Genomic DNA, 60948 nt, shown 5'->3' on the forward strand with positions numbered 1-60948 from the left:
TACAGCCTTCAGCAAGGTAACAATATCAATGTCCATATCAAGCAGCGTTTTTACCTTTTCCGGGTCGTAGCTGCTTCAGACAGCTCGGTTCTGCCACAGCTGTGGCATTAAGGCTTCCCAGATGGGGCCTTCGGGCCTCGTACCTTCCAAGACTACTGGTATCCCCCACACACAGGGATCCAGCCTCTGCCTTTCAGGCTTCACCAGGCTTCACCAGGCCTCACTAGGCCTCACTCTCTCTAGTCTCTCCAGGTTAACGGTGTCCCACACAGGGATCAGGCCTCACGCCTTTCACACTGTTTCAAAAGCACCAGGATTTATATATCCTTCAGTGCACACAGGACCTGTGATGATGTCACAGTCATGTGATCAGTCACCTGAGGGTGAGGTACCTGGTCAGCCAGAACACACACCCTGGACATTCCAGTAATGCCGCAAGCCGCATCATTACACTATACACCTTTTGAATATTTTTGCTGTTTTATTTTATTTTTTATAGCTTGGGTTGTAACGGATGTGGCGATAATAAACGTGCACTTTTTTTGTTTACTTTAGTTTATATATAAAGCAGCATTTTTAGTGGCAAAATATTTTTTCATGCTTTATTTTGAAGTTTTTCTGGCAAAAATCTTGTAGTAATGTGCCCTACCCTGGTCTTTGTCCCCATCTTGTCATAATATTCCATACTGGTCCCCATCTTGTTGTAATGTCTGTTATGTTCTGCAACTTAGAACTAAGGAATAGGAGGGAAAAGCTGTCCCTGCACTGAGACTCAGCATAACCCTACGCTGGGGTGGTTGCCCTATTCCTTGTCAATAGCCCCACCAAAACTCCTGCACTGAACTCAAACGAAGACCTTCAGGAAGGGTAAAGGGGTCCCTAAAATATCTAAGGACTGGGAGCAAAAACTGGAGACCTCCTAACAGAAAAATTAGTTGCAGAAACGAAGATTAAAGGGAACAAAACTGGTGGAACAAGAAGTTCCAGGATATCAATTGTCCAAAGCACAAAGAACTTAACAAGGCAACTTAGCCAGAGCACCAGCGTAACAACACTGAAGTCTAGCGGGGAATGGGAGACAAGTGCTGAGTAATAAAGAGTGAAGAGATCACGTGACCAAGACACCCAGCACTAGAGGAAAAGATTAGAAGCCAGCAAACCACAACAAGATGGCCGATAGTAACAACATAGATTATAACAATGTCTCCGATCCTGGGCCCCATATTGTAGATAGGTCCCCATCCTGGTCCCCCTCTTGAAATAATGTGCCCATCCTGGTCCCCCTCTTGAAGTAATATGCCCATCCTGGTCCCCATATTGTAGAAATGTTCCCATCCTGGTCCCCATATTGTAGTAAGGTCCCCATCCTGGTCCCCATCTTGTAGGAAGGTCCCCATCCTGGTCCCCATATTAGAGGAATGTCCCCATCCTGGTCCCCATATTGTAGGAAGGTCCCCATCCTGGTCTCCATATTGTAGGAAGGTTCCTATCCTGGTCCCCATATTGTAGCAAGGTCCCCATCCTGGTCCCCATATTGGAGGAATGTCCCCATCCTGGTCCCCATATTGGAGGAATGTCCCCATCCTGGTCCCCATATTGGAGGAATGTCCCCATCCTGATCCCCATATTGTGGGAAGGTCCCCATCCTGGTCCCCATATTGGAGGAAGGTCCCCATATTGGAGGAAGGTCCCCATCCTGGTCCCCATATTGTAGGAAGGTCCCCATCCTGGTCCCCACATTGGAGGAATGTCCCCATCCTGGTCCCCATATTGGAGGAGTGTCCCCATCCTGATCCCCATCTTGTAGGAAGGTCCCCATCCTGGTCCCCATATTGGAGGAATGTCCCTTGTGCCGTTCTTCACATACACATATAAGAAAAAAAAAAAAAAGATTCTTCTCACCTGTCCTCCGTTCCCTCGGCGTCCTTTCTGCACCTGTGGCCCGCAGGCACCATAGCCCCCTTGACTATCGCGGCCCGGTCCAGGAGCCGCCGACAGCTGCACTTTAGTTCAGTGTATTGCCACGCAGAGACCGGCTCTCTGCACAGTAATACCAAAGCCAGCCGCCGACCTATCATCTGTGCATGACAGTGACGTCATACGCCGCTGCGCTGGGACGCAGATGTCAGCTGCTAGACTCTGATAGGCCGGCGGCAGGCATTGGTATTGCTGTGCAGAGAGCCAGTCTCTGCATGGCAATACACTGAACTAAAGCGCAGCTGTCGGCAGCTCCTGGGCCGGGCCGCGATCGGGGTCTATGGTGCCTGCAGGCCGCATGAAGCAGCCTGAAGGGCCGCATGCGGCCCGTGTGTTTGAGATCCCTGCTGTAGTGGTTGCTTAACGATCACCGAGTTGCCCGTATTGTTATCAGTGCAGATTACTGGGTGGTCACTTTGCAGGATCACTGCTTCAAGGGCAACGCACCATCATTACTTCCGTCACTGGAGAGGGATCGCAAAATACGTGAATACAAGCACATGCTGTTAGAAAAAGTACTAATGGCTTTCCCACCAGACAGTGGGGGTTCAGTGGAACAACAAGGCAGAGGCGGAGGAGGAAGAAGCAAACACAGCTGGGGCACCACCATCACCTCAGAAGGCAGGCTTAGCATGCCTGAAATGTGGCAAAATTTTATGAGCATGCCACAGCATACAGCACCACCATGTAATAGGGTCCGTATTAGCTGGAGCCAGCGTTACAACAACATGATGGAAAAGTACATGTCCACATGTCTCCACTTACTAAAATATGGGTCTGCCCCATTTAACTTCTGGGTCTCCAAATTGGACACACGGCCTGAGCTTGCCCTTTATGCCTTGGAGATGCTGGGCTGCCCTGCAACAAGTGTCATGTCGAAATGTGGGTTTAGAATGGCAGGGGGTGTGATCACAGACAGGCGTATCTGCCTTTCCACATCAATGGGGGAACATAACATTCATTAAAATTAACCAGGCATGGATCCCTTGGACTTGGCCATACCTTTGGATGACTAGACAACTATAACAGCTGCACACAGCCAATGTTCAACTTTATTTGCACTGGTTTCATTTAGGTGCCTCCTCTCCAAATAAAAAAAACAAAAAAACTGTGTTGGCTAGTTCCTCTTCCACCTACATCGCCACGTCCACCTCCTCCTTCAGTTGGACCTTTGCCCCCTGTTTATAGCTTGTTAGTTTATTTTGGGTTCATTCTACGTACTTTGAAGTCAGTTCCCTAAAGAAAAAAAGAAACAGTGTTGGATTACTTCTCCCTTGCCTCTTCCACCCATACCGCCACTTGGAGCTACGCCTCGTGGTTCTAGATAGCTAGTTTTAGTTTTGTAAATTCTAGGTTGTTTTAAAGCACACTCTAGTCTTTTTCTTTATGGCACCACTGGAGTAGTGCTTTAAATGTAAGTCTTCTGCTCCCTGTCATATACTCACCTTCCACTTCCTTCATCAGTTTCCCCACCACTCCTGTAGTTTGTGACCTACCGGCGCGCTCCAGTGTTTCATGGAGCACGCCGGAGGTCAGTCTTCAATACAAGTCTATGAGAGCCCCTTTCTGAATTTCATAGACTTGTATTGAGAGCTTGTGAGCGAAGCTTTTCAGTCCAGCTGTCAGAAGCTACTGTCACAAGATGGTGCCGTGGGACCAGAGCGGTGCTGAAAACCGAGGAAGGGTGAGTATATGACCGGGGGCAGGGTACTTACATTTAAAGCGCCACTCCAGCGCTGAAAAAAACCAAAACGCTGGTGTGGTGCTTGAAGTGAGTTACATAAAATAAATAAATAAATAAATAAAAACATGAAAAAAGAAAAAAAAGGTTGGATTACTCTTCCCTTGCCTTTTCCACCACTTGGACCTACGCCTCCTGGTTCTAGATAGCTAGTTTTAGTTTTGTAAATTCTAGGTTATCTTAAAAAAATAAATACATAAATAAAAAGAAAATAAATAAATAGAAATATTTAAAAAAAAAATAAAAAAAAAATGTTGGATTACTCCTCCCTTGCCTCTTCCACCCATCCTGACACATCCACCTCTGCCTCCACTTGGACCTACGCCTCCTGGTTCTAGATAGCTAGTTTAGTTTTGTAAATCGCAGGTTGTTTTAAGTCAGTTCCATAACAAAAATAATAAATAAAAAATAGTCTGAAAAAAAGAAAAGAAATAGACTAAAATAGCAAAAAAGCCAAAAAACAATGTTATATTACTCCTCCCTTGAATCTTTATTTTACTCAGTTACAATGTGCCATTAATTCCACAGTGCTTTACAGACATTATTGGTGCTGTCATCATGGGGGGCTCACAATCTAAATTTCCTATTGGTGTGTCTATGGGATGTGGGGGGAGGCTGGGGTGCCCAGGGGAGGCCTGCTCGGGCATGGGGAGAGTATACAAACTCCTTGTGGATGTTGTCTTTGGTTGGATTTGAACGTGGGGCTGTGGGGCTGTGGGGCTGTGGGGCTCTGCAGTGCTGGCCACTGAGCCACCGTGCTGCCCTGCCTCCTCCATGTCCACCACCTCCTCCACTTGGACCTGTTCCTCTTAGTTCAAGATTCTTTTTTTTTGTTTCTGCCCTGCTTAGCATAGGGACAGGACGCAGCTGTAGTGAGGGACAGTGTTTTGTGTGTGCACGCAGCTTTAAAAAGACACTCTCTATGTGTACTCTGCACCCGTGTCTGTGATAGTACCAAAATATTTAAGAATCTTCAAATGTGTCAGTGGTAGTGATGTGCATCTAAATGGCACAAAAGCTGTCTCTTTCCAGTCAGGAGAGGTGCGGGCCAGTCTGTGCAGTGCGATGCGATCCTCGCATGAGAAACACGACTGTCTGTCTGGGCCCTTATTCATTAAGTGGCATATATCTCTAAGGCCACGGCCCCACTATCAGTATTTAGTCAGTATTCGGTCAGTATTTTTTCTCAGGAGTGGGAGATAAAACCAGGAGTGGGGGATAAATGCAGAATTGGTGACTTGTTTCTATTATACCTTTTCTCTGATTGTTTCTCACCTGGTTTTGGCTCCCACTCCTGAGATAAAATACTGATCGAATACTGATAGTGTGACTGTGGCCTTAATGAATTAGGTGCACCTTACTCCAGCACTGTCTTCGTTAATGAATCGAGCCTATATTCTGACGAGGCTATGTACTTAGTTATACTGACAGCTTGGGCTGACAGACTCCCTAATATAAAGCCTAATTATCAGAATTAGCACTAAATATGTTCTAGTTTTGATCTTGATAATTTCCACATTGCTGAGACTTGTACAGATAATTATCAATTAAGATCTCTGATGCCACAACTTCTTGTGCAATTATGTACAAATGCCCTGAGCTCAGCATAATTCATGAGCAGCAGCCGCTGGGATGTACATCACGTGACGGAGGGTGGGATTAGGAAGAGGATCTGTGTACAAGAGACGTGGGGGATCCATTCTGCTACTACCAAGGAGGGCCTGTTGGCAGAATGGAGACTGCAGGAAAAGTAAGAGCTGGGAAATCGCAGTATTACATGTTACAATGAGTGACAAAGCGAAAGAAAATGGAAACTGAAAAGCTTTTGTTCACCATGTGATGCCTGTGAAGGCTCAGGCTGCATTTACTTCATAAAGCAATGCTGTGAGTGGCTTGTGTTTGCAGCAGATGTTTCTGAAGCAAATACTGGAGTGTTGGCAGAAAGAACACTGTGTTTTGCTATTGCATACTTTAAATAACGTAGCTTTGTTTTTTATACTTCCTGGTATTTGACAAAACTTTGATATTCATGTGTGGATTGCTTGTGTTTTTATTGCGTTTCCACAGCAGAAACGCACTATTACTTGTATGTGTTTTTTTTTTTTTTTTTTACTGCATCCAGTGCAATTCTATAGGGAAAATATGTGCACAAATATCAGCGTACTCGTAAGAGAAATTGACACTTTGTGGATATGAAACATGCAACGCATGACAGTTTATGCGTAGTGTGAGGCAGTGACCGGGATCGTATATGAGGGACGTTATATATCCCCCAGAATGTGTACAGAGACCTATTAAAGCTATTGGAGTGCATTGCAGTAACAGACACAGCTGCGGCTGCAATGCAGGAATGAAGGTGACCAATGACCTGGTCAGACTACCTTGCTAAGGCAGATTAAGTAAAACCTGGCAGGGCCTTCATTTCTTGGAGGAGGTCACAGGAGGCAGTGGGGAGGCCTCCTCCCTCCAACCCGGGTATTCCTGTGGCTCTTGCCACAGGTCCTTTAAAATCCCTGCACTAAGGCTATGTGCCCACAATGCAGAAATGAAGCAGAAAATTTCTGCATCTCCCTGGCAGAAAAAACGCATGCAGATTGTGCATGCGTTTTTCCTGCAGAATACATGCGTACCCACATGCGTTAACACATGTGTTTCCGCATGCGGACTGACAAGCACTTTCCAAGCGATAGCATTGACTCGCCCCCTGGGCCGTGGGGCACTCGGAGCCAGGCAGTAGGGAGACGCTGGGGGGTAGTGGTGGCGACCCGGTTCCGTGGCTCAGGGTGGTCAGACCAGTGGTAGTCCGCTATGTGCTGTAGGTAATGTCCGACTACGCCACCCGTGGATTGCGGCTACAATGAACCGCCGCTGCAAGGCAGTCCCCTGAGGCTGATGGTGTGTGCAGCTGAGTTAGTATAACTCCCCACGGGAAGAGTGTAGCCTCAGGGCAATGTAGTGGATGGTGGGGGTGATAGTGCAGGGCGTCCCAGTACCGTTAGTGCTGGCGAAGCAAAAAGCACAAAGACAACGTGTTGCAGTCCAGGATCTTTTACTCACAGTTCGTATATTCCCAGTCACTTCTGTCAGCAATGACCGCCCAAGCCGTGCTGTGTCCACCAGGTGAGGGGCTTGGTCAACCCCCAGGCAGTTTCAGGAATATGGCACAGGACCCCCTTCTGTCCTTTCTCTGGCCTGCCCCACCAGTGACAAACTTTTGTCTAGCTACCGCGGATCTGTGCGGGTAAACGTGGGCCCCGTTCCTCGCTGTCCTATATGGTGCCTTCCTAGCAGGTTTGGTGAGGTGTCTCACCAATAAATGATCACGACCTCCGGTCTTTGGCTGAGGGTAGTTTCTCCTCCATCAACATGGGATCCGGTACCCTTAATCTGCCTGACCCTTCACCCGGTATTCTCATGGGCTCTTAGGGTCCCTTCTGCCTTCTTGTTTCTGAGCCCTTCTACACTTTGGGTACTTCTCTTTTCTTTGCTGTTCCTTTCTGTTTCTGTTCCTTTCTTCTGGCTCCGGCCTTCACTCTAGGCCTGCCTCGTGGAGCTGGGCCCAGACTGAGCCACAGCTCCCTGTCAGCCCTCTCTGGCTGAACTCCTTCTCTCACTCCACTGACTGAACTTCTCCTCTTTCTGCACACAGAACTAAGATGGTGCCCACCTTATATACCCTCCCCTAGTGTGTGAGCTCAGGTGACCAGCAACCAATGAGCTCCTATCTATGCTCAGAAACCGTCCCCTTCTGCTCCTACATCACTGGGTTTTCCTCCCCCCTCCCCACTCCAGCCAGGGACATGGTCTGTCATGCCTGCATTACTGTATAAATGGGAGCACCGTTGAGCTGTCCCCCGGAAATGGGGTGCGTGTGATGCATGCAGCTAACTGAGTCCTGGTCCATACTCCATCCTCTGGCAGAGGTGCAATACCTCTGTAGCGGCCGAACCCTCGGGGCGCTACAGCATCACTTGGAAAGTGCTTGACAACTAGGTCACACTATATAAATCCATGCAAACAGCATGGATTTATACAGTGTGAACCGTAAAAATAAAAAAATAAAGCTATACTTACCTCCGATGCCCCGCCGCGTGAGCTGTCGCGCTCATCCTGGCTTCTTCCGGGTTGCCGGCATCTCGCGAGACAGCCTGCGGTCACATGACCGCGACGTCATCTCAGGTCCTGGAAGGTAAGCGTTGCAGGGGCCGCCGGACAGTTGAATATAAACTTTATTTATTATTTTATTCTTTTTTTTACAGGTACAATGGTACCCAGGTCTGGATGAGAGTCTTCTCTCCTCCAGAACTGGGTACCATCCGCACATAGAGGCGCATAAAATCCGCTTGTACAAATGTACAGACACGGATTCTATGCGTCTCAATGCAAGTCAATGGCTGCGCTTCCGCAAAATTAATGAACATGCTGCGGATTTATTTGCGCTGCTGAAATGCTGCAGAAAAATCCACAGCATGTGCATTGACATTGCGGAATGCCATTGGGGACCATGGGGTGCGGATTACCATGCGTTTTTGATGCGGAAATTCCGCAGCATAAACACATGAAAAACGCATCGTGTGCACGCAGCCTAAGGATTAGTGTTGTTCTATGTTGGACCCTGCTAGGAGCATAGCAGGAAAGCTCAGCAGGATTGAGTGTGGCTGAACCCTCGCCTGGGAAGGCTCTGCACCTGTCAGGCTCTGAGCGGCTCGGCGCAGCCATTGCCCCCGGCAACCATTGTTTATGGACTCGTATTAACCCGGCTGCGAACCGGAGGACTTTTCTGTTTACCCGTGAGTTGCTGAATAAAGCTGTTTATGTTGGACTTGCTTGGGTCCATCATATGCCCATCATAAATACACAGCGTTGAAAATTTATCGTGTGAACCTAAAGGGTTATTCTTATCTCTGAGATCCTATCCCAGTATGCAGTATGTGAAATAATATTACCAAATACCTCCAATTAGAAATGTAGTATAGTTCTTCGGATAAGCTATGTCGTTTAGCCCATGTGCAGGGAATTGCAGTAGCTTAGGTATCCTTGATCGCTACCACTAACAACTGTCAGTATATGAGTGGTTGTAACCATAGATGCCTAAGCTACTGCAATGCCCTGCAAATGGGGTAAGCAACATAACTAATCAAAAGAACTATATTACTCTTCTAATTGGAGATATTTGCAGTTGTTGTTGTTAATAATATTATTATTATTATTACACCTACTACATATTGGGATAGGCTCTTTCAGATGGGAATACCCCTTAAACAGAAAAATTATCTTCTGAACTGCTAAAAACAGTTTGCAATCCTGCAAGAACAAAATTTAATGTTCAGTTAACCCCTTCCCAACACTTGCAATATATATGTCATGGTCGGGAAGGACTTCCCCCACCAATGCAGTGTGTATATATACGACATAGCGATTGCCTGTGCACAGTCCCCTGTGCGCGGACAATCGCCACCGGGTGTCGGCTGACTCTCATAGCTGACATCTGGCACCACTCCCGACACTTTAACCCGCTAAATGCTGTGATCAATATCGATCACAGTATTTAGCAAACAGCCAGAGGGAAGAACACCCTCTGCCCTTGGATCAGCACCCCCGCAGCAGAACTGACAGTTTATAAGGCAAAGGAATGCTTCTGCACGCGCACACCGCTAGATTCAGATAGAGCGAGACGGGTTTCATGAATTCTTTGGAATCCTGGGGGAACCGTTACTCAGGGCGACCATAGGCTGCAGCTTCTCTCAGGCACACGATAGATTCAATTGCTGACCAGACACATCTGACAAGAGTCTTTTTCAGCAGTTTAACAGTCCAATTTAATCTGAAGCACGGCCTGTCCAATTCAGGGATATTACAGCAACAATCTTCATTACAGTACAGTCTGGGTTTCTTGAGCAACCGGCTCCAGTAACAATACAGTAGTTTCTTCACAAGGCACAGTATTACAGTCTCTTCAGTAGCATAATTCAGCATAGATTAGATCTCTTGGCAGCACTCTTCTATGCATACACAACCACAGGCTTTTCCTTCACAAGGGCCCAATAGTACAACATTCTTTATCCTGCTTGGATATGGAGGGGGGAGGGTTTGATGAGGGAGTGACACAATTCCTTCCAGTCCTTATCTTCCTGCCCAATAATACTCTGCACTGTTAGTTCAGGGTGTTTATCTGACCTGTTTAGTTTCTCTCCTGATCTGAATCCTGTTCAGTTGCCTTCTGTCAGATCCAGATAACACACCACTGTTCTCTTCGGCTTCAGCCAGACTGCATTAACAAGTTCCCCACAATCCCCCTGGGGCTCTACTAAAACACTCCCTGTCTGGAACTGTGTTAACCCCTCTAGTTGCTGGCTGCTTCTGAAGCACAACACTTTCTATCTCATGCGCTTGTGTTATTTGCAACAGTTGCTGGAAGCAACATGTCACATATGCTTTATAAGAGATCAGGCTGAAAAAAGTGAATACGTTTTTTTTTTTAATTGTGTGTGTATGTATAAAAAGTACACATTTGGTATCGTTGTATGTGGAACGACACGACCTATAAAATTGTCCCGCTAGTTAACCCCTTTAGTTAACACCGTAAAAAAATGATGCAAAAAACTATGCTTTATCATCATACTGCCGAACAAAAAGTTGAATAAAACATGATAAAAAAGCCGAGTGTAAATAAATAGGGTATCTTGGAAAACATCATCTTGTCTCGCAAAAAACAAGCTGCCATAAAGCTCCATCAGTGGAAAAATAAAAAAGTTATAGCTCTTAGAATAAAGCAATGTAAAAATAGTTTTTATTGTGTAAATGCGCCAATACATAAAAAATATAAATGTGGTATCGCTGTAATTGTACTGACCCGAAGAATAAAGCTGCCTTATCAATTTTACCACACGTGGAACGGCATAAAGAAAAAAAAAAAAACAATTCCTGACTTGCTGGTTTTTGTTCTCTCTGCCTCCCAAAAATCAAAATAGAAAGCGATCAAAAAATGTCATGTGCCCGAAAATGGTACCATTAAAAACGTCAACTCTTCCCGCAAATAAGAAGCCCTTTCATGAGTCTGTTGGCTGAAATATGGAAAAATTATAGCTCTCAAAAGATGGTGATGCAAAAACTAGTTTTTGCAACAAAAAGTGTCTTTTAGTGTGTGATGGCAGCCAAACCTAAAAACCTGATATAAATCTGGTATCGCTGTAATCACACCAACCCGAAGAATAAAATTGCCTAATCACTTATACTGCACAAGAAACTACGTAAATAAAACCAGTTCTTCACCTGCTGTTGACTTGTTCATTCTGTCTCCCAAAGATTGCAGTAAGGCTCGGCTCACACTTTTCCTGCGCTGAGCGCTTACACCAGCAGTCGGCGCTCATAGCAAGTGAGCATTTCTGCTACACACAGGCGATCTGATGATCTAAAGCAGGGGCCTCAAACTCAGCTAAGTATATGGGCCACATATAGAAAAAATGTGAATTTAAAGGGCTGCATTCTTTTCAGTATGATATGAAATTTTTAATGATAACATATTGTTTTTTCTATACAACTTTTGGATCATTTTTTGAACATTTTTGGCTTTTTTATTTTATTCTTTTACATGGCATTCATTTTATGGGCTATGGTACAGTTTTACAGTTTTTACAATTTTTATTTCCCCTAATTGGCCACATACAGTGATTTTTATTTTCTTCTAAAATTTGCACCATATACACTACCGTTCAAAAGTTTGGGGTCATTTAGAAATTTCATTATTTTTGAAAGAAAAGCACATTTTTTTTCAATGAAGCTAACATTAAATGAATCAGAAATACACTCTATACATTGTTAATGTGGTAAATGACTATTCTAGCTGCAAACGTCTTGTTTTTATTGCAATATCTACATAGGTGTATAGAGGCCCATTTCCAACAACCACCACTCCAGTGTTTTAATGGTACATTGTGTTTTCTAACTGTGTAAGAAGGCTAATGGATGCTTAGAAAACCCTTGCACAAGTATGTTAGCCCAGCTGAAAATGGTTTAGCTGATTTGAGAAGCTATAAAATTGACCTTCCTTTGAGCTAGTTGAGAATCTGGAGCATTGCATTTGTTTGTTCTATGAAACTCTCAAAATAGCCAGTAAAAGAGAACTTTCATGTGAAACTCGACAGTCTATTCTTGTTCTTAGAAATAAAGGCTATTCCATTCGAGAAATTGCCAAGAAACTGAAGATTTCCTACAACGGTGTGTACTACTCCCTTCAGAGGAGAGCACAAACAGGCTCTAACCAGAGTAGAAAAAGAAGTGGGAGGCCCCGCTGCACAACTGAACAACAAGACAAGTACATTAGAGTCTCTAGTTTGAGAAATCGACGCCTCAAAGCTCCTCAACTGGCAGCTTCATTAAATAGTCCAAGCAAAATGCCAGTGTCAACGTCTACAGTGAAAAAGCGACTCCGGGATGCTGGCCTTCAGGGCAAAGTGGCAAAAAAAAAGCTATATCTGAGACTGGCTTAAAAAAGGAAAAGATTACTATGGGCAAAAGAACACAGACATTGGACAGAGGAAGATTGGAAAAAAGTTTTATGGACAGACGAATCAAAGTTTGAGGTGTTTGGATCACACAGAAGAACATTTGTGAGACGCAGAACAACTGAAAAAATGCTGGAAGAGTGCCTGACGCAATCTGTCAAGCATGGTGGAGGTAATGTGATGGTCTGCGGTTGCTTTGGTGCTGGTAAAGTGGGAGATTTGTACAAGGTAAATGGGATTTTGAATAAGGAAGGCTATCACTCCATTTTGCAACGCCATGCCATACCCTGTGGACAGAGCTTGATTGGAGACAATTTCATCCTACAACAGGACAATGACCCAAATCACACCTCCAAATTATGCATGAACTATTTAGGGAAGAAGCAGGCAGCTGGTATTCTATCTGTAATGGAGTGGCCAGCGCAGTCACCAGATCTCAACCCCATTGAGCTGTTGTGGGAGCAGCTTGACCGTATGGTACGTAAAAAGTGCCCATCAAGCCAATCCAACTTGTGGGAGGGGCTTCAAGAAGCATGGGGGGAAATTTCTCAAGATTACCTCAGCAAATTAACAGCTAGAATGCCAAAGGTCTGCAATGCTGGAATTGCTGCACAGGGAGCATTCATTGACGTAAGCAAAGTTTGAAGGAGAAAATTATTCTTTCTAATAAAAATCATTATTTCTAACCTTGTCAATGTCTGGACTATATTTTTCTATTCATTTTGCAACTCATTTGATAAATAAAAGTATGAGTTTTCATGGAAAACACAAAATTGTCTGGGTGACCCCAAACTTTTGAACGGTAGTGTAGTAATTCGGCCAACTTCTTATAGTAATGTCCCCATCTTGTATTAGTTTCCCCATCTCGTGGTAATGTCCCCCATCTTGGTCCCCATCTTGTAGTAATGGCCCATGCTGGTCCCTAACTTGTAGAACATTCAACTGAAAAGAATCACTGACTTCGGCGGCCCTCGTTACCAGGACGCAATCATTACGGGGGCCCCAGCGCCTGCGGGCCTCATTAAGCAGTGTGTTTGAATCCCCTGATCTAAATGTTGATAATTAAAGAGGACTTTGCAAGTACAAGCTGGTGTGGCTGTCTCATTCTCAAGACCTAAAGAAATGGTGCCGCGGTAGGTGAATCAGAAGTGAGTATGAAAATCGACCTCGCCGAAAAACTGCACACCCACAGGGACCCAAAGGTCTTACTATTTCTGTAACAGGCCGGGAAGTCTATTGTACTACATTCACCCATGACTAACACCCTGGGACCTGTTACAATTGTGCGTAGTAAGTAGGATACTGGTTCCTTTCATGGAGAAAGCGGGTTGAAGAATGCCCGTGGCACAATTTGAAGAGGAGTCTTTAAAATAAACAACCTGAAATGGTACAGCATACAAATTCAAAAATGATGGATGGTGATGCAGATATGACAGTATCTGAAATTGAACAAACGAAGATGGCAGCCAACAGCATGTATCCTAACATGGCAGTAACTTTTAGTCTGAGGTGGAGAAGTCTGGCCCATTGTGGGAGTGGACTGCGACTAAGAACACAAAAAGGTGCTATGCCTGTTGGAGGTCCGAAGAGGGAATGTGCTGAAGCCAGGGTTTGGCCCAGAATGGGAGTAGTGTTCCAGAAGATGGTTCAAAATGAAGTACGGCCCACCGGGTAAGACACGACAAATGCGGAGGATTGGGAGGAGTCCGAATAAGGCTGAAAACGTCTAGAAGGCTCCAGAGCTCATAAGTGAAGCCATAGTTGTAGATGAGGGGAAGAGTTAAGTTCCATAATCCCCCTTTTGTCGTGAAAATGACTGGAGACCAGGTGACGTCCGCGAGTTGGACACAGTATAATATATAATATATTTTTTTTTTTAAACACTGCTCGTATAGATACAGCGGTCCAATGAAACATTTTTTTTTCAGCTATACGTGGCGGTACAGGTGGAAAATGCAATGGAGAAGTAAAGCAAATTTTTTATTTTTATTTTTTTAGGGATCTGACTTAACAGACGTTAGAATAAACCCAAAATTAACTAACAATCTACAACCTGGGGGACAGAGTTCCAACTGGAGGAGGAGGTGGAAGAGGCGGAGGTGGTGGTGGCCAACACAGCTTTTTTGGATTTTCATTTGTGGAGGAATCGCCCAAATGAATCCAATTTGCAAATAGAGTTGAAGACTGGCTGAGTGCAGCTGGTTTAGTTCCCTAGTCATCCATAGATATGGACAAGTCGTGTGGGATCCACGCCTGTTTAATTTTCAGGAAAGTTAGCTTCCCCACGTTGGATGTGGACAGGTGAATGCGCCGGTCTGTGATGACACCCCCTGCTATGTTAAACACATGTTCCGACAGTACACTTACCGCAGGGCAGGGCAGCACCTCCAAGGCATAAGGGGCAAGCTTAGGCCATGTGTCCATTTTGGAGACCCAGATGGTAAATCGTTCAGACCCAACAGTTAGTACGTGGATAAGTGTTGACACATAGTCTTCAACAATGTTGTTGTAACGCTGACTCCTGCTAATACAGACCGTATCAGATGATGTTGACGGATATTGTAGTGTGCTCATAGTTTTTGCCACATTTCGGTCATACCAACCTTGCCTTCCGAGGTGCTGGCAGTATCCCAGCTATGATGACTACTTCCTCCTCTGCCTTGTTGTTCCACTAAGCCATCATTAGTTTCTCTAAAAGCGTGTTTTTGTATTCACGCATTTTGCGATCCCGCTCCAGTGACAGAAGTAATGATGGTACGTTGACCTTGTAGCGGGGATCCAGCAGGGTGGCCACCCAGTAATCAGCACTGGTAACAATACGGGTAATTCGTCAGTCGTTAAGCAGGCACAGCAGCAAGTATTGGCTCATGTGTGTCCGGCTGGCCAGAGGCTCTGTATCCCCCCGGCCATGCTACAGTGATGCCCATGAGCTACTCTGAGTATGAACATGGTTTTCATCCTCATCCTCCCAAACTGTACCCTGACTGTACAGTTGGGTACCTGGCCATTGTTGGGACAGTAACCCACCCTCTGAGCCATGTGTGGATGACAGGCCTGATAACGGTGTGAATTGGCCCTGATTTCCTGATTCTCTTCTCTTGTGCCATCACCTTATTCATTATCGCCTGAATTGTTTTTTTTCCACCATGCATATAAGTGGTATAATAAAGCTGATGATGGCATCATCAGCGCTGGCCGTATTGGTGGAGTATTGACAAATTCAATGGACGAGAGAGTTCAGAAGCTCCTTACTCTAATAGTTATTTGACTGGAAAATTACAATGACTGCAATTCATATAGGTAATTTGGGAAAATCTGAGAAAATATTATTTGCATAATAATTTGGAACACAGTGTATATTGCATGGGCAGGGATCAAGAGAAATCCTTCCAAAAATAATCAGGAAGACACTAGAAATGAATCCCTTGGCCCCTGAGTCGAGGTTAGATCAAAAGCTGAGGCAGCCCCTATATAGGGGGATTGCACATCGGCTTAGTATACAAAAAAGGATCTATTACATTTGCCCAAAGGCCAACAAATAGAGATGCACACATTAGATATATCCTGAAGTCTGGAGTGAGGATCCCTCACTCCCAAAAATGTCAAGGATTATTAATAATCACTTAAAAGTCGATAGTTCACCTCAGAAAAAATATTATAACACGCCCAAGAAAATTCATATATAACAGGGTGTTGATGCCAGATTTTTTACTGGATCAATCAGAGCTGCCATACAGAGACACAGGAACATATAGGAAAGTAATAGCCCAAATAGAGAGACAATAAATTGATAGTATCTATAAAGTACTTATCCTGAATGATAATCCAATATCTATCCCAACGCATCCCATCCCTATGCTATGCGGACTGTCAGTGCTGCACTGACACAAGTTAGATAGATCACGCATTGCACATGCTCTAACTTGCTGATGTCTGGTGAGTCGGAGCAGCATTTCGGGGGTTAATGTGTGGAACCTCTCCTGGCACAGAGTGCCGGGTGTCAGCTGTCAGAATCAGCTGACACCCGGCATTGATCGCCTAGGCGTAATAATATTTACCTGGCCATTAAGGCCCAGTGCATGGGGACGTATTGTTACACCTCATGTCAGAGTTTAAAGCACAAGCAGGATACCTCTGTACTTGAACAGACTGTAACAGGAAGTAAGGTGAACGTGTGACGGCTCAGAAATAAAGCAAAATTCTGACTGAATGTAAATTCAAAAGAGTTTTCATTTTAATAGAGTTTTTAAAGATCTAATTGTCTGTGTTCACGTAAAACCTCTTAAAGAGTATCTGCACCAATCTGTAACTGCTCTTTTTAAGAAAATATTGAGCAGACAGAGTGGTGATTTTTATTTATTTTTAAATAACACTTACCACCATATTTGATAAGTGTCACTAAAGGATCCGACTTTCTAGAAACAGTCAGGTCCAAACTTCTGGGTTATGTGATATGAGCAAGCAGAACAGGATCCCACAACCCTTCACAGCGCTCTTAAAGGGACTACTTGTCAGCACAGAATGTGTTCAAACTAAGTTGTGCTTAATGGCAGGGCCAAACATTTACAGTGAGTACGGAAAGTATTCAGACCCCTTTAAATTTTTCACTCTTTGTTTCATTGCAGCCATTTGGTAAATTCTAAAAAGTTCATTTTTTTTCTTCTCATTAATGTACACTCTGTATCCCAAGAGTGTAGAACCCAACCATGTAGTCTCTGTATGGAGTTTCCATGCTCTCTGTAGCTTCAGCTTGGGTAGAGATCTGTTCAGATGTCATAATACAATGTATCACATTTCTATTGAGCTATATGGCCCTAACTGATTTTTTGTAGCAGGAAATAGTTTTTCTTTTATATGATAGACTAAATGTATAAATACAATACAAAAAGCTCTGTTCATATCTGTTCTCATCTAATGTATTGCAGGTTATAAAGTGCAGGGCCGCTATTGCTTGGAGTGCGCATCAGCCACTTGCCATTGAAGAAATTGAAGTGCAACCCCCAAAAGCCAATGAAGTTCGGATAAAGGTAACAATATTTAGTGTCAGTAAAGCTATAGAGACCTTTTTTCACTTGGGGCGAATATTCTGGTTGCTGCCACCAGCTCTGTAATTAAAATGCCATTCTGGCATTAAGGCTATGTGCCCACGTTGCATTTATGAAGCAGAAAATTTCTGCTGCATAAATGCAAGTCCTCTCCCGGAAAAACGCATGCGGAATTCCGCACGCGTTTATCGCGCATTTTTCGCGCGTTTATCACGCGTTTTCCACATGCTTAATTGCCTTGCGTTTTTTATGCATTGGACAAAGGCAATTCCGCTTGCGGAAACGCAAAATTAAATGACATGCTGCGGATTTTTGAACGCGGCATAAACGCTGCGGAAAAATCCGCAGCATGTGCATAGAACTTGCGGAATCCCATTGGGGACCATGGGGTGCGGATATACATGCGTTTTTCAAGCGTTTACGCTGCGGAAATTCCGCAGCATATACGCTTGAAAAATGCTACGTGGGCACACAGCCTTAGAAGAGAAACTCAAAATAATTCTGCAGGGTCATTGCACACACTGCAACAGTACAAGGCTAATACCTCACCACACACATGTATAATTACCATTTTATATCACACTGTTGTCCCCTATGTGCTCCAGCCGCAGACCAGGTGGGTAGGAGACGGTTCACATCTTACATTGCTGACGTCCTCTTCAGGCTGCTCTCCTTCTCTGCAGTCTCCATAGTTTTGTGCATTTCATATTGTGACCCCCAGTGCTGAGCTTCTCGCATTAGTCCCCCATTACTCTCGCCTATGATTCCTAGTGCTGGAATTGAGCAAAGTGAAGTGGAATTACAGGCTGTAGGCCTAGGCAGAAAGTTCTATACAATTTTTTTTTTAGCCAGTAACTGGGGAGTGATGAGGGAAACTACAGAAAATATTTACCAACTATATATTACGAATTTTCACTTTATACTGCATACTTACAAAAGGTTACAGTTGAAATCAGAAGTTTACATACACTATATAAAAAGACACATATGCATGTTTTTCTCAATATCTGACATGAAATCAGAATAAACCTTTCCCGTTTAGGTCAATTAAGATTACCATAATTTTTAATATTTGCCAAACGCCAGAATAATGAGAGAGAGAATGTTTTAAGGCTTTTTTATTACTTACTAAAAAAATACGTAGAAAAACAGTATATGCACAATAAAATGGTATGCCAACACTTAGTGTTATAATACAAGCAATTTTACTATAAGGATATACATTAAGTGCAAGTATAATGATATAACTAATATCTGTGTTTTAAGAAATACAGTGGGTACCGAAAGTGTTCAGACCCCTTTACATTTTTCACTCTGTTTCATTGCAGCCATTTGGTAAATTCTAAAAAGTTCATTTTTTTTCTCATTAATGTACACTCTGCACCCCATCTTGACTGGAAAAAAAAACAGAAATGTAGAAATTTTGGCAAATTTATTAAAAAAGAAAAACTGAAATATCACATGGTCATAAGTATTCAGACCCTCTGCTCAGACACTCATATTTAAGTCACATGCTGTCCATTTCCTTGTGATCCTCCTTGAGATGGTTCTACTCCTTCCAGCTATGTTTAATTAAACTGATAGGACTTGATTTGGAAAGGCACACACATGTCTATATAAGACCTCACAGCTCACAGTACATGTCAGACCAAATGAGAATCATGAGCTCAAAGGAACTGCCCAAGGAGCTCGGAGACAGAATTGTGGCAAGGCACAGATCTGGCCAAGGTTACAAAAGAATTGACTGATACTTGAACTGTTCATAATTCCCTCCACCTTGACCAAAGCTCTAGTTTCAGCTTCCGAAAAACAACCCCAAAGCAAAATGCTGCCTCCACCATGCTTCACTGTGGCTATGAGTTTTTGGGTATTTTTTGCGTCAAACATACCTTTTGGAATTATTGCCAAGATGTTCAACCATGGTCTCAACAGACCATAACACATCTTCCCACATGCATTTGGCAGACTAGATACAGGTTTTGGCAAACCATAAATGGGCTTTGATGTTTTTAAGAAAAGGCTTCCATCTTTCACCCCTAAATCACAGGCCAGACATATGAAAAATACAGCAGACTGTTGTCTCATGCAGTACACAACCAGTACTTGCCAGAAATTCATGTCACTATATGCCTCTTGACAGCCTCCTGGACAAATTTTTTTTCTTGTATTTTCATCAATTTTTAAGAGACGTCCAGTTCTAGGTAATAAAGCCACTGAAAATTGTTCAAGAAGTCAGCGTAGGGTAATTCATCACTATTTACAAATTGCCAAAGTCAAATAAACCCTAACTAAAGACTACCAAAATATAACCTTTATTAATAAAGTTAATAATAGGGCTAATGTGCAATTGATGGTAGTCAGACATTACTGGGATACATTTGCCCAGACCATTAGTCTATGGGATGATGTGTATATAGAACAGTAATGACTATCACTGCTGGGATACAATTACCCAGGTAATGGATCCAAAGATTAAATAAGGAGTATTGACCAGTCAAATGGGATACAATTACTCAGATTTGGTATAGAGACAGTTAAAGATGATAAATATCTTTGCATAAATATTAGTGACCAGTCACTTGTAGGATACCATTAGCCAGGTTTTACCTGGGTAATTGTATTCCAGCAGTGATAGTTAATTGGGATGATTTATATAGAGCAATAATGACTAATCGTCTGGGCAAATGTTTCCCAGTGAGGTCTGACTACCATTAGTGTGTTTTTAATTGTTCATTAGCCCTATTATTAACTTTTATCAATAAGCGACACCGCATTAGGATATCTGGCCATGGTGTGGCTTCAGTCTGGCGATGGACTGGCGATAGAATGGCCCCGAACAACAGTATCAGAGCCTTTTTATGCATAGCTTAAACAAAGGAACTACATATTGCGGCAAAAGGCGTATACATGATAACATCATACTGCAGGGAAGACGTGTGATAATGCAACATGACAATATTCATGAGGATTTTTTACCAAACTCCATTAAATCCATAAATCCCTATGTCCTTCTGACCTAAATGAGTTTTCTCCTAATTCTAAACCTATTGACAACTACTGTATATTGTTGTTCTGATTTCTATACCACAATTACAATAACATTATTTACTACCTAATAACACCACTTATTTACTTTCACAATGACCTGCAGCTGTTCCCATTAGCCTTTTTGTATACTAACCATACTTGCTAATGGCACTGACATCATTTTTTGACTCCATTGTGACTAGGACATGTGTAGGACATGCATCTCATTAGCTGCAAAACTCAGGTTTCAAACTTCTGAACAAGATGGCTGCTAGGTTTAACATGGCTGTTCAGAATATTAGGACTTCTCATTCTCTTACACTATCTATAAATAATTTTTATGCAGATGGTTAGTTCAGCAATATGTCGGACAGACGATCACGCATTGCATGGCAATATGAAAAATATACATTTTCCAGTTATTCTTGGCCATGAAGGTGCTGGAGTGGTTGAAAGTGTTGGTGACCAAGTGACGGAACTAAAACCAGGTATGAATCTAGGTCTATGTATGTATGTATGTATGTATATGTACGTATGTATGTATAGGTTATTTTGGATTTGCAATATTCTCTTCTTATCTACTTGTACTTGGATCCAGGTCCAAACTAGCTATAGGACAAATCTGGCACATGGGCCAATCAGGCAGTGGTCCGCCCCAGCCTGCATGTTTAAAAGTATCAGCGTTTTCAGGATGACCACACTGTTAACAGCTATAGTGGAGCGGAGAACAATTGGCTAATTGCTCTGCCACTTACTCCGGCAGGCTATTTCGAGCCTGTGTCCTGTTAGAGGCTGGCGCCACACAGTGGACGTCGGGCGCAGCAATGAGCACACTGTATCACACTACATGTGAAGGCCCACTGTAGACAAGCCTAGAGGTACACAAGCTATACATGTTTATAGGAGGCTATGGGGTATCATACTGTGTGTGGGGGGTTGGTGAACCATCATAGTGTATGAGGGCCATCATACCGTGTTTGTGTGTGTGTGGGCAAGGGGATGTGGGGACATCATACTGCATGTTGGGGGGGAAGTGGGGACCATCATTTATAGGAAGGCACAATGGGGAATCATTATAGGGAAATACCAGGGTATTATTATTATAGAAAATCATGGGGGGGGGGGGGGGGGGCTTTTTATTGTTATAAGGCGGTACGGGGTCATTATTATTCTAAGAAAGCAGAGGGATGAATATTATTAATGGAGGCACAGGAAGAATTATTAATTTGAGGAAATACAGAGGGAACATATTACTTCATATGGGCACAGAGGGGCATTATTGCTGTGTAGTGCACTACATAGTTTGTGTAGAGGTGTGGGTTCTGGAAATGCAGTAAGTCATAGACTTCTCTGTTACATTTTGCATGGTCGAGTTATGGATGGAAGTAGTAGTCATGGCTGTCTGGGCCAAATGAAAAATGAATACAATTAACGGTCAGTTACTGGTGAGTATCTGTTCAGTATACACATAGGGTCTGCAAATTAATGGTGAAGAACTGATTTTAACATTATATGGTCACTGTATTGTGGTAATATCAGTCCTAATGGTTTTGATTAAGGATCAGTATGGTAGTATTATCATTACTCTATATACTGGTAATATTTGATTATGGACTGTAGGTATTATTTTATTATTTATTATATTGATGCTAATAAGTACATCAGCAATCTTAACTTGGGTATGTGCACACGTAAGTATTTAGTGCAGACATTTCTGCACCATTTCTGCATCTCTTGGAAATAATAATGCAGCGTAAAATAAGTGCGTTTTTTGATGCAGTTTTTACACTTGTTTTTGTTGCAGATTTTTCCCCAATCATTAGTATGGGTGAAATCTGCAGCAAAAATGCTGAAAGAATTGACATTCTGTAGATTTAATATGCAAATTGCCTCTTCAGAGAAAAAGAGGACTTGAACTCTATAGCGCCACCTATTGGAAGCAGCAATCCTTCATGTCACAATCAACCCTTTGAGTCGTGCGATATGACTTAGGATAAGATTAAAATCTATAAGTTACAAATAAGCAAAGTGTGCATGAGACTTTAGGTTTCTCATTCACTCTTCTGGCATCAGGAAACCTTTTAGATTTTGTGACAAACCTGCGCAGAAAAATCATCAAAAACATGACAAATATCCAGCATGTGTACATGCCCCAAGAAACGAGTGCAAGGGAAAAGGTTGTAGGTGAGAGTAGTAGAAGATGGACAGTGCCCAACTAGCTCTGAGTGCTATTTTAATATGGTAACTGCTCACTCAAGCATAGCCCATATTATGCTCATTGTTGTAACTCGTCAACATAATGGTACCATCCAATCAGGTCACTGTCTTTTAGTTCTGCAAGCTCACACACAGCTGCTGATGACAACACCTCCCCAAAGATGGCACTCTTAGGGCACAGTTAGATGGCCGTAAGATTAGGACTGTAATGCATGGACAGCCGTCGGCTCTCCCGACTCTGTGCCAGCTTCAAGGGTCACTTACAAACATGAGAGCAATGGTCTTCGTCATCCTGTGGATGGCGTACTTGCTTTTTGGAAAAGTCTTCATAACAAAGGTCTGTGTCGAGGTTTCCCCTCAAGGTATATAGTGACAGCTATCTATTCCAAACACAGTTGTGCCCATACTTAAAACTATTGACAACAATTGATGCATGTGTACAGGGCCGGCTCTAGGTTTTTCTGGGCCCCGGGCGAAAGAGTCTCAGTGGGCCCTTTTAACACATACCACGATTCATGATGCACAGGTACGGCGGAGAAATATATATATATAGTACACCGGGCCCAGCCTGCCCCCTCATCCTTCACATATGCAGACACGCGCACACACGGTACGCAGACATATGCACGCACACACGGTACACAGACATATGCACGCACACATGCACGTACGCAGACACATGCACGCACACACGGTACGCAGACATATGCACGCACACACGGTACGCAGACATATGCACGCACACACGGTACGCAGACACATGCACGCACACATGCACGTACGCAGACATATGCACGCACACACGGTACGCAGACATATGCACGCACACACGGTACGCAGACATATGCACGCACACACGGTACGCAGACATATGCACGTACGCAGACACATGCACGCACACACGGTACGCAGACATATGCACGCACACATGGTACACAGATATGTACACAGACATACACACATTTTTATACAAATTCTTAAAGACATATATAAAACAGACAAATATATATGCACAGTCATACACACTGACATTCACATACATGCACTCACACAGACCCATTACAAATATTTTTAATATGGGGATTGGGGAAGCCTCACTCACCTGTCCCCGGTCCAGTGTCCTGTCCAGCAGCTCCTCGGGTATGGGGCAGTGCAGGGCCCCCGGCGTGTCACAGACTTCATGGCCCTGGAACATCAGAGGGACCCACTTGCGGTCGGGTCCGGGCCCCTCCCGCCCATCTGTGCAGGACCTCCACTCCGACGGTGTTTGATTGCCGGCACTCCCCCCAGACATGGCCGCGCGCTGTGCGGTTGTGTCTGCTAGTAATGACGCAGCAGGGGCGACACACAAGCACAATTAAAGGTGCAGTGCCGTCGACCCTGCCGCGTCATTACTAGCAGACACAGCCGGACAGCGCGCGGCCATGTCTGAGGGGAGTGCCGGCAATCAAGCAGCGCCTGCGTCCCTGAACAGGTGCCGAGGAAGCTGCCAGGGCCCCGACAGTGAGTGGGCGGTGGGCCCCGACAGTGAGTGGGCGGTGGGCCCCTCTGATTTTCCAGGGCCCCGGCACTTGCCCGGGTACGCCGGGTGCTGACGCCGGCCCTGCATGTGTAGACCGTGAGAAACAAGAGGAAAAAGAAGCCGACCATAAAGTCCAAAATACCAGATGTAGTGAATAATATATTTATTGGTAACAGGTGACAATAATGTATAGCAGATCAAATACAATGATTAAAAACATCTAAAAAACAGGGGCGCATATCCGGATGGTGTGCAAAATTTATGTGGGAAAGTTTTAATGTAAATAAAGTGCACAGTATTGCAGTATATAAAAATAATAAATAGTATATGTAAGAGCTAGTGCTTCAAAAATTCCCCTAAATTATGTGCAAAATATATAATATATAATAAATCAATGTCAGTATCTTCGCATATGTGCAATGGCACAATATGTATTGCACATGAATATGTTAAAGGAGGGGAAAGAAAAAACCTGCAATAGTCAATAACTGCAAAAAATTCATCTGCACTGGAGCCAAAACAAGTCAAATGTGACAATGTGCATATAAGATATACATGTATATTGACATAATTGGCATGTATCAGAAGTAAAAATTACTTACAAATAGTATACTAAATTGTTCCCACAGACCGGACCGTGTCCACCCCGACGCGCGTTTCGGCAAGCGCCTTCGTCAGGGGGTGGAGACATCAGGCAAACAGGAAGTATAAAAACAGACGGGGAACCAATGAGAAGGTGCCAATCGTATAACGGGTGTGTGGTTGTGGACCAATCAACAAGAAGGGGGCGTGGTGTGACGCGATGCGAGCTCCGGCGTCAGCACATCTCCGCGGCAACCACGTCATGTGACCCGCAGTCATGGGACCACATGGGAACACGTGACCCGGAACCACAGGACCCCATTGAAGACGCGGCCGGCACGGAGACCACACAGACACCAGAGCGCGCCCGCGTGCCGCCATCTCCAAGGTGATAAAGGAGGCGTGATATGACGCATATGATGCCACGGCAACCGAGGGCAGCCGCGACCCCTGCGTCATGTGACCAGCACCCAGCCAGTGCAAACATCACATAGAGACACAGCGGCCGCGGGTATCCAAGGCAACATGGCAGCAATGCGTACCACCTCCAGTGTGAAAGAATCAATTACCAGTGTTAGAACGAAAAAGAGGGGGGAAGGAAAGAGGAAGAGAGACATGCCAATTATATCCAATAGGGACGAAGTCCAATTGATTAAATAAGATGGTGACAACAAAAATAATAATAATGATGAAAAATAAAAATAAAATGATATACACATAAAGTGTGGAAAAAATGAAAAAAAAGGAGAATAATATATGGTAGGATAAAAAGACTATAAACAGTGTATAGTGTAAAAAGTGTAATAATAAATGTGTATGAATAAAGTGAAAGGTACAATATAAAAGAGAATGTAGGGACTGTGAAAAATGTAAAGCGAATGTGATGAGTAGTGGAAAAATGTGCAAGTGCTTACAAAAATACCATGAAAAATGTAAATATTCATAAATAAATGTGAATAAAAAATAATGAATAATAGATAATAATAAAAAAATGAAGAAAATGTGCAAAAATGACTAAATGCATAAAGTGACAAAGAATGATGATGTGAATATGTGTATGACTAAATGTGTTCATATAAGCATGAACGTGGATATGTGTAAAACTATATATATATATATATATATATATATATATATATATATATAAAGTGCATGGGCACATATACATATACGTGCAGCAAAAAATAATATTATACATACGCCATATATTAGTACATTGAAAAACCCTCAAAATAATATATTCATACATTGAGTCCACATAAATCCATCGTATAAATCCAATTCATATCTACAAAACATATGAAGACATGACACTCCACATGATAGTATCCACCACATTCTTGGACCCCAAACGACAGGAGTCGGTATGTGAAAATCTATGAAGATCATATGTTGATGTACAACGATCGATGTAAGTCCATTCAATGTTCACCAGATATATAGAGACGTGACACACCACACAGTCGTATCCCCCGCGTAATCGGACCACAAAAAACAAAACTGAAAAGATACAAATATATAGTCATCAGTTAGAACCCAGAGCTAGTTGTAACTATAAATGAATACCACAACACCCGATAATAATCAGAACATACACTAATAAGTATAAATTGTTAAAAATGTTAAAAAATAAATGATAAAAACAGACCTGATATCACATAGATGGTCAGAGAAACGGGATAAAACTATTGTATTCATTGAGACCAAAAGGATGAACCGTATTTAGGGTCCAAATCCATTTCATTTCCCGCTGAGCAAGATTGCGACTAATATTACCTCCTCGAATAGTGGGAGAAATGGAGTCAATACCACGGACCATAAATTTCGTACTATCACAATCGTGATGGATTTTAAAGTGTCTAGGAATTGTCTTCAGAATTGATACATCTTTCTCATCTCTAGCAGCCATAATACCCAAGATATGTTCTCCTACCCGCACTTTTTTAATTGTCGAGTTGTCATCCCAACATAAATTTTAGGGCATGGGCAGGTGGCATAATATATAACGGCCTTAGTTGTACAAGAAATTTTTTTATTAATTTTATATGATTTGAGTCCCTTTGAATCCGCAAAAGTGTTAAATCGTTCAATATTGGGACATGCCACACATCGCCCACATGGTGAGCAGCCCCCTATCTGAGGGTTGCTATCCAAAAATGTCTTAGGGGGCGTAGATTGATAATGACTTGTAACTAATTGATCATGTAGATTTTTTGATCTCCGAAAAGTAATTTGTGGTTTGTCCGGAAGGTACTTAGATAATGTGGGGTCTGCCAAGAGAATAGGCCATGATCTATCAAGACATTGTCTCATGGCCTCAGCATGGGCATTGAACGTCGTAATGAAGTGAACATAATTCTTGTCAGTTGATTGTTTGGAGGAATACAAGAGTTGTTCGCGTGGTGTATGTTTGGCTCTATGGTAAGCCCTTTTGACCATTCTGTGGCTATAGCCACGTTCATGAAAACGGGCCCTGAGATCCAAGGCTCGTTTCTCAAAATCTGTATCCAAAGAGCAAATCCTACGAAGTCTCAAAAATTGACCAACAGGAATAGAGTTGATCATAAAGGAGGGATGAGCTGAAGAAGCTTGTAGGAGCGAGTTAACAGAAGTTGGCTTACGATACATGTCGGTTTGTAATACATTGTTGGTATCACGTTTAATATTCACATCCAAAAAGTTGATGGATGAAACATCCGCCTCAAACGTGAGGTGAATGTTATAATCATTGTTGTTCAGCTTAGACATAAAATCAGTGAGAGAATCCCTAGTCCCCTGCCAGATCAGGAATGTCGTCAATGTACCGCGTCCAAAAGAGGACGCGGTCCATTGACGAGAAACGATCCGACAGGAAGAGGTCTCTCTTCCACAGCCCCAGGAACATGTTGGCATATGAGGGCGCAAAAGCTGCGCCCATCGCTGTTCCTTGGAGCTGCAGGTAGAAAGACCCCTTAAAAACAAAAAAATTATGTGATAAGGAAAATTCCAAAAGTTGTAGAATAAAGGAAAACATTGCAGTAGATGTATTAGAGGTTTGTAAAAAGAATTGAACAGCTTTGATTACGTCCGCATGCCTGATGTTGGTGTAGAGGGCCTCTACATCACATGTGACCAATAGCGTATCATCGTTGATATGTAATCCATCAACCTTTTTTAAAAATTCACTCATATCTTTTGTAAATGATGGAAGACATTCCACCAAAGGTTGGAGTTTTGCGTCAATAAATTTATTGACCTGCTCCAAGTAATTGCCCATACCCGAGACAATCGGTCTGCCCGGTGGTCTCTCCATGTTCTTGTGTATCTTTGGAAGAAGGTACAGTGTGGGAGTAGTGGGCTCATTAACTTGGAGTGCCAAGAAAAGTTCCTTAGTTATGACTCCATTGTCCTTGGCTTTTTTAGATGTTTTTAATCATTGTATTTGATCTGCTATACATTATTGTCACCTGTTACCAATAAATATATTATTCACTACATCTGGTATTTTGGACTTTATGGTCGGCTTCTTTTTCCTCTTGTTTCTCGTTATGTTTTTCCGACTGTCCTTTTCGCTTATACTGGTCCTTTATTCTGGTTGGTGCAATAATTTATATATATATAAATGTATAAATATATATATATCTAATACCTCCAGAAGTACATCTCATTAGGCATCCTTGTATTGTGTTATTAATGTGTAGACCGTGTAGTGGGGTGGTCTCTCCCAGAATTCAGCTGGCCGAGGACAAAGAACACGACCAGGCAATTTGTTAAACTAATTTTTACGAACAACAAAAAGTGTTACCCTGGAAACTTAAGACAGAAACACAGATAAATATCACACACACCTAGCCCAGATCAGCTAGGACCCCAGCGCTGCACAACCGATAGAACATACTGGGCCTATCAGATACACTATAATGTGTCAGACCTGTGGTTATGCTTAATGCGGCAACCGGGATGAGTGCAAGAGGCGGTCCCTGCAGTGGTGCAGCGCAGAGATTCACAAACTTAACAATTCTCTAAAATTACAATTCAGTTATGCTCTCTTTACACAAGCTCACCCACCGAGGGTGATATTCAATTAGTAATCAGAAGGCCTGGATGTTTATTTTGTAATGTTACTTGCTCTGTTGTGTATTAAGATAATACGGAAGGTTTTGAGCCTAGTCCACTTAAATGGATTCATGATTAACAGTCTTTTGTGTGCCAATCCAGAAAATTGAGATAATTTTCCTTAAGTTGCAACAACAGTTTCAAGATCCATGACACCTAAGCAATCATCCCTTGAGGTAAGCAGTCAGACTCATATGTGAGATGTGTCCTGCTGATGTTTAAATAGTAGCTCACAGAAGATCTTCTGGACTGGATTGAATTGCATTTACCTTTTTAGTTTTGAGAAGTATTAAGCCGACCCTCCCACTATACACTTTACTGTCAGCTGAACAATGGTATGGTCACACTTTTGTCCGACATCTATTTACCACAAATCTCGCACATTCAGGAGCTCTCAGGTGGCCAAGCGCTCTTGTATTCTCTAGAGAGCCAGTACTAGGCATCTCAAATAGCGGCTTATCTCTTAGGACTTGCTCACACAAGTGTATAAATCGGACAAGTGCAATCTGATAAAAAAAAAAAAAAAGGATTGCACTCGGACCAATGTTATTCAGTGAGGCAGTACAGTTCTGCTTTTTTTTTCTCAGCTGTATTTGGCGTGAGGAAAAATCTCAGCATGCTGCGATTGACTCCGAAATCGGATGGGTGCGAGAAAAAAAAATCAGATGCTAAGCCATCAGTATGGCATCTAATTTTTTCTCGGGTACATTGCAATTCCTTAAGATGGTAAACTGTAAATGGATTAATAGCTGCTGAGTACTGATGGGCGAGCACTAAAATGCTCGGGTGCGCGATGCTCGGGTCGAGCAAATTGGAATACTCTGGTGTTCGACCCGAGCTATGAGCCCAATGTAAATCTATGGGAAACTCAAGCATTTTTCAGGCGGCTCCCCCCGGCGGTCTGCAGAGGCCTAAAAATTGCCCAAATCGATGGGAACAGTGCTCAAATGACATGGGAGCAGCATGTTGAGGACCCCTGGAAGCTTTTCTGACTCCCAGGTCACTGCTGTCAACAACGTTGTCAGAGTATTACGCCACTTTTGCGAACTCACATTGGATTGACTGCTATGCACGAGCGATCCCCGCATGTTTTTTTTTTGGGTGTCTAATAACCGTGAAACATATGGGCGGGGACTCGAGCATGTCACTCGAGCACGCGCGATACATGGTGCATACCTGAGTACCCGATGCAAACTCAAGTAGTGAGCACTTGGGCTCAAGACTAATGACAACTTATTCAATATGATGACCTAATGTTATCAAATTCTGTGTTGTACCTCTGGGTTCAAAATGTTCACTATACCCTTTAATAAAATCCTTGAGGGGTGTAGTTTCCAAAATGGGGTCACTTGTGGGGGGTTTCCACTATTTAGGCACATCAGGGCGTCTGCTCTCGATTCCAGCTAATTTTGCTTTCAAAAAGTCACACAGTGCTCCTTCCCTTCTGAACTCTGCCGTGCGCTCAAACACTGTATTTTCCCCACATAAGGGGTATTGGCGTAGGAGAAATTGCACAACAGTTTTTGGGGTCCATTTTCTTCTCTTAACCTTCTCAAAAGTTAGATTTTTTAATTTTTTTTATTTTCACGGCTCCATGTTATAAAGTTCTGTAAAGCACTTGGGGGTTCAGGGTGCTCACCACACATCTAGATAAGTTCCCTGAGGGGTCTAGTTTCCAAAATAGTGTCACTTGTGGGGGATTTCCACTGTTTAGGCACATCAGGGGCTCTCCAAACGCAACATGGCGTCCGCTAATTATTCAAGCAAATTTTACATTCAAAAGTCAAATGGTGCCCCTGCCGTGCGCCCAAACAGTGGTTTTCCCCACATATGGGGTATCTGTGTGCCCAGGTGAAATTGCACAACAAATTTTGGGGTCCATTTTTTTCCAGTTACCCCTGCGAAAATAAAAAAATTGGGTCTAAAGTAACATTTTTGTGAAAAAAGATAAATGTTCATTTTTTTTCTTCCACATTCCAAAAATTCCTGTGAAATACCTGAAGGGTTAATAAAGTTCTTGAATGTGGTTTTGAGCACCTTGAGGGGTGCAGTTTTTAGAATGGTGTCACTTTTGGGTATTTTCTGTCATAAAGACCCCTCAAAGTGACTTCAAATGTGATGTGGTCCCTAAAAAAATGGTTTTGTAAATTTTGTTGGAAAAATGATAAATTGCTGCTCAACTTTTAACCCCTATAGCTCCCTAATAAAAAAAAAAAATGTTGGTTCCAAAATTGTGCTGATGTCAAGTAAACATGTGGGAAATGTTATTTATTAACTATTTTGTGTGAGATATGTCTCTGATTTAAGGGCATAAAAATTAATTTTTGAAAATTGCAAAATTTTTAAAATTTTCGCCAAATTTCCATTTTTTTCACAAATAAACGCAAGTGATATCGAAGAAATTTTACCACAATCATGAAGTACAATATGTCATGAAAAAACAGTCTCAGAATCAGGGGGATCCATTGAAGCGTTCCAGAGTAATTACCTCATAAAGTGACAGTGGTCAGAATTGTAAAAATTGGCCTGGTCATTAACGTGCAAACCACCTTGGGTTGTAAAGGGGTTAAAGGGCCAGCAGTGGGCTCTCACTATTCTTAGAGAGCCATCAGCCGGCTATGCTTTGTTGTTCCCATAACTAAAGAGTGGGTCTCCTATACTGTTATTGCGTATGCAGTGAGTGGCAGGGCTGTCCAATACCCCTTTGAAAATTTGGACGCATCCCAATACCCCTTTGTAGAGACTTGGAGAAGGGCCTCCTGAAAACAATGTTCCCATTATTAGGAAGTGGGTCTCCCATAGTATTGGCCTATACAGTGAATGCAAGGGCTGCCAAAAATTGGGAGGCACTCTAATGCACGTTGGTAGAGACGTGGAGGAGGGCCTCATTAAAAAAAAAAAAAAAAAAATGTTCCCATTAGAAAGGAGCGGGTCTCCTATACTTGTAATGCCCATGCACTAAGTGTAAGGGCTGACCAACATTTACCCATGGGTGGGTTGGGGGGGGGGGGGGGGGTATACATGAACATACTGTATAACAATTTTTTTTTTACAAGCATCATAAACACCCTTTAAAAAAATTATGTGGGTGTTGCATCACAGACGACGGTCACCCTGGTGATATGGTGGTGGAGGATGAGGATGAGGAGAAGGAGGAGGACAAGAGCAAATAGCCAAAATCAGGAAGCGTATACCCAAGTGTGAGTGTGAAGAGGTGCATGGGAACACACCTCCAAAAAAAAGACACTGGACATTTGGTGGTGTTGAGAAGTCTGGCCCAATCCAGCCCTTGTTCATTTTTATAAGAGTCAGCCTGTCAGCATTTTCAGTTGACAGGCGGATGCGCTTATCAGTTATAATTCCACCAGTGGCACTAAAAACCCGCTCTGATAAAACGCTAGCGGCAGGGCAGGCCAGGACCTCCAAAGCATAGAGAGCCAGTTCATTCCACCTTTCCAGCTTGGATACCCAATAATTATAAGGCACAGAGAAATAGCGGAGGACGTTGGTACGGTCGGCAAGGTACTCCCTCAGCATCTTCCCAAACGTTGCACTCCTTGTGAGAGTACTCCGCGCCTCAGGGCCTGTGCAATGGGAGGGGCTGAGAAAACTCTCCCAGAACTTTGACAGTGTTCCCCTGCCTCTGCTGGATTGGAGTTGTCTCTCTTGGCTGTACTCCTTGGTTGTCCAACGAACTGTGACCTCTGTGCCAGCGTTTTCAGATGGGAATTTTTTTAATAGTTCCGCAACAAGGGCCTTCTGGTACTGCCCCATTTTTGTAGACCTGTCCACCTCAGGAATAAGAGATAGAAAGTTCTCTTTGTAGCGTGGGTCTAGAAGTGTCACCAACCAGTAATGACTGTCACACAAAATTTGGAGAAAGCGAGGGTCACGGAAAGGCAGCGTAACATAAACTCAGCCATGCATGCCAGACTGCTAACAGACAAAGCTTCTGTGTCCTCACCAAGAGGATGACTGACCATGCTCTCCTTCTCCTCTCTGTCCTCAGGCCATCCACAATGAACAGACGATATGACAGTTGTGCAGGTAGTACCGTCTATAGCGCATGAAAATAGCTCCTGTTCTTCCTCCTCCTCCAGCCCAAATGCTGCTGAAGCACGGCAAAAGAACCGAAGCTGTAGCTGACTTTCTAAAATGGGCACACAGGCGGCGTACTTTGACAAGCAGATCTGACAGATCCGGGTAGGTTTTGCAAAACCGCTGAACCACGAGGTTAATCACATGGGCCAGGCATGGTACATGTATGAGTTTGCCTTGCCTCAGAGCCGCCGCCAGGTACCGGCCATTGTCGCATTGTGCGGTGTGTCACCTAAGCGTATTAGCTTCAGCACAGCCTGTTGCCGCTTGGCTGAGGCAGTGCTTCCAGCTTGTGAGTGATGTGGTCATTTCGGAGAAGGAGGCTGAGGGGGATGAGGTGCAGGAGCTGTATACTGAGGGGGCAACCCTGATTGACCTAGGGCCCGTAATCCTTGGTGTCCCGGCTTCCACAATGTTAACCCAGTGTGCCGTCAGAAAGATTTACCGTCCCTGCCCACAAGCACTGGTCCACGTGTCCGTGGTTAAGTGGACTTTCCCTGTAACTGCATTGTTGAAGGTACGGCTAATGTTTTGGGACACGTGCTTGTGTAATGCAGGGACGGCACACCGGGAGAAATAGTGGCAGCTGGGGACCGAGTACCGAGGGACGGCCACCGCCATCAGGTTGCGAAAGCTTCCATTTCCACGAGCCTAACACCAATGCTTCTGCACGCACAACAGCAGAAGAAGCAGTGGTGTCACCCGCAGACACTGTCCCTGGACCCTGGTATTCGGCCCATAAAGTTGGGTGCTTTACTGCCATGTGCCTGATCATGCTGGTGGTGGTCAGGCTGGTAGGTTTGCTACCCCTGCTGATGCTGGCCTGGCAGGTGGTGCAAATGGCCTTTTTTGGGTTATCAGCAGAGTCGTTAAAAAACAGTTGTACTGGCAACTTCCGTCGTGTTGGTGTTACAGGGAACGGTTGCCCGCCTTCTGTCTGTGGCTACCACACTGCTTCTTCCTGCCTGTTGGGGTGCTCTGCCTCCCTCCCCCTGTGTGCTGCTGTCCTCGCTCTGCATGTCCTCCTGCCAGGTTGGGTCAGTTACTATATCATCCACCACCTCGTCTTCCACTTCCGCACCCTGGTCCTCCTCATGACTTTCTGGCAATTGTCTCATCGTCGTCCACCTCTTGTGACACTTTCCCACCGTCGCCTTCATATGACCGTGGCTGCTCAAATATTTGGGCATCGCTACATGCGATCTTCTCTTGCCCTGCTTTAAGTGGACCAGGCAAGAGGCCCGAATCTATAAATGGAAAAGTGAACAGCTCTTCGGAGTGTCCAAGTATGGGATCAGTTGTCTCTGGGTACTCGGCATGGTGGGAGGAAGGAGGATCAGGGTGAGGAATATGCTGTCCAGACTCATGGCTACTGATACTTGACCGTGTGGAAGACAGGGTGGTGGTGGTGATGGCTAAGTGACTGAAAGCATTATCTGCTATCCAACCAATAACCTTTTCACACTGCTCTGTGTTCAATAGTGGTGTTCTGCGGTCCCCTATTAATTGGGACAGGAAGGTCGAGCGAGAAGATGTGGGTGTTTGTTGTGGCACAATTTCAGCTTGCCGACGGCCTCGGCCTCTGCATGCACTATCGCCATCACATCCAGTTCCCCGTCCCTTGCCACATGCCTTGCCGATTTTAAATGGAGGACAATATCTTCCACGCTCACTACTAATGGTTGAATTTGGAGCGAACTTATTTGTGATCCGTGTGACAGACAAACCACAGTTTTAAATAGCTGGCCTGTAGGTAACTATTTTTAACTGCAAACTGGTGTCAATAACTTCACTGACACACTGCAACAAAATTTCAATGGAGGCCAGAAGTGGCAATATTTTCAGCGCAATTATATGTGTTCTGTGTGACGGACTGTAATGCAGCGACTTGCTGGCATTACGGTAATTGTCCAGGATGTGTTTTACCTGACCATGTACCTTCCCCCTCAGGTGACTGGTCACATGACTGTGACATAGCACAGGTCCTGTGCGCACAGAATGTCTGTCTGATCACATGACTGTGACATCAGCAAGGTCCTGTCAGTGTGTGTGTGTGTGTGCACGGGATGGATATATAAACCCTGCTTGATGGGAGACAAGTGTGTTCGGTGTGTTGGGCGTGAGGCCTGTTCCCCGTGTGTGTGGGACACCGTGATACAGTGAAGCCTGGCAGCCTGAAAGGTCGAGGCTGGATCTTGTGTAGATGCCAGTGGCCTTGGAAGGCAGCGGCTTGGTGAAGAGTCCGGAAAGGCGCAGACTGGATGTGTGTGAGTGAAACATTCCAGTAGCCTTAGACGGGAGGACGGCTAGAGACCCTCACCTGGGAAAGCCTTAAAGCCACAGTGGTGGCGGATTAAATGGACTGCAGCAGCTAAAACCCGGCAAACGTAATACACTTTGTGATATGGACACTTGTATGGACATTGCTAAAGTATTACCTTGCTGAAGGCTGTAACCTGGGCCAAGTGGGCCGGACTGCCACTTGGGCTCGTGGACATTATGTGTGTGAACAGCAGTTTATGATAATAATAAACTGCTGCATTGTGAAATACCAGAAGGACATTGCACTTGTGCTTAATTTACCCGATGCAGCGAGTATCCCCCATTATGATGACTAGCACTGCCTTACACGGACAAACCAGTTTTAAATAGCTGGATTTTTAGCACTGTAATATGCAAAGGACCTGGCTGTATTCTGCAGTGCCAACAAGCAAATGGCGCAGAAAAACGGTGTTCTCTGGATTGCTTTTTAAGCAAATAATCAAGATTAAAATAAAAAACAAAATTATTATTGGCCTCTGATACCTGGGGCTATTTCTACAAATATCTGTTAAAGCAGCAGACAGAACTGGAATGGACCCTCTTGCTATTGTAATGCAGCGGCTTGCGGCATTACTGTAATGGTCCAGGGGGTGTGCTCTAGCTGACCATTTACCTCTCCCTCAGGTGACTGATCACATGACTGTGACATCAATGCAGGTCCTATGTGTGCACTAAAGGATATATAAATCCTGGTGGTTTGGAAACAGGGTGAAATGCGTTAGGCCTGATCCCTGTGTGTGGGACACCATTAGCCTGGAGAGCCTGGAAGAGAGAGGCCTGGCGAGGCCTGGTGAAGCCAGGAAGGCAGAGGCTGGATCTAGGATACCAGTAGCCTTTTGAAGGCACGTGGCTTGGAGACTACATCTGGGAAGCCTTAAAGCCACAGCTGTGACAGAACCGAACTGAGAGAAGCAGCTAAAACCCGGCAAAGGTAAAAACGCTGCTTGATGTGGACATTGATATTGTTACCTTGCTGAAGGCTGTATCAGGAGCCAAGTGGACATATCTGTCATTGGAAAGGCTCTTGGACATTATATGTGTAATATGTCGGTGAGCCACTGACTATGTTATGTGCGGTTTATGAGGTGTAATAAACTGCTGGACTGTGAAATACCGGAAAGACGTTACACTATGTACACTGCGAACGCCGAGCATCTCGAGCAGTGAGAAGCTTGGGCGAGCACCGAGCAGTAGCGAGCATGCTTGCCCATCACTACTGCTGAATAAAAAGAAAAATGGATTACACACGGATGACAAGTGAGAAAGAGAAAACAAAATCTGGACCCTTTTCTGGATGAGAATGGAACATATATATATATATATATATATATATATATATATATATATATATATATATATATATATATATATATATATATATATATATATATATATATATATATATATATATATATATATATATATTATATTTTTTTTTTTAATACACGCTTGGGTGACCCCAGGCTTAGAGAGAAAAATGTTTGCAAGTCCAAAATCAGACATGCTGGATCCTTCTTCAGTAGAATAGAAGGACATAATCCAAACTTGGGTGGAGTAAAAAATCTTTTTATTCTGCCAAAACAGTGCAATGCTTCGACAATGCCAGTCTTTATCAAGCATTGTCCTTCAATTCTACTGATGATTAATTTATCCAAGTGAGCTCCTTGGAGATTGGGACACTGCATTTGTGTAGGTATGATGACTTGGTTCCTGGAAGTCCTTAGAGTGCTGCTGTTAACTTTTCTATTTTCAATGCTGGATCCTTCTGCCCCCCCCCACCTACAGGAGGACAGTCAGGAGGCCCCCAAAGACATTAGACTAATGGTCAAAACCATCCTTATCGATTTAAAAAAAAAAAAAAAAGTCAACTTAAAAAAAGTTTTAAAGTGATCGATCTATGGTCCATTGCCTCATGTAGTTGAAGTTGGAATAGAGCAGTGGTGAAGTATGTTCTGTGGGACTGAATTAAATGGCTCAGCATTGTACAACATAAAGCTGTTCAAACATTGCTTTAGATCTATGGTAGGCTGCTACCTATGGAATAATCTGATTTATTATCTAAATATTACCGTATTATTATTTTTTTCTCAAGGGGACAAAGTGATCCCACTATGTATTCCTCAGTGTGGAAAGTGCAGTTCTTGTCTTAGCCCGAACACCAACTGCTGTCTAAAAACACAGTAAGTATTTTTTTTTCTACTAAACGTCAAATAGTTGGCCTTTTAAATGTATTCTTCCCATCACTGCACAAACAGCTGACACCTCTGTGGCTAGTACTTTTGATTGACTGATAGTAGAATATATGAAATTAGCATGTGAGTCAGGAGAAGACCTCTTGGCTCTAAGACAAAATCATCAACATTAACAGAAATAAACACTTGAAATAGATCACTGTTTATAATGACTCTATATAATATGAGTTTCACTTTTTGTACTGAAGAACTGAAATAAAGTAACTTTTTGATGATATTCTAATTTAGTGAGATGCACATGTATTTCCAAAGGAAGCAAATGTCTAATTAACCCCCTGACTCCTATGCTTTCTCCCCATCTTTTTGAATACAGCATGTGTGAAGCCCAAAATGTAATGCCTGATAAAACCACAAGGTTCTCGTGCAAGGGGAAGACTGTGCATCACTTTTTATGGACAAGTACTTTTTCAGAATATACTGTAGTACCTACCGATTCTGTTGCAAAGATTGATGACAGAGCACCACTAGACAAGGCGTGTCTTTTTGGTTGTGGATTTCCCACTGGATATGGAGCAGCTGTCAATACGGCGAAGGTGAGGAATTATTTGTGTTCTTTTTTTTTTTGTTTTGTTTTTTTTTTTTTAATATATTGCTTATATTAAATACAAAATTAGCCCAAATAACTCTTTATACAAGAAAATAAGGTGCTGGACAATTAATATTACCAGCACTACCAACTCAATGCCACTACAAAAGCTTTGTCACAATGCAAAAGTAAACATTTTATGGACAAACGTATTGGCACATGTATAAATTATACCTACAGTAGGCTTTTTGACCGCTCATTCTAATTCCATAGCCATGAGTATGGAGTTGGTTCTATCTTTGCAGCTATAACAGCTTCCACTCTTCTGGGAAGGCTTTCTACAAGATTTTAGAGTATATATTTATTTGTTTTTTTTGTTTTTTTTCTTCCCCATTCATCCAGAAGATAATTTGTGATACTTGGTATTATGCCTGATGATGTAAGGCTTCTAAGCAGCAGCCATAAAAATGCCAAACCCGCATAGAAATTAAAAAAACAAACAAAAAAAATCGCCATTTTCCGAGACCCTTAACTATTTAATCTTGCCATCGATGTAACTGTGTGAGGGTTTGTGTTTTCTTGGGCGATCTGAAGTTTTGATTGATACCATTTCAGAGTAGATATGATATTTCTTCTTCTTCTTCTTCTTCTATTTTATTTTTATTTTTTTAAGATCTTAAATTTAAATGAGGGATAATTAAAAAAATACTTTTTTAGAATATGTATGTTTATAAAGATTTACAAGACATTTCTCCAGCTATTCCGCCAATGGTGATTATAAGAAATGACTTTTATTCAAATTCCATAAAATCATTTTCCATAGTCCACACAACAGAACAGTATAGACGCAGAGACCCCCATGGATTACGCGTTTCGACATTTACAGTGCCTTCTTCAAGGTCCAAATCCTGTCTAGATAGAACTGACAAGGAATATATAAGGCATATAATTGTTTGGAGGAGAAGCTACAACCAACTGGGTGTGACCTCAATTTGTATGCATGCATCAGCCTATCAGCCTTTCCTATACCGAGAAAATGTCAACATTATTACTGCTAGTTACTTTGATGCTCCATATAGACAGAGTATACATAGACCATGAATTAAAAAACATAAATATGTGAATATAAAAAGAAAAAAGATTTGTTTTTTTTCTGTATACAATAATGATTATAAATGACACAGTGAAAAACCCAAGTTGAGCAATAGAAACAGATTGCAATATATTATATGATATGTGCCATACCTGTACCTATACAAGAAATAACAGGATATAGATGAACAGAAATCGTTTTTGTTAGGGTAAATTAGAGTAGGGATAAAATTAAAACTTATAATAACATAACAAGCTATGTAGTTAGGAAAAAACAAACAAACGTCAAAAAAAAAACCAAAACCCTTGTCTGTTCCCTTCTTTTTACTTGTTTATTACACTGTGGTCCCATACTAGTATTGTGTAATTAGATCTAACCTACTATTTAAACCATGTGGGATACGTGTGTCTAACAAGAAAATCCACTTACTTTCTCTTTTTAACACCAATTTATCTACAGGGTGGGTCATTTATATGGATACACCTAAATTAAATGGGAATGGTTGGTGATATCAACTTCCTGTTTGTGGCACATCAGTATGTGGGGGGGGGACTTTTCCAGATGGGTGGTGACCATGGCGGCCATTTTGAAGTCGGCCATTTTGTATCCAACTTTATTATTTTCAATGGGAAGAGGGTCATGTGACACATCAAACTTATTGAGAATTTCATAAGAAAAACAATAGTGTGCTTCGTTTTAACGTAACTTTATTCTTTCATGAGTTTTTTACAAGTTTATGACCACTTATAAAATGTGTTCAAAGTGCTGCCCATTGTGTTGGATTGTCAATGCAACCCTCTTCTCCCACTCTTGACACACTGATAGCAACACCGCAGAAGAAATGCTAGCACAGGCTTCCAGTATCCGTTGTTTCAGAGGCTGCACATCTCTTATCTTGATGGTATGGTGTGGTATATGGGGTACAAAGATAGTGGGGCCATTCTTTATCAATGGAAACCTCAATGCCACTGGATATCTGAAATTGCTACATGATGATATGTTGCCCTCTTTATGCACTGAAGATGGCACATTCCCTGATTTTTACCAACAAGATGGTGCACCACCACATTATGGGTGTCAGGTCTGAGCATTCCTACATGAACCGTTTCCTGGAAAGTGGATTGGTCGTCGTGGGCGAGTTGAACGGCCACCAAGGTCTCCCGATCTGACCCCCTTAGACTTTTATCTTTGGGGTCATCTGAAGGCAATTGTCTATGCTGTGAAGATACGAGATGTGCAGCGGTATGCTATTCCATCTGGTTTGCGTGGTCCAATTAAACGCAAACCGGATGGAATAGCATGCCACTGCAAGATGCTGTGGTAGCGATGCTGGTTCAGTATGCCTTCAATTTTGAATAAATCCCCAACAGTGTCACCAGAAAAGCACCCCCACACCATCACACCTCCTCCTCCATGCTTCACGGTGGGAACCAGGCAGGTAGAGTCCATCCGTTCACCTTTTCTGCGTCGCACAAAGACACGGTGGTTGGAACCAAAGATCTCAAATATGGACTACTCAGACCAAAGCACAGATTTCCACTGGTCTAATGTCCATTCCTTGTGTTCTTTAGCCCAAACAAGTCCCTTCTGCTTGTTGCCTGTCCTTAGCAGTGGTTTCCTAGCAGCTATTTTACCATGAAGGCCTGCTGCACAGAGTCTCCTCTTAACAGTTGTTGTAGAGATGTGTCTGCTGCTAGACCTCTGTGTGGCATTGACCTGGTCTCTAATCTGAGCTGCTGTTAACCTGTGATTTCTGAGGCTGGTGACTCGGATAAACTTATCCTCAGAAGCAGAGGTGACTCTTGGTCTTCCTTTCCTGGGGCAGTCCTCATGTGAGCCAGTTTCTTTGTAGCGCTTGCAACTGCACTTGGGGACACTTTCAGAGTTTTCCCAATTTTTCGGACTGACTGACCTTCATTTCTTAAAGTAATGATGGCCATTTGTTTTTCTTTACTTAGCTGCTTTTTTCATGCCATAATACAAATTCTAACAGTCTATTCAGTAGGACTATCAGCTGTGTATCCACCAGACTTCTGCACAACACAACTGATGGTCCCAACCCCATTTATAAGGCAAGAAATCCCACTTATTAAACCTGACAGGGCACACCTGTGAAGTGAAAACCATTTCCGGTGACTACCTCTTGAAGCTCATCAAGAGAATGCCAAGAGTGTGCAAAGCAGTCATCAAAGCAAAAGGTGGCTACTTTGAAGAACCTAGAATATAAGACATGTTTTCAGTTGTTTCACACTTTTTTGTTAAGTATGTAATTCCACATGTGTTAATTCATAGTTTTGATGCCTTCAGTGTGAATGTACAATTTTCATAGTCATGAAAATACAGAAAAATCTTTAAATGAGAAGGTGTGTCCAAACTTTTGGTCTGTACTGTGTATGTGTATATATATTATAATATAATATAATGCATATGCATAGTGGATACGGAAAGTATTCAGACCCCTTTAAATTTTTCACTCTTTGTTTCATTGCAGCCATTTGGTAAATTCTAAAATGTTCATTTTTTTCTCATTAAAGTACACTCTGCACCCCATCTTGACTGAAAAAAAACTGAAATGTAGAAACTTTTGCTAATTTATTAAAGAAAAACTGAAATATCACATGGTCATAAGTATTCAGACCCCTATTGAGTAGAAGCACCCCTTTGAGCTAGTACAGCCATGAGTCTTCTTGGGAATGATGCAACAAGTTTTTCACACCTGGATTTGGGGATCCTCTGCCATTCTTCCTTGCAGATCCTCTCCAGTTCCGTCAGGTTAGATGGTGAACGTTGGTGGACAGCCATTTTCATGTCTCTCCAGAGATGCTCAATTGGGTTTAGGTCAGGGCTCTGGCTGGGCCAGTCAAGAATGGTCACAGTGTTGTTCTAAAGCCATTCCTTTGTTATTTTAGCTGTGTGCTTGGGGTCATTGTCTTGTTGGAAGGTGAACCTTTGGCCAAGGTTATATATTTTGTTGGCGAAATAAGTACTGAACATGTCACCAATTTTCTAAGTAAATGTATTTCTAAAGGTACTATTGACATGGTAACAAACCATCCAATTCACACAGGCAAAGAAATCAAACCATAGATGTCTATAAATTAAGTTGTGTAATAATGAGAAATGACAGAGGGAAAAAGTAAGGAGCACACTTACTGAAATTTAATTAATACTTCATACAAAAGCCTTTGTTGGTGATGACAGCTTCAAGACTCCTCCTGTATGGAGAAACTAGTCGCATGCATTGCTCAGGTGTGATTTTGTCCCATTCCTCCACACAAACACTCTTCAAATCCTGAAGGTTCCATGTGCTTCTTCTATGAACTCTGAGCTTTATTTCCTGACATAAATTTTCTATTGCATTCTGGTCAGGTGGCTGGGCCATTCTAGCAGCTTTATTTTCTTTCTCTGAAACCAATTGATCTTTTCCTTGGCTGTGTGTTTGGGATCATTGTCTTGTTGAAATGTCCACCCTCAGTTCATCTGCATCATCCTGGTAGAGAGCAGCATATTTTTATCAAGAATGTTTTGGTACATTTGTCAATTTCTTTCCTTTAGTTATATGAAGTTTTCCAGTGCTGCATGCTGAAAACCGCCCCACACCATGATGTTCCCACCTACAAACTTCACTGTTGGTATGGTGTTTTTGGAGTGCTATGCAGTTCCTTGTGGCCCCCAAACATTGTGTGTATTATGGCATCCAAAGAGTTCAATTTTGGTCTCATCTGACCACACTATTATTATCCCAGTATTTCACAGGCTTGTTTAAATTTTGTCATGGAGGTTGAGTATGGTGAAATGATGTTCTTTAGTGTTTCTTGATGTAGAAAACTAACTCAACACCGTCCAATACATTTAACATGTCAAATTGTCTGTTAAGTATCAAGTTAGTTTTCTGCCTCATTGGTGTAGGTGATGCATTGATGCTGCTAAGCGGAGTGGTTTGGGCAAAGTCTTTCTGTGGAACAACAATTAAGAGCTGCCAGGTTAAATCTACACCAATAATGATTTGGCATAAGGACTAGATAGCAAATCCAATAAACCTTGTTTTGTGTTTGTGTAGGTAGAACCTGGCTCTTCTTGTGCAATATTCGGTTTAGGAGCCATTGGCCTGTCAACCATTATAGGCTGTAAATTATCAGGAGCCTCAAGAATTATAGCCATAGATATAAACAGCAGCAAGTTTGAAACTGCAATGGCATTTGGTGCTACCGATTGCATCAACCCAAAGGATTACAGCAAGCCGATACAGGAAGTCATAATTCAAATGACAGGACATGGAGTACACTATTCTTTTGAGTGTATCGGAAGCACAGATGCTATGGCAAGTATGACATGTCTACCTGGTTTATCATTGTTGCCTTATCTTGACCCTTTGCTGCTGTTCTTATAATAGAAAATTACCATTCTTAAAACAAAAAACATGGGGGCAGTCAACAAACTAATATAATAATATAAGACTCCTCCTGAGATTTCTCAGCATAACTGCTGAAAACATTGTCATTTTAGTTACCAGCAGTTGTCATTTTTTATGCATGCTTACTTTAAAATTTTGGTGTATGGCTAAAAATCCCCCCCCCCCCCCAGAAAAAAAGTAAAAAGAATGCACATGCATGCAACTGCTCCATTTTATTCTCTATGAAACTGTCAGATATTTGGGTACAGCACTTGCTTATTTTCGGCAGTCCCATAATGATTGAATGGCAATTGCTTCTTTTCAATCGGGTATTTAGGATCAATGGTAATCCCAGTGGCAGGACCCCCACCAACAATCCACAAGCTATAACTTATCCTGTGATTAGGAGATAAATTTAAACTATGAACATAAGACTTGGACAATCGCTGTCAGGTTCTCCTGTTAATTGCTGGAGGTAGCAGAAGCCTCCAATAAAAAAAAGTCTTTCCAAAGGAAACAATCCCTTTAGCAGAAGTCTGCCAAGGGATTATATATGATCATAAAACTCCCTTTTAACAGTTTCCCAATATATGACATTTCCTTGCAACGTGGAGCTTATGACAGAACTTTGGGATGCCAATTATAGTCGTATATTACAAAGCTCTGCATAATCTTCAAAATTTTTAAAAGCCTCTGAAAATACTTATGTGAAAATATTTCTGGCAAAATGTCATACTCCTATTAGAGGCTTGTCAGATCACATTTCTCAAAATTGTGCATGCATGTAATTTTTACATCCTGTATATTTATATCCTGGGTGAAGAAGAGCCGTAGACACAGTTGAATCTACATTTTAGCATGATTCTTTTTTCATGTTTTAACGTGTGCGTATTTTTTCTTTTTCCCAGAAAGCAGCATTGGAGTGTACTCACATGGGATTTGGAACTAGTGTGATAATAGGCGGGGCACCTCCAAACACACATATAACTTTTGATCCATATCTACTCTTCACAGGTCGTACATGGAAAGGATGCATATTTGGAGGTATGAGAAGATCAATAAAACTTGGAAAAAAGCTTCATTGTGAAGTCACTTTTCTAAATATGCTTAAAATCGAATACGATAATATTAATAGAAGTACTAATATTCAGGGTCAGATTATAGGCAAGTCAGCCTGTGTTCCCATGTCAGAAATCTTTCTTGGCTCATGATGTCTTGCAATCATTTAATATCATGAATTGTGACAGTAATCAGATAATTTACATTATGGAATACAGAATCCATTGCCTGGAAACTAAAGCATGTGGGAAGTGCAATTAAGAACCTTAAAAGCGGAAAATATTGCTGACAGGTTAAACCTTGTGCCCTCACACTGTCCAGGCGCAACCACCTTTTTATTTTTTTTATTTTTTCCTATTTTGACATAACTGTATGGGGTATTGGTTCTTGTAGGATGTTGTAGTTTTGGATGTCCCCATTCATTTTTCTATATAATGCACTTTAAAAATAGGGAGGGGGGGGGGGGGGAATACAAGTGAAGTGAGATTAAGGGGGAAAGACTCTACTCCCCGACTCCATTTATACCTTTCTATCGATTGTATTTTATAATGTGCATTCATGGACTCTTCCCATCCATGTATAAAAGATTAAGAGGGAAATGCACAAAAAACAATTTCAGTACGCATTAAAAATATTTTACTGCAATTAATTTCATATACAAAAATAAGTACACTTTCATGATCGATAGTCACATTAGAAGAGTGTAATATCCCTGGTAAATAGTCTTTTTCCAAATATTAGCATATAGTCACTAACGATAAGAAATGTAGACAAATTTGCCTTTTAATTCTTTCCACCCTATAAAAGAATCTGGAAAGAATTAAACGCAAAATTGTCTACACTTCTTATCTTCAGTGAATATACACAAATATTTGGAAAAAACTCTATTCTGCCATTTTTGTTTTAATATGTATCTCTGTGGTATATTGGCCACATTCAAGTGCACAAACAAATTATAAGTTGTGAGAAAAGAAATGCATTTTGCATAGCCTTCTTTGAAAAAAGACTGTCATAATCTCTCAAGACAGGACTGTACTAAATCTTGAATAAATGACAGTTATGACACAATATCATCCTCTTATTTTTAATATCTAGGATGGAAGAGCAAAGAATGTGTTCCCATATTAGTTGCTAATTACCTATCAAATAAATTTAATTTAGATGGACTAGTGAGTCATACTTTACCATTTGATCACATTAATGAGGGATTCCAACTTTTACAATCTGGACAAAGGTAACAACAATCGCTTTAAACTGTATTTAAATTGTATCAATATGTTACAATGTACATATTTTCTGATAGATATGGTCTTTTTCATAGTCAAGCTTATGAAAAAATGCACATTAAATTTGGATAGGGATATTTCAGAGTGCATAAAAAATATGGAGTATATTACACATTGTTAATATTTGGCACGCTACAGTACTTTAATTTTAAAATGAATTCTTCTAACATAAATGCATATGTAGTAATCCTTAACTTCTCAGATGGCACAATACTTTATTAACATAGACATGTATCACGTTATCTGACAAGTTTTGGGATGTACAAAATCAAAACTAATAACCGTATAGGAATACAGCACCAGAGCCACCATAAGTACATGAATACAGCACCAAGCTTCTTTCCACGATCATTTGCAATGTCAGGTTAGCCCCATATTCAATTGTACTGCATGAACATACAACTCCTAATTAGTGTTGAGCGATACCTTCCGATATCAGGAAATATCGTATCGGATTGGATCGGACCGATACTCAAAAAGTATCGGATATCGCCGATTCCGATACCGGAAACCAATGCAAGTCAATGGGACAGAAATATCGGAATGAAAATAAACCCTTTCTTTCCTTGTAGGTTAATTCTACATGAAGTAAAACAACTAAGAATAATGTAGAATGTATTATGCGAAAAGCCGGCAATTCATCAGCGCATACACCGGTACCCGACAATTTACAACAGAAAGAATAGAGCTTCACACATAGATTAGATAGATAGAAACATGTCAGTCACATATATATGAAGTACAGTGACAGTGTTGCTTAATGTACTTGTCATTTAGTGCAAAGGATTTATTAAAAAAAATGTTAGTGTTTTCGTGCACCGTCTCTTTAAAAAAGCCGGCCGGCAATTCAGCAGCGGTACCCGACAATTTATAACAGACAGAATAGAGCTTCACACATAGATTAGATAGATAGAAACATGTCAGTCACATATATATGAAGTACAGTGACAGTGTTGCTTACTGTACTTGTCATTTAGTGTTAAAATAAAGGATTTATTTAAAAAAAAATTGGCGTGGGGTTCCCCTTAATTTTAGTCTCTAGCGGAGGTTAAGCAGACGGCTGGGGCAGATGTTTGAAGCCTGGGAAGGGGGTAACACCCACGGAGCTTCCCAGGCTGCTAATATCAGCCCCCAGCGGAATACTTAGCCTTTACTAGCTATTAAAATGGGGGACCCCCCAAAAAAAATGACGTGGGGTTCCCCCTAATTTAATAGCTAGCAAAGGCTAGGCAGACAGCTGGGGGCTGATATTAATAGCCCAGGAAGGGTGACATGAATATTGGCCCCCTCCCAGGCTAGAAACACCAGCCGTCAGCCGCCCCAGAAATGGCGCATCCACAGGATGCGCCAACTCTGGCACTTAGCCTCGCTCTTCCCACTGCCCTGTAGCGGTGGCAGTGGGGTAATAGGGTTGGGGTTGATGTCAGCTTATAATACCAGCTGACATCAAGCCCAGGTTAGTAATGGAGAGGCGTCTATAAGACACCGCCATTACTAACCCCATAGTCAAAGTTAAAAAAAAACATAAACACCCAGAATAAAGTCCTTTAATTGAAATAAACACACAATTCTTTATTGTTCTAAATTAAACTCTACTTACCGTCACGCCCATTCCAGCTGAAGCCAGCGATCTCCTGCAATAAAAGAAAAATAATAAAGCAACCTCATCCTTACCTTTCCATGGTTCCCACGATGGCTCCAGCTCTGCTACATCGAGATGACAGGCTGGACCGCAGGAGAAAGCTGCCATCCAGCCTGTCATCCCGCAGACACTGAGAAGCGCAGGTATGCTTGCGCTCCTCAGTGTCTCTCTGTGACGGCATCCAGATGAGCCGACAATGAACTCGGCTCACCTCATGCACGTCACTGACAGCGTGGGAGAATTCTCCTGCACTCAGCGCTTCAGCGTGAGAATTTTCCCACGCTGTCAGTGACGTGCATGAGGTGAGGTCATGTCCAATGAACTCAGCTCACCTCATGCACGTCACTGACAGCGTGGGAGAATTCTCACGCTGAAGCGCTGAGTGCAGGAGAATTTTCCCACGCTGTCAGTGACGTGCATGAGGTGAGCCGAGTTCATTGGACATGACCTCACCTCATGCACGTCACTGACAGCGTGGGAAAATTCTCCTGCACTCAGCGCTTCAGCGTGAGAATTCTCCCACGCTGTCAGTGACGTGCATGAGGTGAGCTGAGTTCATTGGACATGAACTCGGCTCATCTGGATGCCGTCACAGAGAGACACTGAGGAGCGCAAGCATGCCTGCGCTTCTAAGTGTCTGCGGGATGACAGGCTGGATGGCAGCGTTCTGCTGCGGTCCAGCCTGTCATCTCGATGTAGCAGAGCTGAAGCTGTCGTGGGAACCATGGAAAGGTAAGGATGAGGTTGCTTTATTATTTTTCTTTTATTGCAGGAGATCGTTGGCTTCAGCTGGAATGGGCGTGATAGTAGGTATGGTTTAATTTAGAACAATAAAGAATTGTGTGTTTATTTCAATTAAAGGACTTTATTCTGGGTGTTGTGTTTTTTTTAAATACTTTACTAGAAATTCATGGTGGTCATGTCTAATATTGGCGTGACCCCATGAATTTCGGGCTTAGGGCCAGCTGATAATGCCAAGCTGGCCTTAACCCCTTTATTACCCAGTGAGCCACCGCACCAGGGCCCTGGATGAGTTGGGTACAGCGCCAGAAGATGGCGCTTCTATGAACGCGCCATTTTCCGGGGCGGCTGCGGACTGCAATTTGCAGCGGGTGGGGCCCAGAAAGCTTGGGCCTCCCTGCGCTGCAGATTCCAGCCCCCAGCTGCCTAGTTGTACCTGGCTGGACACAAAAATAGGGCGAAGCCCCACGTATTTTTTTTTTTAAATTATTTCATGAAATTCATGAAATAATTAAGAAAAAAAGGGCTTCCCTATATTGTTGTGTCCGGCCAGGTACAAATAGGCAGCTAGTGGTTGGGGGCAGTCCGTTCCTGCCTGCTGTACCTGGCTGGACACAAATATAGTGCGAAGCCCCACGTCAATTTTTTTTAAATTATTTCATGAATTTCCTGAAATAATTAAAAAAAAATTGACGTGGGGCTTCGCACTATATTTGTGTCCAGCCAGGTACAGCAGGCAGGAACGGGCTGCGCCCAACCACCAGCTGCCTATTTGTACCTGGCCGGACACAACAATATCGGGAAGCCCTTTTTTTAAAAAAAATATTTAATGAAATAATTAAAAAAAAAAATACGTGGGGCTTCTCCCTATTTTTGTGTCCAGCCAGGTACAACTAGGCAGCTGGGGGATGGAATCTGCAGCGCAGGGAGACCCAAGCTTTCTGGGCCTCCCCCCCACTGCAAATTGCAGTCCGCAGCCACCCCAGAAAATGGCGCGTTCATAGAAGCTGGATGCTGTACCTGGCTGGCATGCAAAAATATGGCAAAGCCCACGTCAAAATTTTTGGGAAAAATTAATTAAAAAATAAATAATAATTTAGGGACTGCATCTTTATTAACTCCTCAAATGTCATTTAGTGTTAAAATAAAGGATTTATTTAAAAAAAATATTGGCGTGGGATGCCCCATAATTTTAGTCTCTAGCGGAGGTTAAGCAGACGGCTGGGGCAGATGTTTGAAGCCTGGGAAGGGGGTAATACCCACGGAGCTTCCCAGACTACTAATATCAGCCCCCAGCTGAATACCTAGCCTTTACTAGCTATTAAAATGGGGGACCCCCCCAAAAAAATGACGTGGGGTCCCCCCTATTTTAATAGCTAGCAAAGGCTAGGCAGACAGCTGGGGGCTGATATTAATAGCCCAGGAAGGGTGCCATGAATATTGGCCCCCTCCCAGGCTAGAAACACCAGCCGTCAGCCGCCCCAGAAATGGCGCATCCATAGGATGTGCCAATTCTGGCACTTAGCCTCGCTCTTCCACGCTGCCCTGGTGCGGTGGCAGGGGGTAATGGGGCTGGGGTTCATGTCAGCGCCAGCTGCCATGAAGCCCAGGTTAGTAATGATGGGCGTCTATAAGACACCCCCATTACTAACCTACAAAGTGTTAAAAAGAAAACACACACTACACCCAGAAAAAAATAATTTATTTGAAATAAAACACACCATTTTATTTAATTCTTAGTTTACTAAAAAAAAATAGTTACCTGTCCACGTTCCTGCGCTGATCTCCCATGCACAGCTGTCACATCTGGAGATGGTGACAGCTGTGCATGGCTGCTGTAAGCTCACACTGCCAGGAACACGTCCGCTCCCGGCAGCAGGAGCCACTGACTGAGGTCACCGGAGTGCATTCAGGCAGCGCAGCTTCGGAGACCTCCTTTACGGCACTGCTGTACCGTGGGAATTTCTCACGATACAGCAGGGCCGTAAAGGAGCTGACCGGAGCAGCGCTGCCTGAACTCCGGTGAACCCGCTTATGCAATGACGGGGCTGCTTTACGGCACCATCATTCTAGCGGCGGCAGCGGTTCAGAGCGGTCACATTCTATGTGGCTGCTCTGAACTGGAGATCATCGTGGGACACTCGTGGACTACTACGGAGGGGTAAGCATAAGGTTGTGGTTTATTATTTTATATTTTATTACAGGAGATCGATGGCTTCGGGGAATTAGGTGTCTAGGTGAGTATAGGTGTAGTTTTTTATTTTTTACTTTATTTTAGGTGGCGATCGGCGGGGACAGGTAATGTATGAACTAATTTATTGTAGGTAACCACTGGCCACCAATGACATGTATTTAAAATTTATTGGGGACACAGTAGGGCAATTTAAATAGCAGGATCAGGCTGATGGGAACTACTGCTCCCATCGAGCTGATCCTGCTGGCACGAGTGGACGGGGGACAGACATAGGCCGATGGGAGTAGTAGTGTCACATCGGCCTATGTCTGCCTGCACGCAGACACCCGCACACACTCGCAGACATCGCACAGACACCGCACACACCCGCAGACATCGCACAGACACCGCACACACCCGCAGACATCGCACAGACACCGCACACCCGCAGACATCGCACAGACACCGCACACACCCGCAGACACCGCACAGACACCCACACACACCAATCATGACCGGTCTGGGAGGTGAGGCTGACCTGTGCGGCCGTGGGAAAGTTCATGTGAGTTCATGCAATGCAGTCAAGCATGAACTCACATGAACCCTCTGAGGGCACCGCTGCGATTTCAAATGAACAGCTGATCAGCATCACCTGATAAATCAGCTGTTCATTTGAAATAACCGGCAGGAAAGCGCAGCACAGAACGGGAAAGCCGGCGGTGAAGTCTTTTCACTGCCGGTTTCCCCGCCCGGGTCATTCGCTCCCCGCTCCTTGGTGCTGCGCTCCCCGCCCGGTCCTAACTTACGATCGGGATTGGAGGTGGCGAGAGGAGCGGAGGATCGGGGTGGGAGGCTGCGGGGAAGCAGTATGGGGCTGTGTGATTGTTTAAAAACCGGCGGCTTTTTACCGCGCGCCGGCTTTTAAACAATCAGGAGAATTCTCCCACGCTGGGATGGCATTCTGATGACAGGCTGGATCGCAGCTGAGCGCTGCCATCCAGCTTGTCATCCTTCAGAGACACTGCAGAGCACAGGCATTATGGGAACTTCCGATTCCGGTATTCGATATTGTAAAAGTATCGGAATTAAGTATCGGAATTCCGATACCGCGAATATCGGCCGATACCCGATATTTCAGTATCGGAATGCTCAACACTACTCCTAATATGTCCTTAACATAGGTAAGAAGATACTGGGAGTTGTTAACATCCATTATCAGACTGTGGACTATACTGGAACAACAGTACTGATAAGACATAGTCAGTCAGGATCACAAATAAGCAATTACATCCAGATAACTTAGAGGCAACATCTTCTCTGATTGGAGTCTTTCTCATTCTTATCTTCTTCATCTTGTCCAGATACCATGATGACTTTTCACAGATTGTCCATGCATGCTTCCCTCTTCTCTGGTCTTCTGCAGTATACTCCTACACAGTGCCCTTAAAAATAAGTGTCATTATAATATCCCTGCATAAAAAAATCTCCCCTATGCTGTGTCTCTGAATAAATAAATAATTGTGCCTCACTGTACTCCTGGCAGAAAATATGACCCTTTCCCTCTTATGGTACACTAGATGGTGGCCCGATTCTAACGCATCGGGTATTCTAGAATATGTATGCAGCAGACCGGGCGCAATCAGCAGAGCGGTGTTTAAATTTGGCGCCAAAATCGCTGATTGGTCGCGGCTGGCATCCATGCGGCTAGGGTGTGAAGGGAGGACCGGGGAGTGGCACTGACATCCAATTGGTCGCGGCCGCTATTTAAATGTGCCGCACAAATCGGTGATTGGTCGCGGTCTTGGCCCGCGACCAATCACTGATCTTGCCGCAAAAGTTAAACACTATTGTGCTGATTGGTCGCGGACGCTGCCCGCGACCAATCACCGATTTGGGCGCAAAATCTAAATATCGGCTGCGACCAATCACCGATCTTGGCTCCACATTTAAACACTGCTGTGCTGATTGGTCGCTATTTAAATGTGGCGACAAAATCGGTGATTGGTCGCGCCCAGCGTCGGCGACCAATCAGCACAGTGGTGTTTAAATGTGGAGCCAAGATCGGTGATTGGTCGCGGCCGATATTTAAATTTGGCGCCCAAATCGGTGATTGGTCGCGGGCAGCGTCCGCGACCAATCAGCACAGTAGTGTTTAACTTTTGCGGTAAGATCAGTGATTGGTCGGGTCCGAAGACCGCGACCAATCATCGAATAGTCTTGGTGAGGACTGGAGAGCGGCGCTGCCTGTGCGGCTACTTCCGCAGCGAGAACCTGGGACATGAGCGGGCGCTTGCAGCAGAAGTATCCCCACCCGCAGTGCCGCTCCCCGGTCCTCCCTTCCGCATGGAGGTCAGCGACGCTGGCGGTCCTTCCGCTGCTACCGGCCGGGAGATGAGCGCCTCGCGCCGGTCATCTCCCGGCTGCATCTCCGTCCCGCAGATGGGTCCGGCGGTCGAGGTCCTTCTGCTGTTACCGGCTGCATCGCCGCTGAGCTCCGTCCCGCAGATAAGCCGCTAACGGCCTCCATCTTTTTTCAGAAATCCCGCGGCGCTGATTGGCCGCTGCCGGACCAATGAGCGACGCGGGATTTCTAGGACAGACAGACGGGATAAGACAATTATATAGTAGATGATCTAAACAGCTTCTCCCCCTTCCCTTATGATCAACACATTTTACTAGCTATAAGGCTATGTACCCACGATGCAGAAATGCTGCATATTTTTTACGCTTCTCCCTGGCAAGAAAAACGCAAGCGTTTTTCCTGCCAGGTAGAAGCGTTTGTCAAGCGTCTTTGCATGCATTTCTGCATGCGGGTTATCAAGCGCTTTTCCAAGCGATTTTAGCATCACTTGGAAAAGTGCTTGACAACTTGTTCACACTATATAAATCCATGCAACCGGCATGGATTTATAGTAGTGTGACCAAGTTAGTTAAAAAAAAAAAGAATAAGAATGGTAAAAATTAAAAAAAAAAAGATTATACTCACCTTCCGGTGTTCTCCTGGTGTTATCTCCGCTGCGTCCGGTCTCTTGCATTGCTCGCGCTGTTGTGACGTCATTGAGTTATGTCAGGTCACATGACTCAATGACGTCATGGCAGGTCCTTCACAACAGCGCGAGCAATGCAAGAGACCGGACGGAGCAGACAAAACACCGGGAGGACATCAGAAGGTAAGTATAAGCTTTATTTTTTATTTAAAATTTTTTTTTTTACAGTTTCTATGGTACCCAGGTCAGAATGAGAGTCTTATCTCCTCCAGACCTGGGTACCATCCGCACATTGAACCGTGTGATATCCGCTTATCCACATGTAGTGATGCGGATGTCACGCGGTCCAATGCAAGTCAATGGCGGCGATTACGCTGCGTGTCCGCAAAATTAATGGACATGCTGCGGAAAAATCCGCAGCATGGGCATTGACATTGCGGCTTGTCATTGGGGACCATGGGGGGCGGATTACCAAGCGTTTCCCAAGCATTTACGCTGCGTAAATTCCGCAGCATAAACGCTTGGAAAATGCTTCGTGGGCACGCAGCCTAACGGTGTCCCCCACCACCCCCATGCCCTCATGTTGAATGCTTCATACTGTCTCCTAACACTGTGACACCCCTTCCCCGTAGTATCCTCTCTGTATACAGTACCTCCTCACACTACCAACCCCCATATTGTCCCCTCACACTATTTCATCCCACGATAAAAGGCCCCAGTATATTCGACTTCATTCAAGCACTTACCTTCCCATCGTCTTCCATTATACCTTGACCCCAGACATGGTGGTCAGAACTTCAATTGTATTTGCATCTGAAAGACATGCATACATTTGACTGCAAAGAGCTGGCAGTTTACCTGTTCTCTGAGCTGGCTGTCAGTTTAACAACCGGCTCAGAGGATAACCAAATCCCACTCACAGGGGCAGCAAAATGCTGCTACCTGGAAGACATGTTAGACCACTGATGGTGACCCCCTGCTGACTGCACCAGGGACAAATGCCCCTCATGGTTTTCCACCTAGTTACAACCCTGGTTTATGATCATTTAATGCATATTTTTAATTAGGTATAGGATTTTATGTATTATCGATATACTCGTATATCTAATTGATTTGGCATTTTAATTTTCTTTGATTTGAATACATTTTTGATGAACTGTGAATTCTAAAGTGCTGTTATCTACTTTTGTATACCGTTGTCAAACATGGTTTTACATTTTTTTTTTTTCTGGTTTCAACAGTAAACTTGTGTACTTGTGCTCAGTTAGTGCGTCATCACTAATAGTTACCCAATTTTTAACGATTTAGAATATACCAAATTCTAAGTACTATTCACCTTGCTTTCCTCATGCTAAATTAGCAAAACTAACATGGACTTTGGCCATTGCCGTTTTTATCAGTATTATTGTGCCTACTAATCAAGTTTTAGCTTTTAAAATCATGTCAGATAGCATTCTGATACTGCTGGATTCAGATAATAAATGACTGTCATGAATAATGAAAAATATTCCAAAAATAAGAAAAAATGTGTCTGTGAAGGATGTTGAGATTTTACACACAAATGTAATTGAGCTCTTTAGTTTTAATTTATATAAACTGTCAAGGATGCATAGATGGCCTCATAAATACGTACTGTACACTGTCCAGCAGCACTTTGCCATTACTGAATACATGAATTCCACTTTTGCTACACATGTATGTGAGGTACTTAGTTTACAGTTTTGATCAAAATTGCTTAAGCTATCCACCATCAAAAAGGTGACCTTACCTCAGATGGGACCCTAAGATTTAATATTAAATTAACTCCTATGAACTCTCCATCTATGAGCCTAACTTGACCTCAAATAGGTAAGAGACCAGATCTATCTTAAAGCTAGATTCACACTAAGAATACTCATTCCTGATAATCCGTTGCGCAGGCTTTGAAAGGAGTACTCATAGCCCAATAATTGGCTTGTCTAAACCGGTTGACAATCGCCCACTGAACAAGCGAACTGCTCGTTCGTTGGATGAAATGATTTTTTAGCTTGCTTACAAACCATTATTGTAGGCAGAATATCCTCCTGTATAAACAGGACAAGTGCTACCAAGAAAAGCTTTTAACATGATTGTTCTATGCGCATAGAAGTGCGGTTGGCCTGCCTAAAAGGCAATTAAACGACCACCAATCAGCAGTCTTTTTACAGCTGTCGGTCAGCTACTCTAAATACACCCATATATCCAATTAAAACCTATCTGGGAAAAATGGGTTTGTGTATGACGCATGGCCAGGGTGCAGCCATACCGCCAATACGCAATGTAGAAAACCATTTAATACTATAAAGAATGCTGGTCTTGTTTTTTTAAGAGTTAGGGTCCATCCAATGGAATCACCTTGTTGCTGGTGGATGACTCGCCTAATTTTGATCAAAACTGTAAATTAAATGCCTCACACTTTTTATGTCCATCAATAGTAGAATTAATGTATTCATTAATGGCAGTGCTGTTGCATAGTGTTTGCATATAGGTCTGTATACTGGCCACAGCATACATGCACATTAATTTAATGCTATAGGATTTGCACTAAGTTTTCTGCGTTGTCCATTTTGAGGAATGGCAGCCCATGGGGCCCTGCACCCTTATCAACTCATCTTTCCCAAAATAGAATCCAGTTTAGCTCTGGCTCTAATTAAAACCTATCTCTTCACCAGTTAATTTTTGGATTGGTTTGGCACATAGAGAGGTTAGTCAATAGAGATGAGGTTCAATGAGGTGACCTTCTTGCTGGTGGTTGGCTTACACAATTTTGATCAAAGTTTGTAAAACGATTACTTCACTATTTCACTTTACTTTTTTTTTTTTATATGTGGCAATAGTGGGTGTCATACAGTAGCATGTAAAAGTTTGGGAACCCCTGGTCAAAATTACTGTTATTACTGAATGTTTAGTACCTAGTAGCACCTCCTTTTGAAAAACTCTTATCTGGCTACAAAAAGCGTTTACAAGCTAAGAGTCTTTCAATTCTTGTTTGAGGGATTTTCATCCATTCGTCCTTGGAAAATTTTCCCAGTTCAGTGATATTACTGGGTCATCTTGCGTTCACTCCTATTTTGAGCTCTAGCCACAGATTTTCAATGATGTTCAGATCAGGGGACTGTGAGGGCCATTGTAAAAATCTTCAGCTTGCGCTTTTTGAGGTAGTCTATTGTGGATTTTTATGTTTGTCTAGGATCATTATTAGTGATGAGCAAGTATGCCTCATTAACCTTTTCTGCGAGCACGCTCAGGTGCTCGCCGAGTATTTTGGCGTGTTCGGCGTTTCATTCATTGTCACCGCGCCTTGCAGCTGTTAAGATATAGATATATAGTTTCTGCAGCTTGCACCTGTTCACATTAGGATGTGCTGGTCAGAGGTAGCCTGACTGCCATTAGGTACCTAGATGAGATCCTCAGACCGCTTGTGAGACCATATGCTGGTGCGGTTGTCCCTGGGTTCCTCCTAACGCAGGACAATGCCAGACCTCATTTGACTGGAGTGTGTCAGCAGTTCCTGCAAGATGAAGGCATTGAAGCAATGGAATAGCCCGCCCGTTCCCCACATCTGTGTCCGATTGAGCACATCTGGGACATCATGTCTCGCTCCATCCACCAACGTCACGTTGCACCACAGACTGTCCAGGAGTTGGCGGATGCTTTAGTCCAGGTCTGGGAAGAGATCCCACAGGAGACCATCCGCAACCTCATCAGGAGCATGGCCAGGCATTGCAGGGAGGTCATACAGGCACGTGGAGGCCACACACAATACTGAGCCTCATTTTGACTTGTTTTAAGGACATTACATCAAAGTTGGATCAGCCTGTAGTGTGTTTTTCTACTTTAATTTTGGTGGGTGACTCCAAATCGAGGCCTCCATTGGTTAATAAATTTGATTTCCATTAGTATTCAATGAAAATATTTCATTCATGCAGATCTAGGATGTGTTATTTGAGTGTTCCCTTTATTTTTTTGAGCAGTGTGTGTGTGTATATATATATATATATATATATATATATATATATATATATATATATATATATATATATATATATATATATATATATATATATATATATATATATATATATATATAGTACAGACCAAAAGTTTGGACACACCTTCTCATTTAAAGATTTTTCTGCATTTTCATGACTATGAAAATTGTACATTCACACTGAAGGCATCAAAACTATGAATTAACACATGTGGAATTATATACTTGACAAAAAAGTGTGAAACAATTGAAAATATGTCTTATATTCAAGGTTCTTCAAAGTAGCCACATTTTGCTTTGATGACTGCTTTGCACACTCTTGGCATTCTCTTGATGAGCTTCAAGAGGTAGTCACCGGAAATGGTCTTCCAACAATCTGGAAGGAGTTCCCAGAGATGCTTAGCACTTATTGGCCATTTTGCCTTCACTCTGCGGTCCAGCTCACCCCAAACCATCTCGATTGGGTTCAGATCTGGTGACTGTTGAGGCCAGGCCATCTGGCGTAGCACCCCATCACTCACCTTCTTGGTCAAATAGCCCTTACACAGCCTGGAGGCGTGTTTGGGGTCATTGTCCTGTTGAAAATTAAATGATGGTCCAACTAAACGCAAACCGGATGGAATAGCATGCCACTGCAAGATGCTGTGGTAGCCATGCTAGTTCAGTATGCCTTCAATTTTGAATAAATTCCCAACAGTGTCACCAGCAAAGCACCCCCACACCATCACACCTCCTCCTCCATGCTTCACGGTGCGAACCAGGCATGTAGAGTCCATCCGTTCACCTTTTCTGCGTCGCACAAAGACACAGTGGTTGGAACCAAAGATCTCAAATTTGGACTCATCAGACCAAAGCACAGATTTCCACTGGTCTAATGTCCATTTCTTGTGTTCTTTGGCCCAAACAAGTCTCTTCTGCTTGTTGCCTGTCCTTAGCAGTGGTTTCCTAGCAGCTATTTTACCATGAAGGCCTGCTGCACAAAGTCTCCTCTTAACAGTTGTTGTAGAGATGTGTCTGCTGCTAGAATTCTGTGTGGCATTGACCTGGTCTCTAATCTGAGCTGCTGTTAACCTGCGATTTCTGAGGCTGGTGACTCGGATAAACTTATCCCCAGAAGCAGAGGTGACTCTTGGTCTTCCTTTCCTGGGGCGGTCCTCATGTGAGCCAGTTTCTTTGTAGTGCTTGATGGTTTTTGCAACTGCACTTGGGGACACTTTCAAAGTTTTCCCAATTTTTCAAACTTACTGACCTTCATTTCCTAAAGTAATGATGGCCACTCGTTTTTCTTTACTTAGCTGCTTTTTTCTTGCCATAATACAAATTCTAACAGTCTATTCAGTAGAACTATCAGCTGTGTATCCACCAGAGTTCTGCACAACACAACTGATGGTCCCAACCCCATTTATAAGGCAAGAAATCCCACTTATTAAACCTGACAGGGCACACATGTGAAGTGAAAACCATTTCTGGTGACTACCTCTTGAAGCTCATCAAGAGAATGCCAAGAGTGCGCAAAGCAGTCATCAAAGCAAAAGGTGGCTAGTTTGAAAAACCTAGAATATAAGACATATTTTCAGTTGTTTCACACTTTTTTGTTAAGTATATAATTCCACAAGTGTTAATTCATAGTTTTGATGCCTTCAGTGTGAATGTACAATTCTCATAGTCATGAAAATACAGAAAAATCTTTAAATGAGGTGTGTCCAAACTTTTGGTCTGTACTGTATATATATTATATAATATTTTTTTTTCTGTTTTGTTCTTTATATTTAAGGCAATGTGTCATGTTTAACCTTAGGCCTTTTAGAGATTATTTCATCTTCAACGTAGCGTTTGTACATATCTGTATATTTTATTTCCTCCTCAAATGAACTATATTGTTAATTTTTTTTTCAGCATTCGTACAATCCTGATGTTTTGAACCCTAGGTTTTGCTTGTGCCTGCTTTTACCTTTTTTCTACATCGTAAAGAAAACTGAAAATTACATTTGCGAAATTGTTTAAATCAATGTTTATTTTAATTAATCTGTATAATAAAATTCTGAAACCTAAACATGTCAGTGGCCTGCCTTCTATAATGAATGCTATGCATTGTCTGTTCCTAAAGTATTTTTTGTATGATGGCATATTTGTGAAACAAAGAGTTGTAAATCCTGTTAGAAATATACATTCAGAACACAACAAATGTTTGTCATGGCCATTTAAGCCAAGCAACTCTTCACTAAATATAAACTTCAAGCACCAGTGATGAAAAGCCTGAATGGTATAAAATGATATGATAAATAAATCCATAACTTATTGTTTAGTTGGGTCATGCAGCGAAGTATATGCATTCCAGACATTGCTGTGCTTGTGCCAAAAAATGCTAAATCCTAAAGCTAAACATGCTTTTTTTTATTTTTTGTTCACCACTTCACTACACTTGGCTTTTTTCCTGTTTTCCAGTACACTGAATTTTAAAATGTACAGCGTCAATCAAACCTACATCCCACCCTGCAAAAATCAAGCCTATGGTTATAAGGCAACTTAGAAGGAAAAATAATGTTAGAAAAAGTCTTGGCCGTTGGAAGAAGAGGAAGAGATATAAAAAAACGAAAACGCAAAAATGAGAAATTGCCTGATGTATATTTAGTGTTCCTATCCTCATCCATCACTCTCTGCTGCTCCCTATGTGTCATGGTTACAGGGTGATGGTATATGGGATGAGACCGCTGATCACAGTGACTGGCTACAGTGGTTCATGTATTATAGATGGAATGTCGCTGCCTTAGTGACCCGCAGAGTTAAGGTAACACATTTAAGAAAAAAGAAAGAGGAAAAAACCCGGCAGTATTTATTTCCCACTGACAAGCACTATTAAAATGTAATCAATAAATTGTATGTGATACAATATAATGCTACTGGAAAATATTGCTTATCCTGAAGAAGCAAGCAACATGTATTGCTACATCTAAGGTAAATATTAAAAAAAAGTTATGTTTTTCAGAAAAAAAAAAAAAAAAAAAGAAATTTGACTTTAAAAGGAAATGTGTTCTCATAAAATGACCTATTGTTTAAATCAGGTTTTTGTGTTCCATGCATTATTTGTTATTTTTTTGCCAGTATTTTTTTCATATCATGATCTTTGCTAATTCTGTAATTTATAATCTTGTGATTTTTCCATTGACCACTGGGACTTTTTAGTCTCTAACACCCTGTCCCTTTTCAGGATGTGTTTTCAGCAGGTTCTTTATCAGCAGAGGCAGGACTACAATGACAGCCAACGCTTCTATACAGAGTTGATAATACCATATCCACGAATCACAATAGGTCATGTCACAGCTCCCCCTGCTCCCTCTCCCTTCACAATGACTTTTGCACACACTTATTAGATGCTTCAGTACAAAAATTACTCACAGTCTGTTCATTGTAGCTAATGTACATGTGGATTTCCAGATACAACAGCAAGTAGGAGTCTCAGTGGTCAGTGTGAAAATTACAAGAGTTCTTTTTTTTTATTTTTCATAAATTGTTAGATGAAAAAATCAACCCAAATATAAAAAAAAAATATTTAGAAAATACATTTAACACAACAACCTGATTTAAACAATAGCTCTTTTTGTGACATTTCCTTACAAAATAGCCTGGTCCTTAAGGGGTTAATAATTTAACTACTTA

At 42.7% G+C, this 60948-nt stretch overlaps 1 protein-coding gene across 3 annotated transcripts; it reads left to right on the forward strand.

The window, feature by feature from the left end:
• Positions 1-5324: 5324 nt before the first annotated feature.
• LOC141153700 (alcohol dehydrogenase 1-like) lies at positions 5325-60118 on the forward strand. 3 transcript variants are annotated; one of them, XR_012247342.1, is made up of 9 exons: positions 5325-5468; positions 17148-17249; positions 20641-20782; positions 37223-37310; positions 37696-37915; positions 43062-43322; positions 44409-44438; positions 45615-45687; positions 59737-59792. XR_012247342.1 is itself a non-coding variant. In XM_073638770.1 (9 exons), the coding sequence occupies exons 1-9, from the start codon at positions 5451-5453 to the stop codon at positions 59819-59821; spliced, it is 1191 nt and encodes a 396-aa protein (XP_073494871.1). In that variant the 5' UTR covers positions 5325-5450; the 3' UTR covers positions 59822-60118. The 3 variants fall into 3 exon arrangements, 2 of the variants coding, with proteins under 2 accessions (XP_073494871.1, XP_073494860.1); XM_073638770.1 differs by having other exon boundaries at positions 44303-44438; positions 45549-45687; positions 59737-60118; XM_073638759.1 differs by lacking the exon at positions 59737-59792 and having other exon boundaries at positions 45549-45685.
• The last annotated feature ends 830 nt before the right edge of the window (positions 60119-60948 follow it).

This window comes from Phyllobates terribilis, unplaced genomic scaffold, assembly GCF_046119375.1.
Source record: "Phyllobates terribilis strain yellow unplaced genomic scaffold, ASM4611937v1 Scaffold_1__5_contigs__length_1240528914, whole genome shotgun sequence".
In the NCBI taxonomy this organism is placed as follows: Eukaryota; Metazoa; Chordata; class Amphibia; order Anura; family Dendrobatidae; genus Phyllobates; species Phyllobates terribilis.

Coding starts and splice junctions, on each gene's coding strand:
- LOC141153700 (XM_073638770.1), top strand. Junction 37,311..37,695: donor AACTGCTGTCTAAAAACACA/GTAAGTATTTTT, acceptor TTTTGAATACAG/CATGTGTGAAGCCCAAAATG. Junction 43,323..44,302: donor TCGGAAGCACAGATGCTATG/GCAAGTATGACA, acceptor TCTTTTTCCCAG/AAAGCAGCATTGGAGTGTAC.